The sequence below is a fragment of the Pseudopodoces humilis genome, chromosome 3 (genome assembly GCF_049639895.1).
Source record: "Pseudopodoces humilis isolate 2021_Gansu_Grassland_sample_001 chromosome 3, ASM4963989v1, whole genome shotgun sequence".
NCBI classification, from domain to species: domain Eukaryota; kingdom Metazoa; phylum Chordata; class Aves; order Passeriformes; family Paridae; genus Pseudopodoces; species Pseudopodoces humilis.
The window spans coordinates 1,870,639-1,942,727 of NC_142202.1; positions in this window are offsets into that span (position 1 = coordinate 1,870,639).

Consider the following 72,089-nt stretch of genomic DNA (forward strand, 5'->3'; position numbering starts at 1 on the left):
ATTACTGTTTTTAATAAGCTTTAGCTTATAATTCAGCAAAGGTTACACACACTGCTTTGAAAAGGTAAAAAGCACCATGAGAGAAGAGTCAGTTGCCTTTTCACAGCTTAGAAACAACACTGAAAAATCCAGTGATTTGGCCAAGTTTGTAGAGGAATTTGTAAGAGAGACTGAGACTGCAGCACCCAACTGATCTGCTGATATTTGAGCTGCAGGAGCAAAAGAAGTGACTTAGAAAACACAAACAGCAGAACTGCACTGGAACAAGTACACAGGGAACAGAAATGGCAAAATGGCTTTTAAAAGTATTTACAACTCACAGAGAAGAACAACACATTTCAGGTGTTGATGGGCATCAGATTTATAGAGAAGAATTTCTGAACAATCTGTACTGTGGAGTGCAGGTGGCAGAAATAGGAGGTCAGGCTGACCAGGGCTGGTGTGTAGGGATTCAGAGTACAAACAAAAGGGAAAATGCAGAACCTGAGCCAGAAGTACTTGAAAGATTTGTGTATAAAAGGTTTTCTGTGTTAGGACGGATGAATGTGGGGAAGTTAAATACTGGCTGCTCCTCCTCAGGCTTTAGCTACAGCAACTCACATAATTCACACCCCACACCAATCTAATGCTATACATTATATAGAATTTATGTGGCATGGAGAGACATGGACAAACGCTCTGACATCACACAGGAATTCAGAGACTGGGACCAACACTGGGAACCATGGAGACCATTCTGAGTTAGCAACAAAACCCACTACAAACTGGTGCCAAGGAGGTTTTAAAGAGTTGGTGTCATAATTTCTCTGAACTCTAGAATAGCATCTCCCTCTGAGGAAAATATATTTTGAATACTGGGAGGCAAAAATCCAAACCCAAGATAGGAAGGGAAAATCCAGTTATTTAATCTTCTCTGTGGGTATTACAAAATGTTTGTTGGCTAAACTGGGTTTATTTGTCTAAGAATTTGCTATTAGACATCACTAAAAAACTCAGCATTTACAGAACAGCTGCTGCAAAGAACAAGGCACTCCAGGTCCAGAAAAACATGAGTTTTCTGAAGTTCATCTTCAAGCAACACTACTGAAACACAAATTCAGGTCTTAACACCCCAACGCTGTTCTCCAAGTGCTGGTGCAGTATAAGAACAAAAGCCCTGAATTTTTAATTGACAAGTACTTTAGAGAAGAATTTGACTGCAAAAATGTGACAGAGATGCAGAGGGGAAAATGCCAGAAAACAAACTCCTTGACCTAATTCCATAACAGAAAACATAGATCCAGTACAGTATTTAGAAATCACAGAATATTCCAGCAAGGACTTACGCCTATCTGCAACTGTCCTCAATCCACTGAGCTGCTCTAAGGCCCCAGAAACCTCCCCTGATGAGGCTTTTAAAAGGACTTACAATGGTTCCTGTACTCTGAGTTAGACACATGGGGGAAATACTGACAAGATATCCTCAAGAGGTCAAAACAACACTAAAGACTTGCCTGGCAACTTGAGAAAATCAGAGAACTGTGGCAAAAGGTTGAGCGCAACATTCAATCAACATAGAACACTTCTGAAAGCATTAACTTAGCAAACTAAGCCCATTTTAAGTTACCCAAAAATTCCAAGAAGAGGGAATTAGGAGAGAAAGACAGAAGGGAGATAGGAAATCACACACACAGCTACCAAGCCCTGGGTTCCAGCAGTGTTCAGCTGACAGGAACTGCAGGAGGTGACAGGTACAACACCCTCATTGCCCCCTGGCCCTCGTGGGCTCTCCCCCCAGGTGGGACCCCGGGGCACGTGGCCCCTCAGGAGCTGGACTGGGGCTCCAGGGACAGGTGTGGACATTGCCTCAGCTGTGCCAGGGATTAGTGGACACTGCCAGGCTGGGATACAGCTCTGGGAATGGGGTGTGGAGCAGGATGAGGCCCAGCCTGTCCCTGCCCCCCACAATGTCTCGGGATATCCATCTTTCCAGTCCCTCCCAGCTGGGTGCCTCAATCCTGGCAGTGTTGGATTGTCCATTTCTCCAGGGCTCACATGAGGAATTCAGCACATTTTATTCAGCCAAAGCCACGCCACACACCTACAGGACTGCTGCAGGCTTGAGAACTGGCCCTGAAGTGAATAAATTCCACAGCCTGTGACATTCCTCGTGCAACTCCATGAACCCACCAACACTTTTAGCTAGCAGCACTAAGGACCAGAAGCAAATCTTTATCCTATGGATTTCCTCAGCCTTGCAGGTTGAAAGAGCACCTGGGAGCTCAAGTGACCTTTACAGAACAATCCCTACTGCCCCAGGATTTTATCACTTGGTTTGTCAGACACGGAATTCAGTCAGATTCAAGAGGCAAGGACCCACTGCATTGAGAGACAAATCAAACAGCAGATTCAGAGTTGGAACCATCAACTGACCTCACCAAAGTATTTACAGCCCAAATCTTTGCTTTCCCAAGGTTTTACAGTCTGGGGCTTAGACAATTCCTGGAAATGTTCTTTAAGAGACAGGAGGCTCAGTCCAGCAAGGCCCTCTGCCTTGCCCTGCCTGAAACTCCCTCACAATTCTTTCAGCCATCATTTCCCTTGCTCTTCCTGCCCTCTTCCACCCCTACTTCCCAGCACTTTTCTGTGCACACGAGTTCAAACCAAAGGGGCTAAAGAGGAAGACAAATCCTGCTGTCCTGTGGTCTGAGTGGTGGCTCCAACCACTGCTCACTGGACAAAGCTGGGCCTCCACCAACTTCCTCCCATCTAACGGTTAAAGAATTATCCCTGAAACAATCCTACAAGTGTTTAAAATGTGAGACAGAGTCCTGTGATCCTGAGGAAGCAGCAGAACCTGCAGACCCTGTGTGGAGGAGAGCTCAGATCATTCCTGGTTCAGCCTCCTCAGTTTTAACATTTATGGCTCCGGGCTCATCCCCTCGTGACCATCGCCCTGCAAACTTCCTGCTCAGCTCTGATTTATGGGCTGAGTAAATCCAAGCAAAACGCAGCAGTAAAATAAATTTGTGGGCTAATTTACTGCTTCTGTTTAGGTTCTGGTTTTTAACGGTTATTTGCCTTTATATTTTAGATAAAGATTTGTGAGGAACCAATTACCCAAGGCAGCACAAGTAGCTGTGACAGCTGAATTCAGCGCATGAGCTACCCCTAGAAAGCACTGCCTGATTTTCTGATAGAAAATACTACAGTTAAATAGAGAGGCCAGAGCCTGTAGCTTAAAATGGGGGAAAAATGATGAAGACAGTTCGCATGGAACGTGGCTTTGGAGGATAAAAGCTTCCCAACAGAAGAGAGGGAGATTGTTACCGTGTATTTATATAAAGCCAAGGCCAGTTTTTTGTGGGCTCCATTGAAGCTGTGCCAATTTACACCACCTCTAAAGAGTTCATTAAACCTCTGTCTCACCAGCACATTGCTCCAGGATTTGAAAATTTGTTCATCTGAAAGATTCATTATCCTCCTAATCCAGCTCAGTACTTTTTTTAAGACTGGGTGTGAAATGTTGGTGGTTCCTGCACTTTCTCCCTGCATTAAACACCCACTGCATTCCCTGCAGAGTCTGGGAAGTTACAAGTGTCTGTTTAGCTGGGGTGGGAAAGGACCTGAGACCCAGACTGGAGCTTTTTAAATCAGCTGTGCTTCGGATTCAGGGCTCTGCTGCCCCTCAGAGCAAAGGGCCTTTTATTGCTGCCACCTTGGGCTGTTTGTGCTAAAGTCAGTCAAGTCAGGTGAATAATTTGCACTGAGTTTTGATTGATTTTGTGTCTTTTTCAGTTTGCCAGGGAGCAAGGAACCAATTGCAATTCCTCATTAAAAATCACTTCTGCTTAATTCCTGCAACTCCAGTTGTGGCCACTGAATATCAACCCTAAGCCTTGGTAAGCATAACTCTGCGTTTTCCTTGTGCTGTTGCTTCAGTAGTTATGAACGTCTTCAGTAGGAAGAGACTGTCTAAATAATCTGTAACACTCAAACATCTGCTGCTTTCAGGCCACCAGTGAAAAAGGGTTTAACACTGCAATATAAGAACCTTCCCAGAGTAACTGGAAAAGGGACAAGAGCCCTAAAAAGAGAGATGATTTTTGTCATTTTTAGTCATCAACTTTCTCCAGCCCCTCACTGAGCAGTGCCCAGCATTCTCCTGGTGCTGCCACAGTGGATCCTGTCAGCCTGCAGGAAATCAAGGCTGTAAAATTGCTTCTGCTGAAAGCAACAGGCCCTTTCCATACTAGCATATGTTAGCATTCAGCATCCAGGATTTGTGGCTGTGGCACAGAAACTCCCAGAAGGGACACGGAAATCAGCCCCAATTATTTTGCACATTCTCGTGTAACAATAGCTGTGTGCTGAGCTGGCAGTCACAGATTCTTGGGAACAGTCTGGCACCTCCATCCACACCTCCCGCTCGGAGATCCGCAGCACAGGCGCTCCACTGGAGGAGTTTCAGTATCACAGTCAGAGAGCAGGCTGTTGTTACAGGTCCACACCCACAGTCTGGATTTTCATCCATACTCTAAAGGAATTTCACTACCTTTGGTTTTGCATAGGGGCCAAATCCAGAAATAACAGCATGCCAAAGTTTGGGAGATTTGGGACAGGGCAAGGCACTTAAAACATTAAGCCTACGTTTACAAAGCACAAGTAACAGAGAACTAACACAGTAATCCTCTCTAGGCTTAAACTCTGCCGTTCCTTCCAAGAGATTAAAAACATATGCCAGATCAGAGGAATCAGAGGGTGAGCATTCCCTGTCCTACTTTCCCCCGCACTTCCAGCAGAGGCCATCCCACCCCAGTCACAAGAGCCATTTCTCACTCTTGTCCCTCCCTGATCTCAGGGAGTGCTGCAGCAACCCCACACCTCTGCACATTTGGAAACAGGGACTTACATTTTGTGGCTTTGGGAGAAAACCACCTCCCACACACTTGGAATTCACTGGTCCAGATAAGGCATTTTTGTCGCTGTTAGTGAACAGTGGATCCCTTGCCAGGCACTTTCAAGGATTTGTAACAAATGATATCCAACGCTGCCCAGTCTCAAGAATTTGTGCTGCTGTAAAGTAAAAAGCTGTTGAATCCCACCTGGGTAAAGTTCTGCTGTGCTGAAGTAAAGAGAGGAAAAAGAAAAAGAAAATAAATCCTGTTTTTCAAACAACAAAGATTTTGATAAATATCCACCAGAAAGCTTTTACTCTTCCATATGTATTATGTCTATGATTTCTGCTTGGCTTTTCTCTCATTATGTCCAATGTATTTTCTAGGCAAAGGTTGTTCATTTTGAAAAGTGAAATGCAATACTGAATAGTTAAAAAATTCTCATGGTGCCATCCCCATTAGCTCAGGATTTGAGAAGGGAGCCATTTACCCTAAATAATGCACAACTTAATCCCTCTGCATTTTTTTAAGAAAACCCCAACATGCTACAAAGTAACAAGAAGGAAGAGAAACACATTTCCACAAATACATGCAACTCCTATAAGCTTCCTAATCAATAACTTTTGTGATACACTGAGCGGAACGAACGATGGTTAGTGAATAATTTAATGACTTTGGGCAGTTTCTATTCCAGAACAGTTTAGATTTTCTCCAGCACATTTTCTTCAACAAATTTTCTCCTAAATAATTTGTACGAGCAGTTACTGCTCTTCAGAGCATTTGTGAGCACTTCCCTGTGCCTGTGATTGAATTTGAGCTCTTTCAGACAATTTTAATTGGGTGCATCAATCAAATAGCATAATTTCCTTTTCTTGACATAACCCTATCAGCTGTGTCCCTTTTTCTCCATGTTGTAATCCATTGCCTAATCCAGAGTGAATGTCCCTAATATCTCCATGATTTGGGAGAGCATTTAGGGACGTGCCACTTTCTAAACTGGTCAATTGCTTTCCAGAATAGAGGCAGGGATGATATCAACTGTAATGAGTCTCTGAATTAGCATTTTTAGGTCATTAAGAAGTGTAAATTTAGAAAGTTGCTGTCCCCACCTGGCACTGGGAATGTCTGTACGTGGGGGTGACAGCCCTGGCTCTGCCATCCCTTGGAGCACCCACAGGAACCACCTTGCCAGGATCCCTCCAGTTCAGAATGTGACGCTTTGGGAGCCTGAAAGGTAACACACCCCCCAGCTTTTAGCAACACAAATAATTCAAGATGTGAAAATGGAAATTCAGTTGGGAAAGACAGTCAAGGAATACCCTTCAGAAAAAAAACCCAAATCTTACATCACATATAAAACCTGAAATTCTCTCAAGATCAATCTTCAAAAAATGTGGCATTGAACATCTGAAAGTAAGAATGGATTTGTAATAATGGCTTTTTAGAGGAGTATGAATATTTGATTATATTGCCGACATATATTTCTAAAAAATGTGCTGAGTGATGCATTTGAGCTGTGGTTATTTCAGTTTTTGTACAATCTCTGCTCTTCCTTCCTGCAGAGTTGCCACTAATTAATTACAACTATTTGGAGCGCACAGAACTATGGCGATAGCTGAAAAGGGGAAGGATACAAAGTTTTGGTTTGACTTTAGAAATGTTGTGCTCTTTAATTCAGTAACTTTGTAACTCAACATTAAACACATGAAATTGAGACCAGAGCTAAACATTAACAGGACACTGCGTTTCCTCCTTTTATGTAGGAATTCTGGTAAGGTCAGCTATGATGGAAAACTCTTCAAAGTGTTGCTTAAGTGTGGTGGGCAAAGAGAAATGAGGCCCTTCCTGCTCCCATTTCCATCCATCCAGCGGTTCTTACCTGCCATGTGCTCGTTACTGTTCCCAAAGCCACCTAAAATTGGAGACCAGCTGGAATTTGCTTCAGGAAACTTGTATTGGTGGAGGAGCAAATTATTGACAGTGTGATTTTGTAATTGTAACTCACTTTTCTTTCCTGCCATAGGGCTGTCAATTCAATTTTCCTTCAGGGTTACGTTATGTTTCTTCAGTAATTTGTTGACTCAAGTTGCCTTTGGACCCTGTTCACTATTTCTGGCTGAAACTTTCAGATTTAATGTTTTCAAACTTAATATTTTTCACTGAAAAATGCCCCTGTCTTTAAATATAAACTTTCCCCAGATTTATGCATTTTTTGGATGAACTCCTGCAGGAGTCAAACCTTACACTCAAGTGTTTTGTTTAGGAAAAAAAAGTCCTGTTTCTGTCCTAAGGAATGAAAACTGAATGGTCCAATTACTCATTTCAAAACAGCTCTTCCCACTAAAGCTCAGAAACTACATTTCAGTGGAGGAGAGGAAAAGAATGAGATATATTTATTGAACTAAGGCAACTGGAAGAAATTAGAATCACAGGGAGGGGTTTTGTTTGTTTGTTTTGTGCCCATTTCAGAGCAGACACTATTTTTCAACAAGCTTTGCTGTTCTCACACCAGATGGCTTTATTTTTCCAATACTTTATTTTCCTCACATACATTTTCACTGCAAGTATCTTGCACATGGAAAGAGGATGGGAAGGCTTTTTATTAATGTGCCAGATATTTAACTATCATCTAACTCATCCTGGCATCTGAGCCAAACTTGGGGCACCAGATGATTCAATGTGTATATTCCCAGTATACCATGGAATAGCAGGAAGGGCTGGATTATCCCTATTCAGTAATTATCAGAGCTACAAATAGAGTTATTTGCCAAAGAAATACTTTCAAGGGTTCAGTTAATAAATTAAAAATGAGTATCAGCATTTTGTTGGACTCCTGGAGCAGCTCCCCATTTAACAAGCAGTTGGTTTTCATCCTTGCAGGAATTTGGTGAGCTTGGGGGTTAGACAGAGCAGTGGGGCTGAATTCAGCACTGCAGAGAAACTGCTCAGCTTCTGCAAGGGAGACAGAAATGTGCAATTAAAAAACACAACATCCATCATCCATGCTTTTGTGGTGCTGTTTTCACCTTTGTTCCCAGCCTTGAAGTGGAAAAAGCATTTGGAAACAGCTGCAGCAAAGCACATGCTTGTAGGGCCTCGCAGATATTCTTAGTATTTGTAATAAATAAAGGTATGAGAAACCACCACATGTACACACAGCTCTCCATTTACAGTTTGTCTGAAATCTCTTAAATCCCAGTTTGGCTGAGAGAGGAATGCAGTGAAACTCATGGCACTCACCTAGGAAAAATATTCCAAAAGGTAGCCTGTCAGACTTAAAACCACTTTGCAGCCTTCATTTTGGTCATCTCAGTAAATGAAATGCCTGATTACCACTGGGACTACTTTTCTCTCTGGAGCCAGTGCTCATTAAAGTCTCCTGAATTCAGTAATCACTGAAGGCATTCTGAAACTGGGATGCCTCAGTACCCAATGCCCCAGCTCAGCTCTTCTCTTTTTTTAATACCCTGAAGGGGCTAAAATAGTTTGCCCAGAATCCAAAAGGGGCTTTTCTTCACCATCAGAGTCACAAGTTCATTTTGCAGTACAACCTGATTCTAAGGAGTTTCTCTCCCAGCTTTTTAGCAAGAGAAAGGTTCCCTTCTCTGTCTCCTCCTGTTCCTTCCCTGCTGCCCCTCTGAGCTGAGACCCCTGTGTGTGCACACTCCCCCTCAGGACACGGTATCTTTTCATTTCAATCACATTTCTAAAGGCTGTTATGTTCAAGGAAATCTATTCCTTGAACCGCTGGGGTGGGGAACCAAGGGAATATTTTTGCCTTTTTTCCAAGCTCTGTTTATTACATCTGGCCAACTGTTTTAAAGTCATTTAATATTAACCTCTCAAATCAAAATATTACCTACTCTCTACTTCAAACTCTTTTTCCATCCTCCTTCCAGGATACATTTCAGGATACATTGTTACAGGGAAAATAACCACTAGCACAGTATATTGGAGGACTCGATTATGTTCACAGCCACAGAAGTACTGTTCTTCTGAAGGTTTTCCACCAGTATGTTTGGAAGTTGCAGTTCTGTTAATTTCCCATTCTGATTTCCTCAAAATATTTCAGTCTAAGAAACAAAACCAAACAAACAACTAAACCCATTTTGGGTTCAGCAGAATCAGTTAATCTTAATTTTCCAGACCCCTTTAACACAGGTTTGGTGAGTCAAGGCTTTACAGCTTAGAGTGGATCTTACACTGGGAGATCGTTTTTGGCTTCTTATTTAAAAAAAAAATAATTCTTAGTTTTTTATAACATGCTTCCAATATTTTAATTTCTTTAGCATTTTAACCTTTCAAAAATAATCCTATTTAATGAAAAAAAAACCCAAAACCAAGTCTTGTGTAAATGAGATCAGTGAGAGCAACCTATTGATGAGTGATTTTCAAAAAAGCTTCAGAGCAGCACCACAATTCCAAGAAAAAACTCCCCAACTAGAGAAATCAAGACTGATTTTCCAGAAGCTCCACTAGTAGAGGCAACACTTGCTGCGCCTCAGCTTTCCTTGCCTGGAGGGAAAATCTTCAACCTCCCCAAGCGTTTTGAGGTGCAGGTTTCTCCGGACACAGGTCTTGGAGAGGTTCTTGGGGTGTCTGTGTAGGGCCAAGAGGTGCCCTCAGAGATCCTGCTGGGATCCTGTGACTCCCTGCGCAGCTGACTGCTCGCTCCCAGGCCAAACCAGCCTGACCTTGGACAGACCTTTGGGCACTATTTCAGCTCAAACTCAATCAAGACATTACTGGACATGGGCTTGGCTTTCTCAGCACTGCCACATCATTTCAGGTTGGATCTAGAGAACAGGGTGGCTTTGAAGGAGACTCAGATCCGCCTGCCTCAGCATTCCTAGCCCTATTTGCCATAAACAAGGAAGAAACTGACTTTAATGAGAACACTTAATGCCAACATTTTTGCAAGTGCTAATGTTTAACTATCTGATTACATTATTAAGAATTTATTCTATTTTGGAGCCACTGTTTGACGTTCTCAGAAGATACATCAACCTCATTAAGAGTCTGAGAAAGGCAGAAACCGAGCTTGCAAGTGAAATTTACTTTGTCACTGATATAGACACAAACACTTACACTGTTCCATCTGCCTGCTTGCTCCAGCATGCCAGGAGGATGCTCAGGAGCTGTGTTTTCCTTTAGCCTTGCCTTGGCCCATGGCACAGGACTCTGTTGCTGCAGTAGCCAATGGATATTGGCAGAAAACAGCATTTCTATAGAATGGTGAAAGGAAAGCTGGATTATAAAAAATGAAACACACAAAAGCAGCACTGACCTTGCAAGTAGCACTGCTGGTACATCAGCAGGGGAATTTGTGTTCTGAGCATTAAATGCACCAAATGAACAGAGTATGTCTCTTTCTCCCAAGGGGTAAAGAGGGGACCACATTTGCTCTCATTTTTAATGTCTCTGGTTTCTTGGTTCTTGCTTGAACAAATATCACATAAGGCAAAAATCTGCCTCAAATCTCATTTTAGTTTCGTGGTCACTCTTTCCCCCGGTTTCATCTGTTCCCCATCTGACAGAGCTCATTTCTCAGCCTGGTGCTGGCGATTGCCAGCCTGGAATAAGGCTCAGCCTTCAAAATGTCAAACACAGCGAAAGCAAAACAAGCCCTGCACCGAAAGTGGCCGTGGGGACCCGAGGGCTCCCGGCACAGTCCCAGCCAGGCCGAGCTCCGCAGCAGCAGGGAGGGCTCTGCCCCCAGCACCCCCGTGGGACAGCTTGGACACACGGGCAGGGATGTGTCCCCAGGTCACTGTCACAGCACCAGCAGCACCAGCTTGGCACACTTGGCACTGGGAAAAGGAAGAGCCCGGACTGTGCCAGTCCTGCTGCACAAGGAGTGTGTTCCTGGCTTGGGCAGTGCACACCAGCTCTGTAAACAAAGGGAAGAAAACTAGAGTTGGTGGAAATTCTGAACATTTTCTTTATTTCCCTTCCTCTCCCTTCCCCTCTCCACACGGAATCTCATCAAGAGAAACACCCCTGCTGCTTTCCTGTTTAGGATTCCCCTCCCAGTTCTGCCCAGAGCTGAGCTGGGGATGGGAAGCCAGGAGACACCAGGTGTTCCACGTACCCCTGCCCCAGCCTCTGGCTGCTCCCATGCCCTGGGATCCCTGATGGATGCTGCTGCTGTCCAGCTGCAACTCAGAGCCCAGTGGAGGAGCCCATCAGGATATTTAGGACAGAGAACTAATGGGTAATAATAATTTTAAAAAAATTAAAAAATAAAATGGTGAGAGACACAAAGAACTCGCCCATCACTGGTGGCCATACATTGGCTGACAACAGAACCTCCCATTTTCTCAGTTCTAGGGGACATGAACAAAACTGAGAATGGAAATTAAATGGCTCCTTAATGAACCTTTTTATTTTTGAAGCAGAATACTGAAGATTCCTCAGCAGCACCATCAGTGTTAAATCCCCCCAAACACCCTGTGACCTCCAGCACAGCAGGTCCTTGGCTGAGTGCTGTGGTATTTAGTACACAAGGATCTCTTTGCTAAGATGTGAGGAGAATAAAGCCCCTCTGGGAGAGTTGGCACGTGAGCGTGGAAGTGGCTCAGGAGGATGAGAACACAGTGAACACAACAAAACAGCCTGGTGGAAGAGAATCCCAGTAATTAATAGGATGTGATGTAAACTTGATTGATTTCAGGGCATATTTACTGCACTGTTCACAGTGATTTATCTTAATTTTATATTAATCATTAATATATTCAGCTTGACCAGAGAAGTATTATTTTCATTACTCACCACAAAGGAGAAATTTTTCCAAAGGAAAGCTAATTTTACATGTAATCCATCATTTGAAATTGGCCCAGCATTCCTGCCTTTTACAGACACAATTAGTGGTAAACTCCTGGGAAAGCCTGTTCTCTGCACCCTGTGCCATCAGCTACAAATATTCAGCCCACAGTGGAGGATGAAATTGGATTATTAGGGAAAATTTCTGCACTGGGATATCACTGATTATCCAACAGGCTGCCCTGGGCAGTGGGGGAGTCACCAGCCCTGGAAATATTTAAGATGGCAGTTCTGGGGGGATGGCTGGACTGGATCTTGGAGGGCTGTTCCAACCTAAACCATTGCATGATTCTGTGGAAAATTCCCTTAGAAGGCAGGACTTATTAGCAGTGTGTAAAATCCCCCTTTCCCCCGTGCTCAGTTCCTGATCTGGATCAATGGCTCAGAAGCAGCTGAGCTGTGCTAACATTTCCCTCCTTGTAATTAAAAGAAAAGGAAGTTGTGTGGCTGAGCAGGGCCAGCACAGCTGCTCTGGGGAGAGCAGGGATCCTCCTGATGGCCGATTGTGAACAGAGGGAGCAAGAGACAGATTCCTGCCTTCAGCAGGGCCAGGGGTTCAGAGGAATTTTCCCCTTACAGAATAAATATGCTCCAAGCTCCCTCACTGCCTGGGCACTCTGCTATTTCAAACATCACTTCTGGAGCCACTCACAGCTGAGGAAATTCAGAGGACAATAAAACCACACCTACTCTTGACAGCTGAAGGGCTCAGCCCAGAAACAGCACCAAGCCAGACTGCCGCCTGCAGTGACTTAGAGTCAGTGGATCGCGTAAAAAAATAAAGAATAAAGTGGTGATTTCCCCCCCCCCCCCAATAATTAAAATGATGGACAGGATATTTTTGCTTGCATTCCTGGAATAAGCAAATAGTGTTTGATCCTCCACTAAGGAGCAAAACAAGAGAGTAAAAAGCTTTTCACACTGCAGCACGAAGAGTTTCAAGCAGGTTTTTAATATTAAAAATGATTCAGTTTAATATGCAAGGTGTCCCCCCAGTAATTATGCCCAGAGAGACCAGCTTCTAACACATGTAAGTATTAGCAAGTGCACAAAACTGAATGATAGAAGGTGATTTTGGCCCTTTCTGAGGAACACTGGGGTTCATTAATAATGTCAAAAAAATGGACATGGCAATGTCACTCTGCTCACAGTCAAACATCTTGGCTTTATGGAGCTGGAAACCTTCCTTTAAAATAATATGCACCTGGAATATTGATCATGTTTTTCCTGTAACAAGGTAACAGTTGACACAATTTTCAGTTATCTTCACCACTGCCCTGCAGTGACTTTAGACATGAGCAAATCCAAGCCCTTCCTAAAGGAGGTGTTAATGGATTGAGTTCAGGATGGTTTCACCTGAATGCAGCTCAAAGGCTTCAATTTCATTTAGCAGAGGGTGTTAATAGATGGCAGTATTCAGAAGCAAACCATTTTTTACTTCTGGATGGAAAAAAAAATCTTGAAGAAAAAACATTAAGCAGGAAAATACTTTTCCTGATTCAAAATAGTTATTTCCAGATAGGACAAAGGCAAATAGATAATGTCTGTGTGCAAATTCTAAAAGGCTCTCAGGGAAGAACGATGCTCAGGTTAAAAACTGGTGAAAAGCTTGAAGACTTCTGTTTTCTGAAAGATATTTATTTTTTTAAAATCACGAATCACCAGACCATAGCCTATCAAACTAGCCTTCAATCATAAAGAAATCAGCTTTAATATTTATAAATTCCTGCTGTACCAGGAATCTCTCCTGATTCTCACTGGTTAAAGAATCCCACAACTCCTGCTGGTGAGCACTGTCATGCAATGGTAGGAATTACCATAGGTAACTTTTCATCTGGAGATACTAATGTTTTAACTTGAAAAATAATTTGTATATCCTAAGCATCACACAGGTCTGTACAACACAGCGGCAGGAAAAGGAATGGAAAAAAATGGAAGTGAAAAATGGCTGGAAAAGAGCTTTTATTTTATTTTTAAACCCTGAGCCAACCTAGCAGTAACTCATGCTCAATAAAAGTGCCTCAAAGGACTTCACTGCCCCTACACATGACAAAATACATGTTACCATACCTCAGGACCCAACCTAGTTTCTTTCTCATCACAATCACCATGAAGGAAACAGAAATGTGGAGTTATGTTATATGTGACACCCATACCAACACTGGCAATTCCACTGGCAACAGTGAAATTCCACCTGGGAGAGACTGCAGAATTCCTCTATCTGCATCAAATACAAATGGTTAAATGAAACATTCAGCTTCCTGAGAGTGCTCTCAACCAGGCACGGTGTTCCCATGGGAAAGCTGGGTCCTACAGCCTGCACAACAGGACCTGGGAATAGCTTTGGGAATTCAGCTTTCAGGCAGCCCTTGGGTTGTCAGACAGAGGAACATTCTAGTAGGAGTTACCCCAGCTCCAGAGAGAGCCTCCATAGGTGTCTCAAGCCAATCTTCGATAGCACACCCCAGCCTTGCTTAAACTGATTGTTAGAGATTTTCTACCTCAGCAAAGTCCTGATCACTGGGTTTTAGTTTGCAATTTTCTACCTATTTTTTTAATGAAAATTCCTTCCTTACCACTGCATTTATAGCAAATTGCTGCAGAGTTTGTTGGCATCACAAAATCAACAGCAACAAAAAGAATATCAAGTAAGATCTGTTCTGACTTGTGTTGTGAAAGCTCTCTGGAATAAAAGCACCAAACATTCCAGGCTCATCTGTAGCAGGTGGGAAGTGTCTCTCTGGCAATGGAACAGATGTTTGATTATGTGGAAAGGAGCATGAGAAATAGGGAAGATATTATTATCACTTTCGTGATTGCACAAATGCATTTAGTGTTACATTTTGAGAGATGCAAGGGGTTTCTGAATAAAATAAAATAAAGTTCCCTTTTTTTGTCCTCTGAAATGCATCTTGGTTACTGCTCACTCAAAGAGAGCGGTCTCCCCAAGGAAGTTTATTCCATATTCAATTCTAATGTTTGTCCTACGCACTGCACACAAACAGCCACTACAAGGATTGTTTGATGGAAGGTTCTTGGAAGAGAATTAATAAATCTGTGAGTGACACTAAACTGGGAGCTGGGCGGGTCCCTTTCTGTGGTTTCAGGATCAACCAAGACCACATAAACAAAGCACAGTGGGTGTGTCACACACCTCGGGCAGAGCAGAGGGTTGGAGCACTGGGATGTCACAGCAGGTGACATTCCATGGAACCTTCACTGAAGATGCAATTCTGCCTTAAGTTTTGGAAACCTGAGGCAATGAAGAGTGGAAGAACTACACTTGGAAAAGCTCAGTGAAGAACAAACCTCTCTCCAAACTCAGCTCTGTGTGTAAACATCCGTAGTTTAGGTTAAACATTTCAAAACCCGATTTCATCTACTTTTCAAGTTCCTTTCCTCTCTGGGTTTGATTAAATCCTAAATGCCCTGCAAAAGCTGTGCATGGCACCTTTTGGGTATTTGTGTGACCTTGACCAGGAGCAGCATTACCCAGGAATAGCTGACTGCAGCCAGTCAAACACTGAGCACAAAGTAGGTTGACCAGAAAAGCTGGTCAGCATTTCTTAATGACAAATTCTATTCTGCTATGGTCTCTTTTTTTATTATTTTATTTTTTGAACAGCAGCAGCATTTCTGGCAGCAGCACAGGTATTTTGAGAATTTTCAGTGCACAGAACTTCTGTAAATTGTCCAGCATAACACAGTGTTCAGCTCTGGTGTTCCAGCATTTGCGGGAAGAGAGGAGGGTTTAGCCTCTTTAAGACTGAGGGAGGGAAGAATTATTCAGACAGGAAAAGGAAGAAGCTGCTCAGAAAATCTTAACTTCATATCTGTCCTTCTTTCTCTCTACTGTACCTGCATTTGGAGTAATAAGAGTTATAAATTTCCTGACCTGCTCAGAAAAGTTGATAAAGAAGAAACACTCTCCTAGAGAGTGGGAGTGTGAGCTTAACAAAACAGAAGAAATGCTTTGGGGGATTGAACTCCTGGAGCAAAGCCTGTAAAATATTAATTAATCTCTGCTGTCAATATAAAACCCAAACATAATTCAAGACACCATGGAAGGAAAAACTTCTTGTACCCAGCAACTGTAATATTCAAAATGTTCCTCACTTCCCAGGTGGGGAGCAAGCTCTGCCTGGGAAAGTGCCTGTCACAGGGAGTTGCTCTTAACAGCACAAAATTCCTGTCTTCTCCATACATTTTTTCCATTCCAGCCTCAGTCAGGAATGCCTGGGTGATTTGGAGAGGCGATTAGGTTGCATTCCTGTTATTACAAGTAAGGGAATCAATACTAATTCACTTAGCTTTATTTTATAAGTGGCTAAAGAGATGTAACATCAGCCTCCAATGAGGGAGAACGCTTCCTCCTGCATGAGTTGGAATACTAATAAGAATTGGCTCAAGGTAACCACCCAGCAAGAGCTGTTTGCTAAAGCCAATTAGTTATTAATCAGGAGCTTGCTCATTTTTAAATGTCTGACAGTTTTAAAATAAAGGAAAAATACAGCCTGGAGAGCCATAGCAAACCCAGACACTGCCGAAGTCAGGTGAAAAAATAAAAGTATGTAGCATAGATTTTGTGATCTGAAACAGTGAAGAGAATTTCATTAAAAACAGAATCTTTCAAAACTGAAAAAGTTTAAATCCACCTCTGCAAATGACTCTTCTCTATTCAACACTTGAACTTGAACAGAGGGCTTGGATATGCTGCTATAGAATTGGCATGTTACAGGTCGCACATTTCAGATCAAAGGGCCAGGGCTGGATGGAAAAACACTCTGCAAAAATATGCTCTTCACTTCCTTGGCTTCTTCCCTGGAGGTCTCCAAGGGCTGAACACTTAATGCTGAATAACTTTACCTGGAAACTCTTTGTAGTGGATATAAGCCACAACATGAACCACAGGAGAAATGAATGTCCCTCAGCCCCAGCCTCTGAGTTAGGAACAACCTTATTTCTAAATCCATCCCTAATCCACCCCAGTTTAACTGCAGAGCAAAGTCCTTTACTGTGAGTATTCTCTACCAGCCACTGAGCCCTGCACTGGTCCCAGACCATCACCAGCCCAAGGCAATCCAGGATTTTCAGGCTATTTTTCCTGGCATTCACACCCTGGTTGCAGTAATGGCCATTCCCCTCTCCAGCTGCTCTACCATATTCTCCCTTCAAACCCATCACTTCCAGTTTTGTTAAGGACCTACAGAGGTTTCAGTTGGCTTAAACAATCAAGTTTCCCAGGATAAGAAATCAATAGCCATTTAATATTTAAGCAGCTTACAAGCCACAGCTGAACTCTGCATGTGGCAGCAACTCCAGGGAATTTCTGCAAACCCCGATGCCCAGAGCAGTGAGGTATTTCCGTGGCTCCTGCTTATCTCTGCTTGAGAGCCCAGCACCTCACCTAGAGAACAAACACTGCCCCTGATGCTGCCAGGGCTGCCCCTTTCTCCCACTCAGTGCCTCCCACTCCAGTCTGGGGGCAGCACTGACCACGAGGCCTTCATGGAGAGACAGCTGCGAGTCAGGCAAAGCCCCAGCAGGAAGGGCTTCGGTTCCCTGTGCCCAGCAAGCAGGGACTGGGATCAATTATGCCCCAGCAGGTGATCCGTGGCTGCTCTGCTCTCCCAGGATATGTTCTGCTGTGGATCAGCTCCTGAGAATATCTTCCATGACTCTGCAGAAACAAAGCACTTAAAAGAGAATTTCTGTGCCAAGTGGATAAATGCAGCCAGATGTTACGGACTGGTTGGGAGTTCAGCACTAGGAAACAACAAAACAATACAGAGACTGCACACAATGAACCTTCACTCAGGTATTTCCTTTGGATTCAGAGGTATCACTGCCAGGAAAGTGCTCAAAGGGCAGGTGAGGCAGGAAAAAGAGCTCAAGGGAACAGCTCCACTGATCCCAATTTAAGAGCCTTCCCCTACATCTACATATCTGCACTGACCCAAAGAGATAGGAACTGGAAAGTTTCCAAATATGTTTTCATCTCCAGTAAGTAGGTGAGAAGGAACTGCTCAAATAAGTATAAATATATATAATATTTGTCTACAATTTTATAATTTGATCTCCTTTCACATTGAAGGAAGACTTAAAAGCAAAATAATCCCTTCTCTGTTCTAAGCTGTGTGAATACTTTAACAGCGAACACATTAAGTTCTGAAGGAAATCAATGTTATTTTTTCCAAGCCTTTAAGAAGAGGTAAGAAACCTGAAACAAGGATTTTCTGCAGATAAAGACTGTTGGGTCCTTGTAATCCTCAGTTTGCTTTTTTATCCTGAGAAAATGTACTCCTTTGTTGCAGATAGTTGGCTTCTCCTGAACATCCCTAATCCGTGAGGGGCTGATCTGCAATGGCTGAGTTTGCAAGCAATGAGAGCCCTTGTTAGGAATGGTTTTTGTCATCTCCCAGCACAATGAAGAGATTGCTGCCACACAATGCACTCATCAATCGGTATTGTCCTTTCCCAGGTGATAATTCTGTTTATTATCCTATATCTCCTCATGGCAGGAAATAATTGAATTGAGAAGAGAGAAAACAGAGAGCTAGGATTCCCTATGGATTTCTGTGTGTCTTCCCGGTCTTTTTTTCCTCACTCCTGAGTTACTTGGGGGTGAGCTATGCAGGGCATGTTCTCTGTGCTGCACTCTGCCTATGAAAAACCCCTTAATTTTTACAAACTCTTGGTTTTTCAACTTACTCGATGACTTTCAGCTTCGAGGAGCTCCAGAACCATCTGTGAGCTGCAGGGGATTAGGCATTCCCTACTAACTGTGCCACAGGCTGTTAAAAGCCACCCCAGTGACTCCTGTGGGGCTCTGAGGACACGCTGTGGTTTCCCAAGGCAGGGGAAATGGCAGCTTTAGTTAGCATCTACAGAGGGCAGCTACCAGCAGTTGTTTACAGGAGCAAATATCCAGTGACAAACAGCTCCTGGAAGTATCCAGCCTCCCACACACGTTTTTCAGGGAATCCAAGCCTGACAGGTTATCTTTAACCTATCTATCAATCGATAGAACAGCAGCAGCTAATCACACCCATCACTGCAGAACACTGGGGAACAGCATTTGGAGAGGCACCTGGAGCCAGGACCTGGGAACTGGCAGAACTCTGCTCACAGACACTGTGAATCCAACACCACCCCCAGGACGGGAATAACAAACCAGCGGCAGTGTCCCAGAAGGAAAGCTTGGAGTAACACACTCCACATTCCACCTATCCCACAGGTAGAAAACAGAGATCCAGACCTATTTTATGTTTCTGGCAGCACAGCCTGAGTCACAGTAGAACATATGAGCTGAGAAGTAGCAATGAAACCTCCTTACCTTGCTGGTGTTGCCTGTTCTCGCTGAGGATTTGAGGGGTGCTGCTGCAGGGAGCGATCAGTAACAGGGACCTGCAGCTTCCAATTACTCATGGGTGCATTATGCTAAGGACAGCTGAGTCCCTGGGATGGCACACTGGAGACACCTGGCACGGGAATTTAGGTCAGAGCTCTTAACCACAGGGACTTGCTAGAAGAGTTTTACAGGAGAAAATATGTTACTACCACGTTTACTTGTCAATTACTGTTAATAGAAACAAATAACTTGCTTACTTAAAGTAATTACAAACCTCGTGCTAAGAAACAAAAATTAAGTTAAGTGAGCACAACTCATTTCTTCACCATTTCCCCACTGGCAAAATAATTAAATTACATTTTGCAATTTTTAGGAATGCTTAGTATAAATCATTGATCTTATTCTAATAACATAACTGAATAGTCTACAGTTTTGTCAGGAGTTGCAAACGCTTTCACAACTCCAGATTGTTGTGAAACAACCACATTAAAAAAAAGCAAATGGACATATTGAAATGGTTTTACTTGAAACTTCCTTTGTATCCCCACTAGCTATGGGAGCATGGTGCAGATGTTTCCTCTTACACAGGTATTTGCCAGGAACCAAATGACAGAGAGGAATGCACACCTGCCTCATCAGCATGGTGGACAATTTTCTTGTCCTCTGACCATGACAGCCTTACCAGTGGAACATAAACCTGAAGATTTTTAACAGAGGGCTTCTTTTTTTGCAAGTTACTATTTTCTTATTCCCATTAAAGGAACCTGATGACCAGACCTGTGCCTTCTGAAATTCTATCCTTGTATCCTTTCATTTGATTTCTTTCAGATTTCTTCCTAAACTTTTCTCTTTGATGCCCACCTGGAACTTAAAATGCTTTTTTATGCTGTAATGATCCTCTTCAGAAGTTCTTGGCTCCTTAGGGAAGCACAAAGCTGTGCACACACAGGTTACAGAGACTGCCCTCACCTCAGCTGCCTGTTCTCTAACAGGATTGAGCTGATTCAGTGCTCAAAGAATGATAGAGCTGCATACATTTCACATCTTCATCTTCTTCCTCCTCCTCCAATAATTTAACTCCTGGGGCATTTAATGACCAACTCCAGCTATGTTCTTAAACTTTAAATCAGCCTGTGACCACTTGCACTTGGGCTGGATTTACTGCTGTTAGGATCTGCATTGTTGTGTTTAGCTTCTCCGCGTTAACTGTGTTGCTTTATGCTCTTGACATAACACAGACACTGAGATGTCTTTTTTCATCATCTCACAAGTATCTCAGCTAATCAGCGTTTCTGTTTCATGGTTACAGTTTCCTGGCAACAAAACTTTATCTCAAACTGCCCCTTATTGTTTTGGAGACCCTGTGCCCGAAGCATGGTACATCTTTTCTTTTTCCAAACACACTTAGTGTTTTTCCTTGTTCTCCTTGTGATTACCCATTGCTGGCCTGAAATAAGGCACCAGGAATATGCTCACATTTACACACAGAGCACTCCTGTTTCTGGTTGTTCCCTTACACGCGATCCACAGTTCTGTCACTGAGCAAACCCTTCCTTTACAGAAGAAAAAAAGAAAAAGAAAACCCCCAAACCACCAAAAAAGGCTTTGGAGGCTCAACTGTACTTTTCCAAGAGAGCATCCACACATCCTAGCTGTTCCAGCCTTACAGGCCTGTGGAAGAGGCTTACAGACTTCAAGAAAGAGATGGGGAGGCTCTTTATGATATCTATACATTCAAACTTTCTAACGCTGACAGCTTCAGAGAGGACACCTGCACCTCCCAGTAAGTCAGAACAGCCTGTTTCCCCATGTCATTTGGAGCCCTGATTGCCAGCACTCCAACTTTGTCAGTTCAGAAAAAAGCAGACTCACCTTGCACCTGGCTCTCTCCCTGGCCAAGGCACTTAACACAATTTAACACAGCCCTTTGTGATTTGACTGGGGGGATGAGCCTCAGCTTCACCTGCATGTCACGCCCCACACACATATTGATGCTTACACATGTTTCTTGAGCCCTGTTTCTTCAGACTCTCATGCAAAAATAAATGTGGGGTTTTTTTTGTATAAAAGCTAGACAGATAAAGTGAAAGACTTGTATGGCACCAGCAAAGTGGCTTAGGTAGTCATGACAACCACATCAGTGCTTATAAAACTTCCCTTCTTCTTAATCTTTTTTGCAGTTTAGATAGCACACATGTGAGCTGTAAAAACTGGTATCTGATCTGCAGCACTAAAATGAAAAGTAAAATGTTCACAGCAGCCACCACAGCGAGGCTGACACACCGACAGTTGTTGGGTGTCATTCACAGCAGTTCTGTCCAGTTCCCAGAGGGACTCCAGGCCTAAGAGAGACAAAGAGCCTTATCCCAGATTTTGGGGGTGAGCAGGGAAGGACAGGAGGGAGAGGGTTAACACTGCTTTTAAGGGCAGAAGATCAGACACTAAACACACACAAAGCACATTATAAATGTATTCAAATCCCCACATACTTACAATTTCCTTCATCATCTGCTGCCAGGAGGGCTCTGCTGCTCAGCCCCAACTCAAGGGACTGTGGCTTCCCACAAACCATTCTTCCTTGAGCAAGAATCAACATCCATCCTTTGCTTTCATTCTTCTCTGCTCATTAATTTCTCGCCTGATTTTCAATGTGGAAGTTTAAAAATCCCTCCCAGCCTTATCATTCACGGTGGGAACCGAAGCACACCAGAAATAAACAGCCCTCTTCATCCCAGACAGAAGTAAATGGATTTGCTTCCAGCAAAAAGGGAGCAACTGTGGTCAGTAAGACAAATCACCCCCTCTCTAATCAAGTGATAAAATCAAGAAAATTGCAATGCTTTATATACCTAAATCTGCCAAGAATCATGTGTAGTTTCAAAGGGAAAAAAAGGTTGGCATCTGGACTCTAACAACTGAACTCACTTTCATGTACTATTATTGTTAAGAAGTATAATTTACTGAGGTAAAAAAAATTACTTTTATAATAAAATAACTATGGTCAGCATGCTCATTTCTTTCTTCTGTCTCTCAGCTGTGAGGAATAATTCTCTAGCATCTGCAAGAATTCCCCAAGTTCATGTGATACTGAACTTACAAGGTCTCCATCAGCAGTCTCAGGGAAATAGCTCCATCTTCTGGGAGGCAGCCCTTCAGTGGCCACGGAGGGAGCGGTTCCAGCGGCTCATCCCGTCCCTTCCCGGGGTTTATCAGTGCCATTAGCAGTGCAGGATCGTTCGGCTCTCTGGGCTGCTTTGCAGTGGCAGAACTGTTAAAGTTAAGCAGAGGGGCTGAGTAAATAGCGACTAAGCAGCCAATCCATGGCAATAAAAGCATCCCACAAAACCAGCGGGCACAGCAAAGGCACTCCCGAGTATCCCAAATCCACGATGACACGGATGTAACACACAAACATCCTTACAATAATCCCTGGCACCGACAAGTTTCATAGTTCCCCACACAGAAACTAATGATTATCACATACAAAACATGTGCTGAGATAGCACAGCAAAAGCCTGACAGGAATCTTCTCCAGCAGGTAAAGACTGGATGTTAGCTACCTGTTCTACAAAATGGGAAAAACTGCTCTCAGGATTTGGGATACTGCATTGAGCAGTGCACAAATGGCAGTTTGGGATGGAAGCTTTGCATTTCTTCCCAACTCAAAAGCCTCACGTGGTGAATTCTCTCGTCCCATTAATCACAAGTACTGTGTTCCACAAAGGCTGGCAATGAGTTCCCCAGTGAAGCTCCTTAGGCAGGAATCAGTGACTTAAAATTGTGCTGTTTCATCAGCTGGGATTCTGCTTTAAGCATATAAAGACTGACTGAAGCAAAATAACCAAATACCTGCATCGCCTTCCTAGGAATATTAATACCAATTGTTGAGAACTTTCTGTTAATTATACACAAAATCATTATTTGAGTCTTAGACTTCCAGTCACTTTTATGCAGCTTTTGACAGCACTGGCATAGCCACCTTCACCTTTAGGTTCCTGTCTACTTTGCTCATTAACTGCAGAGAGAAGGACTTAAATTACCTCCAAGGGTAACTGATCTTATTACGTGTCTCCAACTTTTCTCCCCCCTGGAAAATAATGAGCCAGAAACTAATCCAATCAAAGTTCCCTGGCTGATCCCAGGGAGCTGTGCATGGTGTTCCTGGACTGACCTGGAGGGAACGGGCTCTTACCAAGCAATGAATCAGGACAAACAATCATTCTTAGATGTTCACGATAAAAACCTGTCTGCACCATCACCTTGTAACATTTAGAGGTGAGAGTTCTCCAAGGACACCAATAAAAGTGCATTTACCATTCCTTCTGGGGTGTTTCTTTTTCGTTAGTTGATTATTTTTGATTTTTTTTTTTTTTGTTTGTGTGGAGTATTCTTGGTGGGGAGATATGTTTTGGTGTTTTTTGGTGTTGATTTTTTTCATAATACTGACTTAAACTTTGGTATGTAGTTTCAGTTTAAATACATTGAAAATACATTGACTGGTGAAAAATAAATCACCCCACATTTCTTATACAGCAAAGAACCCATCTGAAGATGCTCTCTTGTTTTTCTGATCGTGGAATGTCTGAGACCAGAACAGAATGGTACCAGATTGGTTTGATCACAGGTAAGGTCTCATGATTTTTGTTTCTCTAGGTGAACTGAACTAATTGTGTTGATATTCTAAATCACACAGAACATTTTCTCTCAGTTGGGCCCAGAAGACCAGTATCGAGTCCCTTCTCAAAGCAAGGGGACAAGAGAGCAGCCTTCACTCCACAAAGGATTCCCAGTTTCTGTAAAATGCTTTTACCCCTTTTTTTTGTTCCTCTCCTTGTCTGTCCCTCCAGCACATAGATTCAGAGATTTATTTTAGATGCTTTCTCTCCTGTAACTCCTTGAAACTTCACTTTCAACTTTTACTGAATTTAGTACAATGCATCTAAAACTTTTGTGGCAGCTCTTACACCTGCAGATTTCAGAAGGATTCTGCCTTTCTCCAAGAGCTCTGCAACTCTTTTACCACAGCAAGGCCCCTGTCCAGGAAGTCTAACAGAGCCTCATTCATTGAATCACAAGGTTTTTGCCCAAGGAGTTCCCTGCAGCCCTGCCTGAGCCCCTGCCTCCCTCAGAGGGGTGCTAGGAGTCCATTCCTGCAGGAAACACCGAGCCACATCTGTCTGGGCTCCACAAGGAGCTGCCTGGTGCTTGCCACAGCTGTGCTTCACCCAGTGTCCTGCCTGGCCACCACCCTCCTCTGGCATTGGGTACCAGCCCAAGTACTGGGGAACACAGAAGCCCTGAGTGTCTCCAAACTCTCTCCGCAAAGTCAGGGAGAGGCCGGAACTGCCATCCAAAAATAACTTTGTGCTGAGCTTTAATCAATGAACTTCACAAGATTTGCTGATCCAGACTGTAAAACACAATTTTAGCTCCTTGTCCGTGGTGCAGCTTCCTGTGACACGGATCAACAGGGAAACCCCCACTGCAGCTTCAACATAAGGTCCATAAATAGCCAAGCCCACTAACAAGTATTTTATTAGTGCTCCATAGTAACACAGAGGTGGTTTTGCTGCTCCTACAAGTCACAGTGCTGCATGAAGAAGCAACAGTTTGCTTTCTCTGTCTGTCATCCATGAGGGCAAAGAAGACAAGGGAACCAAAAGAAGAGAATCCCCATCACTACTGGAGCAGCTGCTTTCCTGCCCTGAGGCTCCACTGCAGCGTTTCTGGTACCTTTTTACCACACAGCCTCTTGGACAAAGCACTCCAGGATGCTGCAGTCATTTTAACAGCCTGTGCAATGCTTGGGAAGGTGTGGATAAACAGTAACCAGAGACAGGCTTTAAAATGACAAATCTCCCTACTCCTAGGGAAGGAAGGCACAACTCTCTCTTTCTCCAAGGCAAAGACTTCAGTCAGCTTTTTGTCCCTCCTGGTTCATGGGATCCATCCTCGGTCAGGGACAGCATCACCTCCAGCCATCATTCATCAGCCTGTGCCAGGCCTGACTGCAAGTTTTCCCTTTTCCAGGGATGTCCCAAGGGAAATTCCTACCTGCCCTGTGCCTGCTGGACAGAGAATTGCTCAGGAGTCTCTCAGCAAGCTTTGCTCCCTGTTTTCTAGGCAGTGTAAATGACTTGGAGCACACCATAGCCCTCAGCAGCCAGGGCACTGATGCCAGCAGGGAGGAAATGCCCACACGTTCAGCACCAACACTTCAGGAGGAAATAGTTGAGGAGAGCTGAGCCAACACCCTGCTGAAGAGCTCCACACCCCTCAGCTCCTGCATCTCCTGTACTCAGCAGATGTTAAGGTCAGGTGATCAATTATGAAAAATAAAAATTCAAATATTTACATTACAATTCTAAGTGCTGTGAGGGCCTCAGCACCTAACTGTAAAATAAAAATGAATCCTAAACCAAGAAAGGCAGCCCAGTGCTGTTCCTGCCATGTCAGACCCACCAAGTGCCAGGGCTTTGCCATGGGAAGCATGTCCTGGAATACCTCAGCAGAAATATCCCATTGACACAAACAAAGGCAGCACCCCACTGGCTCCAAGGCAGAGCTGACATATGGTAGATTTTGCCTCATCTGTGACTCATTTTACTGCCTGTTTGTGCCTAGATGTTCTTTTTTTATTTTTTTTAATTTTTTTTTTCAGCAGGACTTCAGAAGAGCGATAATTAATTTTAAAATAACCACGGATCTTTCTCAAGTTTTCCAGACTAAAAATGAAGTTTGCTGGAGTCAACTGTAATTAGGCAAATCTTACCACCTTGTTTTACCAACCTCTAAAAAGGGTTTTCCTCAGAGGATGAAAAATTTAATCAACTGAAAGGTCCCATGTAGGTTTTAATTCCTTTTATTCTCCTCTCAGGAAGATCTGCCTTACCAAAACCTGAAGTGCACAAAATGCAAGGATTTGAAATAGAAGCCTGAAAGCTGCAGCAGCAAATCCCAGTATATTCACAGCTGTACATGTTCCAAACCATGACTATTTTATTGACACCTTTACATAAGCAGCCAGGGCAGAGTGGGGACCAACAGTAATGTCCTTTTCCCTTTTTTCTCTACCCCATCTCCCCATCAAAAGGCAGATGAGTACAAAATGAAGGCTTTAAACTTCAAAACACAGGATCTTTATCCTCGGACACAGAACAACCACTCAAAAATGAGAAGCTATCACTTCAAGTTATCACAAGGCTATTTATAATCACTTGAGGTTATTAGCAGGTTGGCATGACTGACTCCTGCACGCAGCCTCCTTCCACACTCATTTAAATGATCTCATTTTGACAGAATTTCAACCAACTCTGCCCCAAACAGAGCTTTTCCACAGGAATTTTTAAATTCTGAAACGCCTGGACATAACTAGAGAAACTTCTAGCTGTCTGTCAGGAGAGCTCTTCTAGAGATGGAACAGCAGAGTCTTCCTTGCTATGTCTCTGAGATAAACCACTGAGTAAGGATTCCAACAAGATACAAAGTGCAGGGCATTAGAAAGATGCAGAGCAAAGGGTTCACAGCAAGTGACAGCTTTGGGGTTACTGAAGTTATTAAGGTTAAATACCCACTGATTTTTGCAGCTAAGAAAGTAGCTATTGTGTTTCTGGGCAAAATGCTCTCAGTGGCTCTAAGTGATGCACTGGAAGCAAAAATTAATCATGCACAGTTGAATAATTTCTTTAAAGGAGAGGGATGGCCACGGTCTGACCCTCACATAGCCCAGCTTCTTTGTGCTCCTCTAAGGGAACGAGGAGCAGAAATGCTGGTGGCTCCTGAGGGCAGTGGGGAGATAAAATCATTCCCAGTCTGAAAGCAGCTCCCAGGATAACCTACCTGGCACAGATCCCCTTGTTATCTTTAGCATTTTCTGTCCTGCCTTTCCATTTTGGAACCTACAAAATGTTTAAGTAAAGCCTGGGGCAGTTTGCTGCCAAGCTCCAGGTGTTTATCTGCAAATATATTTCAGGCACTTCCCATTAAGTGTTGCTGGAGACTGACCAATAATAGATACAAAACCCTTCCTAAAAGCAGGTGGCCAAAGGACCTGGGACCACTGGCCCCACAATAATGATGGGAAAAGGGAAGAACACTGCAGTATGGTCACGTTCCCTTGCTTAATATTCCTACCCTGGTCTGGTTTACAATAAGGGACTTGCAAATATGGGTTGTTCCACTGCCACTTTGATTATGTGGGAAGTAAATAGCCTGTAAAAGGTATTTTCTCCACCCCCATTCTGGCTGGATGCACACAAACCACAGACACGTTCTGAGCCTTCTGGAAGGGACATTGTTGCCATCCTATTTAACATTATAGAGGAGAACAGACTTTTTAAAGATAACACAATTTGAGGGTCATTCACCTCCCTCTGTAACCTTTATCTGTACATACATTTCTCCATGGAAATACAAATAAAAATCTCTGTGTCAAACTGCTCAGTGTCAAAAGACCAATGAGTCATGTACCATCAGCTATAGAGACTCCCAGGAGCTTTGTGCAACAGGAGCAGCAGCATGCAAACAACAAAGCAGAAAAAATACCCAGAATTGTGCTTTTCCGCATCAACCAGTTGATTTTTATTATTAAATGGCCACAGTGCAGCTCTCACCTCCGTTTTGTGCTCCTTCCTTGTGAGTGTCCTGACACTTGAGTCAGGCTGCCAGGCCTCGTGTTTTGAGACTCCTTGATTACCAGAAGTTTTGACAGATATAAGAACCACAGCAAACAGAGAAATAAATGAATGTGGATCACAATGGAAACAGGCAGTTAAGATTTATTTCTACTTTTCAAAAGCAATTTCATTTTTTCTTTAAAAAAACAACAAAAAAGGGCAGAAAGTGTGCTGGATTTCCACATGCCCCAGTTTGTCATGTACCAAAGTGCCAGGGGCAGTTCCTTGTGTCACAAACACAAAGAACTTGGGAAACTTGGAGACTTTTGTTTATTGACAAAAATGATTGTATTATGTGATCAATAATACAGATCCTGTGGGCACAAACCCAGAAACTCAGCAACAACTGACTGGCTGGATTTGAAGGAAAAAGGAACCTGTCATGTGTACTTTTAATAAATAACAAAACCAGATTCACATGAAGTTGCTTAGTGCCATGATTTAGGTTAAATCTTACGAAATAGGAAGATAAAAGTTCTCCAGTGTGCTCACATTGTTGACCTAAAAACCACAAAGTGCCAAGCATGAGCTCCACGACAACAACACACCAGGAATGCAGGTGACTTATCCAAAATTCAAAGTCAAATGCTAATTTGTCTCTAAGTAAATCATGATTACATATTATTAAGCTAATTTGCAAACGAAGTTTAAAGGTGCATAATTAACAGGATGTTTGTTTTACATTGGTGGGGAAGAAGGTATTTTTAGCTCTCCTGTGTATCCCCTACACCACATCAGAGGTGCACTCCTAACCATCGCCTCTGCAGTTATCCTGCACCTTCCTGAACTGGGAATCTGGTGTCCATCCTGTCCCAGTGGTACTAAACACACACAACTCCTCTGTGCTAACCACAGACCTCGTATCTGTATTTAGAGGCCCACACCTAGCACCCTTTTAGCTTTCCCTTTTTAGGAAAAGCTGCTTTGGGTGTCCCTCTGATGTTGCCCTGATGGAAAGGCCATTCACTCATGAAGAAACAGCAGCAGTCACCTAGTCCTACACCCTCCTCTCAAAAAATACTCCCAACCCCTTTATAAGCAGGGCCTGTGTTTGAAAAAGAGATGACCCTTAAAAATGGGATGTAGCAGTTCTTGCTCTGCAAACTCTCGGGGTAAATCCAGATTAATTTAATTGACTTCAGTGAAATCCTTGCAAAACATTACAGACACAAGTGAAAAGCCTGAGGATGGATGGGACAGGAATACACTGCAATGCTGGATGGAAAAAGTAATCCAGCAATATGAGTGGTTTTGTGGGTTTTTTTAAAACCCTGATATGGAAAAGTACTTCAGAGAATGAACTCTCTAAAAGCTTCAAGTATGTGATTATGCCTCATGAAAACCAGTGCAACTAAGGCTATACCTTATGATAGCTGTGCTTTAAAGCACAAGAGTAAAGTTTTCCCCCTAGATCTGGCTTTAATCCTTCTTACTTTTTTTCCCTATTACAATTTCCCAGCTGTTGTTATTTATCCCCTCCCTTCCAGGGCTTGCCTTGCACATTCTCAGGAGCACTTCTTTATAACAGAACACAGGACATTTATTTTTCCAGAAATTCTTATGTCTAAAAGTTTTTTACTGTGAGGAAAGCCAGAAATACCCTGAAAGCTCCTATATATGCTCCAGAGGTGACTTTTTAATCTCCTTCTTCCACACCAATGCCTACCAAATACACGCGTGGGCTGCAAGTGCTCAGCCAGCCTCACCAGGAGTATGAGAAGAGCTGAAGTTGATGAAGAAAGCTTTGTGTGACTGCAAAGACCACAGGACTACACTTGCCAAGGCCATGCTGAATTTGCCACGGATAAACTCGTGCTCTGAAAAGGCTTCTGAAAACAGGAATGATTTGTTATTTACACAAGTCCATTGATACAACACTCAGTTATAGATGTATCCTCTGCATTTTTTACTGGGAATTACAATTCCCCACAGACACACAGGTTTGATTTCAACAACAGATTTTTGTCATCTCAGCTCAGTTACGCAACCTTCTCTCTGTGCAAGCACAGTCCCATGTGTGAGTTTCCTCCAATTCTGTACAGCCTTAAAAGCAAACTTTGTGACTAATAATTAAAAGCACGGTTCCCAAGGCTAATGTCTGCCCTCCTCACAAACTGAACACTACAGCCCCTCTCCTTTTTCATTCTTGTGAGGTCAATTAACAAGTTTCCCTATGTTCCATTCTCTTTGGGATAAACAAGAGGTGAAAACACAGGGAAACCACATTCACCAAATATATATATATAGATATATTAAAAAAATATAAATATATAGAAATATATAGATATATACACACACACTTTCCAAGAAGTTTTCACTACTACTGCTGTTTTAAGTCCAAAATATAGAATACCACCAAGAATCAAAATCATGAATTCTTCCCATTTAAATCCAGTAAACTGTCATAGATCAAAGGAGCCAAATCAAAACAGACCAGCTGAGCTATTGAACAAGACACCAAGCCACTGAGCCACGTGAAACTGAAGAAAACAAGGAGCATGTTCTCCTGCTATCCAAAAACCCTGTGCTCCCACCCAGACCTCCTGGAAAGAGCAGCTCTGCCCTGGAGAAGGATGCTGCAGACCTGGTGGGATGATCACAACCGCGCAGTTCTAACTTGCTGGCCGGTCAAAAAAGTGACAGCCAGTGTGACTTTGCACCTTCCAGACCATTTTCCCGTCTCCCAAAAGGAATATACCAGGAGTATCACCTGAACAAGTCCAGATTATTTCTTGTAGCTGTCCTTCTGGAGCTGCTGAGGCTCTGCTGGCTCCCGTGGCCACAGGCTGGCACAGAGCAGAGCCACCCTGGCATCTGGGAAAGTGTCACGACTGTTATTATTCCAGAGATTGGACTGTGGTTGATGCTACACGAGTCCCACGCTTCACCTGCTGGTAACTTGCTCCCCTGACACACCCACATGGTTTTCACCTTCTTCAGTTTATTCCTTACCATCTGCTAGTCAGATGCTCCAACTAAATCAAATTTTACTGCTCCAATTCTCTTTGAAGTTCGCTCCTTTGCCCTTCTGTAGCTCCTCCGATCAGTTTTAGAGCATTTACTTTGCATGCAAACACCCAGCCTGTAACTCTGAGCTTTTGCTTTGATTTAAGCAAACACCACAGCCAAGGCAGAGCCTCTCTGAGGAGCAGGGGATGCCCAGGCAGTGCTCACACAGGCCACTGATCAAGTGTCACTCACAGACTTCCAAACTGCTGATAAACAACTGGCATCTCCCCTCACTTGGTACTGAGCAAAGAAACACTCCTGTGCACCGTCCTTTCTCCTTCAGACTGACTTCAGCAGCACCAGGATAACCAAGTTTCCCTTTGGGAGAGACCTCTCAACTGCTGCAGGCTCTGGACACGCGCTCAGCCGTGTCAGACACGTCCCTTGCTGGTGGGTGTGACCCTGGTTCCTTTAGTTTGATGGTTTTTTTCCCTGGTAAATCTCACTTTTGCCACAAGTACATCCCAAAGAGCAGAACTGGCTCTTGCCTATAAGGACAACGTCTGAAGTACTTTGTGGTTCACTTTCCAGATGCAAAGCACCAGGTTTTGGGGCTGACTGCAAATAAGCAACATGACATTGTTTTCTCAAAACAGGGTCCAAAACCTGCTTTCACATAGCCTGCTGCCACCTTTGTGCCACAAGGAGGTTCCTGAATCAGACCACCGCACATAAAGGTCAGATTTAATAGAGCAGCCCTTGAAAACCATCCACTGAGGATCTTAACATTCAACATTTTTGCACTTCAGATGCAGCATGAACTGAAACATCAGCAACTGTCACAACTCCTCTGCCAAATCTGTAGGTTCCTCATGCAATTCATTCTCATGTACTCATTCCCAAGCCATCAGCAAAGTGAACCTCCAGCCCCTCCAGGAATATTTACGTTTTGCATCTTTGCTTGTTACATTCTCTTCAGGTGATTCAAAACAGCACTTTGCAAAGTGCCAGTTCCTGCTATCACCCAAAGCCATTCTGCAAACCAATGAGGGCCACCAAGTGCCCAACAAGGCTTTGCCTGAATGACACCAGCTCTCAGTGCTCCCCTCTCAAACTCACTCGTGAGCTGCTGGCTCGGCACAGGCAGGACAGCCCAGCCCCAGCTGCAGCCTTGGAGAGCTTTGGGAATAAACCAGGAAACCAAACTGAACCAAGGCTGTCAGCCCCACTGGAAACAGGCCCACAGACGTTTCTGAAGCAAGAACATCTTGCTGTTTCCTGAAGAGCCCTTGATGTATTTTCCCCAAAAGTCTCTTTTATCACCAGTTGCTGCTTCATTTCCTGCTTGCTGTCCTGAACAGCCTTTTATTACTGTAATTCAATAGTAAGAGCCTAAAACCAAGCAGGTAAATCAAAGGCTTATGACATTCATTATAGTGATCTTTCCCTCATACCCTCACGTATAATAAAAACCTCTGCAAAGTTTGAAAAAAAAAAAAATCCACTCTGCAGTTGTTTAATTTCCTTTTCTTTAATACTTGTGATATGTCTCAGAAAAAAGCCACTTTTAAATACCAAAGTATCCTCAGGGTTTCAAGCAAATGGCTGGCTTATGGGGAACTTGGATTTTGGGCTTCAGATCAGCGTGCTGGATGCAGGCAGGAACGGCAGAATGGTGCCAGAGACAGAGCAGGATGCCAGACTTGGCTGAACTGGATACAGCAACTCAGAGATGCAGCCCGTACAATTTTCAGCTGCTTCTTTGATCAAAGAGTTCTTGCAGCACAGCTTTTAAACCAATCAAATCTACATAAAGGTGAGAGTCGGTACCTCGGAAAGCAGCTTGTTACATGCTGGCACCCAGCCTGGCCTTTGGTATTTTTGAGAGACTGGAGACTGTATATTAAAAAGGTTCAAATTTTAGTAAAACTGATTGAAAGGAACACTGCTCACCAATATTTTTCAGGCTCTGAAAGCCTGGTATCAGGCTGGTGTAGCACAGACTTATTCCTATACTGAGTGACCTTTGCCAGGGCTGTAAATCTGCTGTTTTTACAGAAATTAAGCAGTTTCTAGTGCACGTGGCAAAAGCAGACAGGTCTTCAATGCCAAACTAATTACAACCAACCTCCTTTATGACATCCAGTTATCGTGACATCTCCATATAATGCCAATTGGGTTAAACCCATTCACCTGAAATTTCCCAAGCGTGCCTCTATTTTGACTGAAAATAGTTAAATCAGATTTGATATTTGGCAAATTAATTGTTTAACAGCACTTGGAAACATGTTGAGTTTTCAATTTTAGTGCTATTATAAAAGCTCATTGCACCACCTTATATGAGCCTCTCTAAGAGCACTTCATGTGGTAGAGATGAATTTATGTAATTAAGATTAAGCACCTTTGGACAGTTGGATTTGTTGCCATGAAAACCTGAATTTGACTCAACCAGTGCTTATTAACTAATGTTAATAATACTAACAACATTAACTAATGTTCCTAATGTAAGGGCTGCAATGAGGGTGGCAACATCCACCCTTCTTGTAACTCCACAAATGCAAAGTCAATGTCCATGGAAATAATTGTGTGAATATAGAGAAAAAGAGGGGATGCTTCTGGAATGGAAATGTGGCTGAACCACAGGAATTAGAGGAAATAATTCAATATTTCAATAATTCAATATTCAATAGCGTTCCCAGATCTCTCTCCTGCAGTTGTCCAGTCTGGAACCTGGTCCTTCTGCAAGGGTATAATTAACTATTCTTCCCTCCTTTGTGTTAATCTGACCAGCCGGTTATGGATTTCCTGAGCCATGGAGCTGATTCCCTGTGGATGGGGATTGTGAAAGGCTTTGGGAATGCACAACCAAACTGCTTTTACTTTTATTCTCTATTCAGATTATTATTACTATATTAAGAGGCATTCACCTTCTCATTTACAAACTGCTGACCTATGAGCAGAAATTTACAGCACCACTCATTGGTTTGCATGAGCCAAGGTGGATCTCGAGAGGAAATGGCCATGAGAAATTCTGAGGGACATCTGGAAAAGCGAGGATGCCTCATGGAATTTTGGTCTGTCAGCAAGGCAGCTCTGGGTGACAGGTACCAGCAGCTCTGCTGAAACATTTAATTAGTGGCTGCAATGCAGCCAATTACTCACTATTAATTTAAAGGCTGTTTGACTCTGGTATTAACTTGATGGCCTTGACTGATTTCCAGGAGTGTTTGCTGGATACGTGTGCAACGTGAAAATGATCCAAGCAAACCCAACCTCCTGAATCCAGAGAGGCCCAGGGGTTTCTCTGAGCATCCCTCCAGGTTTGTATCCAATTCCAGGGGTAAAACAGATTCTATAGGAATTTCAGGCTGTGCTGACTTGAGTGGTTCTCTGTTTGGATGGAAAGGAGGGAAAATGCTCTGAAGGTTTAACAAGAATTTCAGGTGAAGTTCAGTCAATTTATTTAATCTTAAATTACTCAAACTCAAAGATCCATAAAATTCACTCCTAAAACTTAATCTAATATTTGCACTGCTGTATAGGGAGTAATTACCAGAACACATTCATTTGAAGTTAATTGATCATCTAGACCATATCCTACTGCATGTTAATTACCCTGCCTATCTTGAATATGGTAAAAAAAAAGAAAAAATTAGAAAGGATTTGTTTCTTCATGTTAATGCCACACATCCTGCTCTGCCAGGGAATGGGCACTCATTGCAGAATATTGAGGGTGCCATATATCTGCTTGAGCATGATGCAGGTGGGATGCACAACAAATTTGCTGCATTAATGAAGCTTTAGGTCTTAATGTTGGCACAACGACATTAAATTGTCATTATGGCAAAATGTTTTACACAGACCCCTTGAAAACAGACTTGTCACGTGTCAGGAAGCATCTCTGCCCATAAAAAGACTGAACAAAAAAAGTCTGATTTTCAAAAATAACTGCTTTCCAAGGTCAGTTGAGGATCTGACTCCTATTTTTGGTATTTGCTGTTTAAGACTTCATAAATACTCAAGGATAAAAGGGAACTTTCCCATCCTGGGAAAGACAACTTCTCACCCACAAAGTCCCCTTGCATTTAGCACACTCAGTGTTCATAGAAAACCTGCTCTAAAATCCTCCAAAATTAATAACCACTTATGATAATGGCAGATCTGAAATTAGACTGGGCTCTGTGATCCAAACATGTTATTTGTAACCAGCTCAGGAATAACTCTGCAGTGCCAGCATCCACAAGGACTTTTCTTGAAGGGAATTTTTAAATGCTTCTGTTTTTCAACAAGTTTGGTTTTTTTTCCATAAAAAATGAAGTTAATGGCCTTTAATATGAACAGACGAAGTTTCGGAAGAGAAAGCCTTTGCCATTTTGTTGTTGTTTTTTTCTCCCCCTACCCTGCACAATGGAAACATTTTCCCCCTGCCTTTTTTTTGTCTCCTTTCCCTTTAAATAGAGCCACCCTTCCTATTTAAAAAACCTACATTTTCTGTGGCAGAAAACTTCACAAAAACCCTGTACTGGAGACAGTCTCAGCAACTCAGAACAGCCTCCACAAGCCAAAAGTTATGTCTATCTATACCAATGCAGAACCGAGGAGGAAATTTTATTTTCTCCTCTGTTATTAAATCAGATAATCCAAAAGGACTTTGCTCAAGACTTTTGCACTCCATTGGCTGCATGGGACATCTGGAAATTAAACTGGAAGTTATCTCCCACAACATCTGAACTGTGCAGAAGACAGAAGGATAAGGGTTTGCTGTTATTTTACCTAAAGCTGATTCACAGATAAATCAGAACCTCAGCTGTGGGTTAACGTGCCAAATGCAAATTTCAGATCCTCCTATGAAATTCACCCGCTTTGCTTTGCTGCAATCTTTCTTCCAATGTTAATTTTATTTGGCCAATGTGCAGGAAGAATCAAAGTCTCAGAAAACATATCATAATCTATATATTGTTTAAGTAGCAGCAAATACCAGAAGTTTCTTCTGCGCATAACTTTCCTCACTCCTAAATCTTTCTGACAAGAAATTAAATTTGGAAATTATTTGCAGAAAAAAACCCACAGAAGTAAAAGTGGGCTTTGTTAAACATGACAACTTACAGTTTTCCCGATAGATTCAGCAGTAAAAGTGTCTGATGTCTTCTCAACAGCACTTGAGTTTGGGGGATTTGACTCTGGGGATCTTGTCTGAGCTGCAATAGGACCCATGGAATTTTGGATTTCAACCTGCAAGCTCTTTTAGTGGGATGAATTCTGCCTCAGATGGGATTCCATGAGGAGCTCAGGTAAAGCTGGAAGATAAGGAGCAAAGACAAAGCCGAAACATGAAATGCCTCCAAGCCTGTGAGACTAAATCTCAAAGTATTACTGGATTAAATGCAGTCACAAAACTCAGGGTTATGACAAAGGTTTTAAAATAATGTTATCATTCCTCAATCAATTTTGAATGGTGGCTTTTCATAGACGATTAATATAGTTCAGGAACTTGGGGTTTTTGCCCCTGTTCTGCTGCTCTCTTCCACTTCAGAGTAGAAAATAAGAAATAAAAAGTAGAAAACATTCATAGAATGCGGTTTTCAAAATAAAACATTAACACCTACTCTCAGATTTATCTGCTTCATCTATTTTTGTGGCCCTGAGTTAATGTAAGTGTTCTTTTCTGGGCAGTTCTCGACATGCTTTCATTACCAATTCCTGTCAGCTCCTGATTTTCCTCATGCAAACCCAAGTTTATGAATGATGAGGGAAAGCAGAATGGGGTAAAACTCAGCCGCACGAGGTACAAAAATCAGGTTCAGGAAGTAGCAGTTTTCTGATCTAAATGTGTGGAATAGAAAACTCACTGAACAACCACCAAGGATATCAGAGACTGACTTAAAGCTGCCTTGCAGCAACAAAACGGAAGAACTGAATCTCTGAGAATTACGATTTTATTATTATTTATTATTATTATTATTCTGAGCTTTCAAGCTGCTGGAGAAAGGTTTAATGACCTCATTTGAAATGCTGAGCAAAAGCTACCAGAGCTGTAAAAAAGTCAGCAAGTAAAACAGGTCTGAAAATAACTACTAGGGAAATTGTGAACTGAGACACCTTGGCTTGATTAGCTGAAGCAAAAATGAATGGAATTGCCGTTCCTAGAGTGACTGAGGGAAGGTCCAAGGAGGAAAACCAGCTCCATAAGCTGAAGTTTGAGAGCTGCAGAACCTCCTGAGAGTGAATGCTCCTGGAACAGTCTCCTGAAGGGGCTGGAAAGGCAGGAACAAGGGAAAATAAAGGTAAAAATGAGGGAAAAAACCAACCCACCAAACAGTCTCCTCCCATGAACTGCTTCTAAAGCTGGGATGCTGATGGCAGCAACTGGAAATGGAATGTGCTCATCCAAGTCCCTCCAGCTCACATCAGCAAGTGGAGATTGCCAACGGCTCCCAGGAAGCACAACTGAAACCAAGCTCAGGGCAGAGCATCACTCAGCATCCACTCGCCTCCACACTGTCACAATGCCTTCAATGTCATTAATCAGGGGCTGGCACTTCTCATTTTTCCCCATGACTGGGCCTATATTTGCAGAGCATTTAAATCTCCCCGGTTTCAATATTTCAGGATGACAGAGGCTGAGCTTGCAGTAGGAAACTACTGCATGGTTGATTAGTGCTCTGAGAAATGATTCCCAAGTCAGCATCCTCCTACCTGCCACACACAACAGCCCTCCCAAAAAGCTATCCTGCACGTGGGCCAGCACAGATTCACTGAGAACAGGCTCACTCTTGGCAGGGTGAACAGAAAAGAGGTTGAGAGCAATGAATGAATTTATGGGGTTTGAACTGTCAGAGGGAGTAGATGTGCTTTTGAAACTGTGGCTAATTTGGGAAGATATGTCCAGCTTAGTGGTTACTACCTTCAACATCCCCTTGTTGGCCTTTTTAAGGGTTTTGAGTGTTATTTCCCATAAAATACCATTCCCAGGTCACTTCAGGCACTGCCCTGCCAGGTCCAAGTGACTGATACCTGATTTGGCTGTCCTTTGCTTGGGCCTCAGGTGGAGCTCAGGGAATTAACATGCATCTTTGGGCTTGCTTTCCAAGGGAGCAGAGTGGATTTTCCCCATGAACAATGCTCTTTAATCATAATTTTCCCGTTATGGACAAGCTTGCAGGCACAGGATGATGCCCTGTTAGAGCAGCACACGTAGCTTTCGGGCGCGAGGCTTTCCTCTGGCTGATAATGCAGCAGCAAACTTTGAGCAAAAGGCAGGTCAGACACAGCTACATCAGCTAATGATGTCAACAGATTATACAAATGATCCTGGAAAAATAAGAGAGCAGCCACAAACCCAGATACAAATTTCTGCTCTAGGGCTGGCTATGAGCACAGGAAACCAAAGAATACTTTTTCTTCCTTCTTTTCTGCTGAAAAATCCTCATCTCATGCCAGCTGATTGAAAGGATGGGGCCCACTGGTCCTATAATTGCCACTATTAATTACCATAATAATTACTAATAATTATCCTGACCCTAGTGACCACATTTCTCAGTCCTTTATAAAATAAATGTCTTACAATCCCACCAGATTATGGGAAAACCAGCAACTCTAGCACTACTGTGAATTATCCAGGAACAATTTCTGTAGCTGCCTACACCGGTCCTTGAGGGAGGCATCTAATTATTCATGACATTTATCAGGCCTTTGTAATGCCCTGCCATCACTGCCCCCTCCCTGCTGTACTGTGTTCTGCCAATGCAAGCCCGTTCCATGCTCCAAGGTAAATCCATGGATCACACTCACTCACCCCACTGGCTCAGATCCAGAGGGAATCCCACTCCTTTGCACTGCAAAGTGCTTAGGGAGGTGCAGGAATCCCTGCTTGCTCACAGTTGACATGGTTTTAATCTCTTTCTGTAATAGGACACCATGATTTACTCAGCAAACAATAAATGAAGCTTCACTTTTTTGCAGTTATTTCAGAGCACAAAATCCAAGTGCCACAGATTAAGATAGAACAGAGGACACCTCTCTGAAGAATTTATTTCCCCCATGATCAAGTCAGTAAGTTAAACAGAAAGAACATAGTTAAAAGGCTTTTTCTGACCTGTTGTCCGACAAATCCCATTTATTTTCACTGTCCCATTTACAGAAGAACTGCAGCTGGCAAGAGCCTCTTGTCATATTTTGGAAGAGCAAATTATGGCTGGAAAGAGTCTGAGATGGCTCCTGGGATTCAGCCCTCACAGCACTGAGGAGGTGCCAAAGCAGCCACAGGGACTCCCCCCGGGGAACCCTTTGCTCAGCTTGTACCAAGTCCTGTATAACAAATGCACAAAACTGAACTACAGAGAGAAGCAAACACGATGGGAATTGGGAAAACCCCCCATGAGTCATCTCAGAAGCCTTTGGGATATTCGAGGTCATTATCAAAAAAGTTACTGTAGCTTTAAGATTCATTATTTGCACTGAGACTTCTTAATGTAGAAGCTATTATTTTCTGCTGCTGCATCTATAATTACATGTTGCCTAGTTAATGTTTATTAAACCAACGATTTACTTCACCAATAGTCAGCTATTTCAGCTACAAAAACAGAGGAATGAACCAGAGAACGGGATGAAGAGAGGGACAGCAGGTCAGCAATTCTGCTGTCAGCTCCCATCTCTCTTTGCCAACTTTTATCCACGTGAAAAGCCTTTACCTGAGCTCAAGGTTAGATTTATTTTGAAGAAATAAAAAAATGTAAAAAGGGGGAAAAAAACCCCCATCATCATCTTTTAGAGACCTCTTTTAGGAACTAAGGGAGAATTACTTGAGGGCTGGTTTATGAGATGTGTGCTGAGCTGCTTCCTTCTCATGATTTTGTCCACCTAATCCCAGCTATGACATTCCTAACTGGAACTTGGTTGACCCAGGAAAGCCGAGTGTGGCTGCAGGCCTTGCTTGGATTAGCTCAGACTCAAGAAAGGTGGAAATGATGAAGGTTAAGGAAGGATTTAATACAGCTGCTTTAAAAAAAAGAGCAAAATGGAGGGAATAGCTAATGATGCCACATGAGACAGTAAAGCCTTCAGGAAAGGTAACTCTTTTCCCTACAAAGACAATAGCAGGGGCTGGATCCAGGATTTCATCCTTAGAGAACTGGAGCTGTGCAGGGAAGCTGCCAGAGGTTTGCTGAGAGCTGACATTCCAAGGGCTCAGGCTGTGCTGTTCAGGGGAGAATTCTCACCAATGGCACAGCCCACCTCTGGCTGGGAGGGCTGAAGGACATCTGCACATCTGCAGAGAAGTTTGTTTCCATGGATACTTCTGCCTCCAACACCTCCGAACCCGTGTTCCAGTTAAGGTCCCTCTCATGTTTGGCACAGGCTGAACATTTTCATGAAAATAAATCACTAGCAGGAGGTATTTGTAGAACTGTTTGCAATGCTCAGGCCTGAGAAATGAAAGTTCAAAGCAACTATGGCAACAACCCAAACTGCTTTATTTTGCAAAAAACACAAATGAGGAAAAAATTGCTTGATGGAGCAAAGAGGAAAGATGGGGAAGGAGAAAGATGCTTTTAATTTGACTAAAATTTACCACCTGGTTATAACCATGGAATTTTAAAGTAAGGAATCTGGCAAGGCAATACCTGAACAATGTGCTAACATGCAGAAAAACACTGAAAAATTTTATTTAAAAAGGAAACCAAGGATACAGACTCCAAGTGGAAGGGATAGATACAGCAATATTTGCTGTCACATTGACCGATACAATTTTATATCTTTAATAATGAACTGGAGAAAAAAAAACCAATCAGATATTGATGAAACAGAGATGATCCCAAATTCTAAAGCATGGGAAAAATATTATCAGAAAGTAGATTATTTTCCTCAGACAAAGATATGCATTAACTAGAGCTGAGACGGAATTTAAGAGAAAAAAGTTGCTTGGCAGACCTTGTACTAAAATACTGACCCAAAACAGAGGTAAATTGAGGCAGGTTACATTTATACCTCACACAGATGCTGGAAAAGTGAGGGGGAAGAAGCAGACACCTCCATCCCACGTGTTACCTTCTCTGAGCACTGCACTTTTGCTCACCTCTATGCATGTTGGAGATTCCCAAGTGATTTCAATAATTAGATGTGAACTTTAGGCAGTATTGATTATGAAGATCAAGGAGTACAGGAAGCAAAGAATACAAAGACTGCTTACAACAGAGGCAAATGAAATGAAGGAAAGAAGGTTTTCTGGGGTCAAGAGGGGGCACGGAACTTTCAGAAATGGCTGCTAGACAAAAGAAATAACTTTTACTGGCAGTAATTGGATAATAAAATAGCTGCATGGAAAGAAGGCAGAAAAGCCAACCCTCAAGATTCCTCCATGAAGGAGGGGACTGTTCCTAGTCTTCGATTCAAGGGACATTTCAAGCCTCATATCAACCGTTTAGAATTTTAATTTTACCGTCTGTCTAGTTCAAAGATGCTATTTAAGTTCTTTTCTTTTTATTCTCATGCAATTGACCTTTTGAACATCAAACCTGCCAGAATCAGCTACAAGAGAAATAAGCTCTTCAGCCACTGCAAAGAAAAGCATGAACTATCTACAAGTAATTTCAGCTTGCCACTGAAGCTATTCAAAAGGCATCCCAGCTCATTTGGTTTTAAAAAAGAGAAACAATCACCTTTCTTTGTTCAGAAACATGGGGTTGTCTATAAAAACATGGAATATGCAAGACTGATTGATTCTTCCTAGATGGTAAAACAGGAAATGTTAACTGCACACCAAGACGTTCAAACCCGCATCCTACTGGCAGGGTCCTCACTAACATGAGGCTAAAACACATGAAAATGCACACAGGACGTGGCTCTGGGTCAGATCTGAGGTTCAGATTTAAATGGTTCCTCTCTCTAAAACCCAAAAAGAGGAAATTTGCAATTTTACCTTAACTGTAATACAAAGGACAGTTTTTATGATGGCCATGACTCAAAAGAAGCTAGGCCTTTTTCTTTTTTAAAATAATGCATAAAAGCGAGTAACAAACCCCAGGAAATCTGCTTTGGGCATAGATCAAATCCAGACCATCTCTGCTGACAGAGAAAGTTTGGAGTGTTTGAAAACAGGAAAGTTTAATAGAAACCGTTTTGTGACTTTAACTATTGCTACAAGGCACTCATTAAAATGCTAACAGTACATTAGCCTTAAGTTATTGCTGCATTAAAATATCCCTAAGGTGTAAAAATACAATAATCAAAACATTTCAAAATCACTGCCTGCTGCTTTACCTGGTCACTGCCAGCCACACAGGTTGGGTTCATGTCTATGTCATTTTAACCTGATACATTTTAAGGGGTTTTTTCCATCTTAATAGCCTGAAATTTATTTATTTAGCTGTATTATGTTGTGTTTCTCATTGCCATTTCTGAGAGAAGAAAACATACAATTTCTGTGCTTTTCCAGGGAATTTAGTCAGAGGAAACACATCAGCTGGGAGCACAGTGAACAAAATTGCCCATGAGATGATGGATATCCACTGACAAAGCTGAAAAGCAGATGGCTTTTGTTTCTGTTTCAACCCAACAGCAGAGAAAACTCCAATTCCAATATTCTAAACTGCTAAGGTTATTGTCAATAAATGTGATTTCCATTTGTATGATTAGCCTGAAAAAAAAATAAATCAGGCTCTTAAGACTGGGTTCATCTACTAATCAGACAACCCAACAAGATGTCAGCAATCTGAAATGTAGCTAGTAAAAATAAAAGGACACTCAGACTCCACCAGCCCTGGGCTGTGCTGACACTTTGCTGCAGTTTGATGGTCACAACACCCGTATGAACAACATACAAAAAAGTTTCTCCAATATTCCTCATATCATAAAGCTCATCATGCTAATTTGAAAATAAAAATACTGTAGCATTTTAATTGCAAAGAATCAAAAATATTTGCTAGCCATTTTCCACTTATTTTTTTTCAACAGCAATCTATCAAGGAATCCTTAACTAAAGAATGAACTCTTACATCCCATCTCTAACTAGGAAGACTATGGGCTCAAACCCTTTCTTAACAATTTCTTTGAAAAAGGATCTAAAGTTTTCAAATACAAAGTTTAAAGGCCTTTGAACAACAAATGACCACATGCCATGAAAAATAGAGGGGAAAATTACCAAAGGGCCTGCTTTGTATATAAAGGTCAGTGCTTCTGATATTTTTAGACCAAAAGACACTGTTTTACCTAAACAAATCCAGAAATTAATGGGGATTTCAAGGGAAAGGAATGTATCTGCTCTGTGCAGTTAGCAGGGATCTTTACTACTCACTTTACTTATTCCATCTTTCTTTCAGCAACTACTGAATTAGTGCATATCAGTCCACCAAGAGCTCTGCAAGATGTACATGCCTCAGATATGGAAGGAATGTGGTGGTGTCAACCACAAAGCCACAGCACCCAGCTGCAGAGCAATCTCAGACCAATATTGCTTTTTTTATGTCCTCAATGACAAATTTAACAAGAGACCAAAAATGGGCAAGAGCTCATTCCTAACACCCTACAAAGTTCCCTCTCTCACAACACACAGCTCCTGGATGTCACAATTTGGATACTAGTTTGGGACACCCCCACATTTCGGTGTTTCCCTTTCTGCGTCTGTTTCCATCCCAGCATCTGTGCTATGGGAGCTCTGTGCCATTCAAACAGAAGCAAAAAATGGGGAAGAAAAATTAGTCTGGCAAGTTTTCAGCTGCTTTATGATTCAAACTCCTTTTTGTCTCCTGCAGCACAATGTTATCGACCCAATCTCTGCCCGTGGAGCAGAGAGCATTTGGATCACATTGCTCATGTCTGCTTGCTGATCATCCTGTGCTCTAATTTCCCTGATTATTTAGAGCCCTCATACTCTAAATTCAACACATTCAAACTCAATTTGGCATAAATGGATTACTTCTGTATCACTCCCAGGACAACTGCTGGCACCCAGGCAAATATCCCTTGTTTATAAAATGCCTCCAAAAGCTTGAAGAGAAAGTGGCTGCAGGTGCTTCTACATGGCCATAGACAATAAGGGATATTTCCCTATGTGGTTACAAGCAGCAGAAGCTGGAATTAACGTGTGCATAGTTGGACCCCTGCCCCAAGCTTCACAACTCTTTGTTGTGAACAAGACACAAACACAACACAATGTGTCTTTGTTCACACACAACCTAACTCTGCAAACTTTCAGGGTGAGACTTCCAATCCTAATCCATCTGGAGTCAAGTTTATCCTCCTGGGATAAATGTGGCCGTACCTCTCTCTTCCAGCAGCAGAGATTCCCCACAGCAATGGGACCAGGCAATCTCCCAGTGCTTCTTGCCATCCTGTGCAGAGAAAGACTCTAACTCCCTCTCTAGCTCAGCACCAAAGCAGGACAGGATACTTTTCCTTTACACTTGCAGAAAATTTGTTTGCAAGCTGCAGAAGTTAAACTTCTATGGCATTTTGAACCTCTCTATCATTACTTAATACCTCCCATAAAAGTTACAGGTAGCAGTTTTGTCTTGATGCCTGCAAATACAACATTCTTGAAGAAACCCGTGACCCTGTTGGCTTTTGTGTTTTGTTTTTCCCTCTGGAAGATGATCACACTTGTCCCAGGATGAAAACAACTGCCAAGCAATTACATTTACAATGTAGACATTCTTTGGTAGATCCTTTAAAAAGAGGAAGCTGGTATTTTTACTCCTGAAGTCACACATAACCATTTAATCAGAAGCACCAAATCACTTCAAATGAGTAAACATCACTGAGCTCGTTCTGCAGAGGTTCTGTGTTTGAACAGGTGAGCTCCCAGAGCAGCTGAGCACCGACAGTGCTGCAAACTCTGGGCTCTGCCACAGGATGAGTAATGGAACTGGGAAGCTCCTGTGAGTGATCCACCTCTTAGTGCCACTTGATAGATGAAGTACTTTTCATATTAGAAATCCCTGCATTTTAACTACATTGCAATTACACTGCACACCATAACAAGCATCAGCTCGACTCCAGCTACACAGTGAGCAGTTATCACACCTTCCTCACACTTAAATAAGAGGTAATTGCAGTTACATCACCCTCATCACAAAAAGTCCTTTTTGAGTAATTAATGACTTTGATTAAAGCACGGCCATGCTGCCTAAGTGCATTTTGGTGACAGATGAAGACTAATGAATGTGTCACAAACCTGTGCCATGGCAGCCAGGCACATACGAACCACAGGGCACTACAGAAGTGCTTACTAAGCACCACAGAGCACTCAACACTTTGATATCAATGAGGCTGATGAAAAGCACACCAGACTTTCTAATAATTCCAGATACAACATAAAATTTCGATAATTTCTCAATTAATCACCATTTCCCATCCTTTACAACATGGTTCTGTGGATTTTGTTCATTAAGGAAGTTCCATGCAAATGAGACAAGTAATTTTTTGCATACTTTTCCCCCCACTAGTTTCAATAAATTAAATTCTTTAGTTTAATTTTGTTAATAAATGAAATTAAACTGTTTATGAACAGTGAATGTCAATCAAAGTCATTTGGGCTTAGCAGTCTCAGTCCTAACATCTCCCTAGGTCCTTGGCATATGAGCCCACACAAACTCACAGTTCCACTGATTCATTACTTGGGCAGAGCTGCATTTATTCTGTACATAAATGCATCTCCATTTGATTGAACGGCTCTTTTATCAGTATCTGGCTAATTTTAATCCCCCTCAGAAGACTAATAAAGAAAAGAACAAGCCCAATCAAGGATAGCAACAATTGAGATATCCATAGGTAAATAATGGAAGATTTTAGCAGTGCAACAGCCTGCCTGGCTGACCAGGGGGGTTTCAGGATACAAGGGGAGAAGTTGGCTTTTTTTGATAGTAACTGCTACACAGTACTAGGGTATAAATAAAACAAGGAACAAATTCACTGATCCCAGCTCAGAGAATTCAGCTGCCCTCACACAGAAAACTTCCTTTCCCCATCAGGGCACAGACACTTCATGTGACACATCAGAGTGAACAGCAGGATGAGGATCAGTCTGGTGGCACCACTCAGAGGACAGTGATGGGAACATGACATCCCTGGGAATTAAGGCAAATTGGCCCCCAGGAAGAGGCACTCAGTCAAGCATCAGGCATTTCCCTTCTCCTCCAGACCCCTGGTGCCTTATGCAACCTCCCCCAGCCCTGAGGCATGTCCTAACTACAAAGGGATTGTAGGATTACAGGTCATAATTTACGAGCAGTGTTCCTCTCGGACATGTTGAGATAAATTCCACCTTGTAGTTCTGATCACACTGTATTTCCAGACAGGAGACAGAACACAAATACCCTTTGAAGCCGTAAAATTCCTGCTCCTGGAGTTTTACTGTTCATTTTGTTGAGATTGTGGAATCTCTATAGCTACCATGACTACATCTCTCTGATTTTCAAAAACGTTTCAGCCCTTGGTAAAACGTCACCCTTAATTTAACTGCGGTGTCAGAACTGGCTCCTCTTTGGAAAAATGCAGCAGGCGCACACACAGTTATCATCTTCCTTGAATTACCTTCAGAGGAAGTAGAATACAACCCTTTGAGAGAAGCCCTGTGATTGCAACACCTAGATAATGTTACCTCTCTTCTTCATAAGTGCTGAAAAATCGATGAGCTTGACTAAATTAATTTACTTCAACCTCAGCTCCTGTCAATAGCAAACAAATTATTTGAGCTGGGGCTCTGTTCAGTGAGCTATAGATACAGTCAATAACTCATCAGTAAATGCTGGCTCCAAAGTGAAGCTTCTTAGGTGTCTAAATCACTGTCTCAAACTATGCATATTTTGTATGTAACGCAACATTTGGGTTGGTTTTCCAGATAGAACATCAACACACCTCCGCTCCTGTCACTGTAGCTTTAACACAGGCTTCTCCCTAAACACATCCAGATCTTTACTGTCCAAATCCAGCCAAATCTGCCTCCCCTCTTCTGGCAAGCACCTTGTCACTGGAATATGAAGTTAAAGTCCTGTATTCTTAGCCCAGCTCTCTCACTTGTCCTCTTTACAATGTGGTGGTAAGAGGTGATTGATTTATGGTGCCTCTAAACCAGGATTCTGGAGATGCAAAAAAAGAGAGAAAGCTTCTCGAGTCTCCCACTTCCTCAGTGTGTCTTTCAGGTCACTACATCAAAGCAGGCAATGCTGTTCCCCGATTTAAGGGAATGCAATCCAATTGCCCATAGCCAGGAAGATAAATGAGGCGTTAAGAAGCAATAGCTCTGGGCCCTAACTCTTTTAACTCTCCAACAGTGCTGAGCCAAGCTGGAGGTAGGTTCTTCTACCTGGGACAGAAGTAAGGCTTCATTCATCCACCCATCCTCTTTCTGATTTTCTTTCAGCTAACAAAAGAATGCTGGTATTTCCATGCTTCAGACACATCCCATGCCTCTGGATTTAAAACATTTTTATGAGCCTCCTACCAAAACCCAGCTGTGGCAAGCAGGTAAACTTTGGTGCCAGCTTGCTGTTGTGACTGAGACACCCCTTGGCTGATACAGGAGAAGTGGAGCCCAGATCCTCCAGGACCCTGCCTGGCTCCTGGGCACAGCAACTCAGCTCTGGGCTGGGGACTCTGCTGTCAGCAGCTCATGGGACAGAAACAGCCTCAGATTGCTCTGAGCAGCTTTTGGGAACAACAGCAAAGCAGCACGGCAAAATTCAGAAGTTTATCTTGTCCTTCAGTGAACTGGCACAGAGCCATGGAAATCAATGAAACAAAGCTCATTTACACCCCCACAGGCTCAGACCTTCTGTTTGCTGAGTAATATTTGCAAGCTTGTAAGATACCACAAACTACAAGAATGCTTCTCCCTCCCAACAGCTGAGAGAGAAATCTCTCCATGCACACATCAATTTACAACACAAATAACACCTTCCAACAGGGTACATTTATGCTGCTGCTTGGCAAGGAACAGCAATGCATGCAATGGATGATCCAGTGTCTGCACTGGAGGAACCAGAGTTCAATGATACTGACTTCTGGGCAGCAATGATTTTGTCCAAGGTGTTTAAGGTTAGTCACGTGTGCAAGTGCCTTGCTGAACCCAGGCATCCATCATTTGAGGGTCTCAGGCTCTCAGATCGTCCGGTCTTTCCCTGCAAGCAAACCAACCCCTGCACAAACCACCTTGTGCTACTTCCTTCTTATTAAGGTGGTAGAAAAAGAAATGGGTTGGTTTGTTTGTTGCCATTTAATTATTAATATGAAGGAACACTTTCCCCTCAGTTCTCCACTTCTAAAATTTAAAGTTTAGGATTTTAGCAATGAAGAACTGCTTTAAAATACTGTGATGTAAAATGCAAGCCTAGTAACCCCACCAAGACAAGGCATTAAGTTATCGGGTTTGGCAAATTACACAGCTTTTTTTTCAACTCCTGTTCTAGCTGACAAGAGAGCACAATGGAGGGCAGAGGGAAGAGGAGAAACTGTATCCTTGTGTTTTCATCATTAGAAGAGAATGAAAGGACAGCAGTGGCACAGCCAGACAAGGCAGGCTGAGTTCTGCCCATCTCTCCCTGCAGTTGTGGGATGCGGGAGTTGCTACCAAAGCACTGAACACTTCTGTTTTCACCCTTAACACCACAACAGAAATTACAGCTTCGACATTAGCCAGATTCAAATGACATTAAATGTCACTGTCAGATGTTATTTTTCCCTTGCCAGAAATATGTCCAATTAACATAAAAATCAGACATTTAACATGCAGATGAATTAAATTATTAGCTAGTTAATGCAAATATCATCTTGACACTATTAACCCTGCAGCAACTAGATCCTGGTTTGTACCACAAACCTCTGACCCACACTCTTCCCCTTCAGTCTGGAACTTTCTGACAATTTATGTGTCGAGGTATTTATCACAAATATCTGGCCTGTTTTCCAAATACAAACTATGCCATAATTTGTCTGAAAACCACCTCATTTTCCTGGGGTTTGTAATCACCACAGAAGCCATGACTGAGCATCTCCTGCAGCTCTACAGCCACAAAAATCACACCTGCAAATTAGTGACCCCATTGGAATCAGAGAACTGGTAAAGAAGAAACCAAGAAGTTCAGCTAGAGGTGAAGAAGGCAAGGGAGGTACCAAGAATAAACTCCTCTTGCACTTGAGAAATGGAAATTAGACCTTATTCCAAGAGTAGCTTTCTTTATCCTGCCAAGAGAAGCAGCTTCGTTGCCAAGGCAGGAGGGGTCCCATCCCATTAAAAGCTGCCCTGGACACATCTGTAATTGGGAGTGTTCAGGCTTTGTTTGCTGTGAAGAAACCCCAGTAGATACTGGCCCAGAAATTGCTGCCATTCATTTGATAGGTTTGTGCTTGGGCTCTTGCTGCTGGCAGTCTCTCTCCTAAATAATTAAAGATGAAGGATGGTTTCTCTGTTGGCAATTCCTCTAAAAAATGGGATATTTGGAATAGTCCTTGAAAGCATGCTGGCCTTATTACTGGAGAAAAGATGACATTGGGCAGCATCTGAAGCACTGTAAAATGCTCATCCTTGCTTCTAATTTCCTTAAAAAGATGTCACGCCAATTTTAAAAGTTATTTGGGAGCTGCAAGATTATTAAAACGGAACTTTTGTTTAGGGAAACACAAATGTGGCCACAAAAATTAATTCAGGCTGGGGAATAAGTATTTAAAAATTGAACAGATATCTCTTAGGGGTTGGTTTTGTTTGGTTTTATCCTGAAGTGGAAAACCTGAATACTGCACTAAAGAGCATCCACATTTTGGTAGAATCCTGTCTGGATACCTGTGCCAGTAATTATCACTGTCAGGCAGGATAAAGTACTTCACTGAATTTGTCTGCATTTGCTGTTTTCTTCTTTGAGGCCATTTTGGCTGTAAATTCTCACATGGAGTTCCTGCCATAAGCCCAATTAGTTGGAAATACTTAGGCAAGAGGGAAGCAGCTGCTGCCTAAGGGAAAGCTGAGTATAAGATGCTTCCAAACCTTGCCCCAACTTCCCTCCAAAAAACTTGACTTTTCCCCCTCATTTCTCTTGCACAAAATCTCGGGGAACAGGGCAGGCAGCGAAAATGGGGGAAAACCCAGACTGGATCTTGCTTGGACACCGGCATGGGGGAAAACCCGGACTGGATCACTTCCACAAGTTTTGCACGGATCACCAATACCTTCATCCAAATTTTGGCTTTGATTTTTATTTCATTTTGAAAACAGAAGGGATTTTTTTTAACTTTTGTGAGCCTGATCTTACTTTCACTAATGCCAATGGAAAGACATTAATTCCCACAGGAGCAGCCTCTCAATTTTCATTGCCAATATCGCACATCTAGAAGTCTTTCATTTGCTGCAAGAGCAGAGCCACAGGTATTTCTTACCGAAGCCAACAGGAAACCTTCTCCCCTTTGTTTCAATGGATTAACCAAGCCCTGACTGCCCCATTAGTTTTGCAAGGTAAGAGGATCAGGAGTTTTAAGAAAGCCTCAAGATCAATGATGTGTTTAACATAAGCCAATCCACCCACCCTTTATGTTGCTGTCTCCCTTGTCTTCAAAGGGCCTTGATTCCAAGTCTACACATTCCTAAAAATCCCACAAGAAGACACTGCCATTACTCTCTCATCTGCTGCATTTCCCATTTTTTAAAGCCACAGGATTGTTATGGAGATCCACACTTAGACTTTCAGCAGCTCCAGATGTGAAGGAGTGGTTTATGACTTCTGGGAGTTGGAGTGTAAAATCCCAATGTGCTGATGACCATTTTTAACATCCAACTCTCCCCTCAAGGTTTAGGATTCACCCACGATGTCCTTCCAGGAGCAGTGATGGAAAAATCAGCTCTTTGCTGTCTCAGAGACACACAAGGCCAAGTTCTCCTGCTAAAAAAGCATCTCCATGGAAACAAGTAGCTGCTCTACCCCTCTGGCCTAAGGCGAGCAGGACTAGGGAAAATGACAGTAGCTCTAGGAATAAAACCAGCCATGGCTTCACAATACTATTACTCCATGCACTGTTCTTGTGCCACAGACAGAAATTTCAACTCTGCTTTTGAGGAAGAGGCTGTGGAGATGGCCATGCTCTCACAGCCTCCCTCCCCCACAGATTTTGGTATTTTGGTGGGGTTTTTTTCCTAATGGTTGCCAGGATGAGCTCAGCTGCTCCAGCCAGACTTCATGTTTGTTCCTGATGGCTCTGGCAGCTCAATGGCAGGCAAGGTCGAATATTAAACACAATTAGCTTCTCCACACAGAAATTAATCCCAGCTATCTTCCATTTAGTGGAAGCCCCTTGCAATTAAAAAGCACTTCTGAATGAAGTGACTTGCAGCCAGGAATAAAAATTTCCCTGATTGTTATCGAGGGACATATACTCATTCCAGTCCAGAGCTGTGTGGACAGAATGTGAACAGAAGGAATGCAAAAACAAGTCAGAAAGCAGAGCAAAGGAATTTTTACCACCACCACAAAAAAACCCCAACAACTCTAAACAAACAAAAGACCCAAACCCAACCAACACCAACCCAAACCTGCCATTTCATTTTAGAGCAAATGTTTGGAAAACAAAAACAAAAGTCAAATGCCATTTGGTTAGGGGCAAGCAGGTCACTGCTAAGTAAGCACTGTCTCCTTCACTCCATGGAAAATAGCATTCAACTTTTCTGCCATTTAAGAAATGTTTCAAGATATTTCTAACAAGAGAAAACCAACCAGCCCTAAAAGGTTTCAGGTTTCCATCTCAACAGATCCTGGTACTGTATTGACAAGGTTTCTCCAGAAGAGCTGAAGGTTTGAGGGGTTTTCTTTTTTGGATCCTCCCTGCAACCCACCTCAAACCCATAATTTTGGCTGTAAACCACACTCCACTCAAGCACAGATTTACCTCTAAGCAGCACCTGGTAAGATTTGGGGGCTAAATTATGGCTTGACTTTGTTCAGGCATCAGAGATGAAGTTGTGGTGAGCTCTTGGCATGATGTGTTTACGTATCATTTCCTACACGGGGCTGATTGATCCCCTCATGCTCACATTCATTAACTTCAGCTGAATGATTTTTATGAAGAATACTTGTATGTTGCTCAATCTGCTTCCTGTTTAGAGGAAAATAGCCACTCTTAAAACATTTCTAATCAATTCATTTTTTCAGAGGCATTGTGATAGCTGCTGTTAAGAAATAAAATAAAGCTCCTGCACTCTGTGGAAAGGCAGAGGGGAGAGAGATCATTTATAATGAGATTTTGTAAGGAAAAAAGGCAATTAAAACTGGAAATAGAAGATTAAAAAAGAGATACCTCAGCAGCATATTTGATCAGAAGACATTTTGTTGTTTGTTTAACATCTAAGGCCAGGTACTGGTTTGCAGACATCTGTAGAGTCCTGGTGAAATAAATGCAGCTGAATCAAAGATACCAGCTGATGATAAAATCCATCACGTCTGGTGCACGCTGAGGGAATATTAAAGTGGATAATGAGCAATATAGATCACTGTGATGGTGCTGCTGTAATCCAACAGCAGAGATCTTGTCCCTTCACATCCCTGAGAGCTGCCTGTGCTGGTGCTAAGCCGAGCTGTCACATCTCCCTGCCTGAGGTTTGTTAGCGTAGGGGGAAAAAGGAAATAAAAAACCAACCAACCCCAAACACCAAACCCATTCTGATTTAAGGTTTAAACGTGCCAGCCTATCAGACAGGCTTGACAAGTGATTAAATGTCTTGCTGTTCTGAGTGAAGGCACAGGGGGAATGCTTTTCTTTCAGGACCAGGGTGTATATGTTGTGGTGTGCAGCCCTGAGGGAAACAGCTGAGAGAGAAAGGCATTACTCAGAAGGGAACGGCTTATTTGGTTATGGATGTGCCATAGGAGAGTAAAAGCTGAAAGCAGTACAGGTTCAGGAGAAAATATGGCATAGTACAGATTATAATGAGTGATATATAAGTATAATTCATAATAATTGAAATAAATGCAGGATAAAATACTTTAAGCACTTGAAAAACTCTGTTCTGAGTAACTTTAGAAGGCAAGTGTGTGCATTTTGCTCCCAAAGTGGCTTTCTTCCCACTGCACACCCACGAGTTGCACGTACAGGATAGCACAGGCCCTTCCAGCAAAGCTCTAATTGCAGCTGCTGCCGGTGTGAGGGGTCTCCTTCCACAGGAGAAAGGCAAATCCTTTGGCCCCAAGCTTGGAGGGGATTCATTACCATGCAAAATGGCTGAGGAAGCAAGTCTGCAAAATGGCTTTCACTCCCAACAGCACCTCATTAGCAGCACAAACTGTCATGATAAAGAATTCAAATGCATTCAAGCCAACCAGTCCTCTTTAATGTACCAGGCATAGTTTCTTATGTTAAATAATATATTTTCTCCCACACAGCAGCAGAACATCTCACCTACTTTCAAGCTTTTACAAAAATCACAGTATTTGACTAATTCCCATCATATCAAAGAACATTTTTAATATCAGCTGGAGGAAAGGGGTCACTCTCATTGCTGGCAGTTACCATCAAAGTGGGTATAATTTGATTCTACGTAAACCATGCAGTGTATCTCTTCTGAGAATATAGATCTCCAAACACGACACAAACCACTCAGCAGAATCCACAATAACGCTCGAGCACCATTTTGAAGTGAATTACTTGAAGCCATGTACCAACTTTCTCTATGCCATGTTAGCTTTCTCTAAACCCACTAGTTTACACACACTTGTACTTTGAACACAATCCTCAGATCAATATTACTCACCCAAATAATTGTTTTTAAGCTCTTAAATGAGAAATACCCTCTACTGCGATGTGTGCTCCCAGCTAAAGATGGCAGAAAGGTTGTTTCAAGGTTGTAGCTGCTCTTACTTGATGGGAAATGGGACAAAAGTAAACACCAGAGGGAAACAGCCCAACATGAAACACACTGAAATTCAAGAATATTATTTACACCACAGAAAGCCATTCTTAGCCCTCTTTCTGAAGTATTTTAACTCCTCTGCTTTGGCGATTTCAGGGATCTGACAGCTTTTTTTTAATACAGTACTTGGAAGTCTGTGTTTGTGCCACATGTAATTGGAAAATGTTGGCAGGGTGCACTCTTGATACCTGTTGGCTGCAGCCTCAGAGCCCAGGGATGGAAAACAATCCGTATGAAGGACTGGCAGTATCAGGTTTGCTCTGCAGGGTTACAGGAAGGTCTTTAGAGAGCCCAAGACTGTTCTTAATAACAATGGCACAGTTCTGTGCAAGGCCCAAGACATCTGCTGTGTTTTGGGACATCTATTAAATCCCAAGGATAGCTCAACTTGGCAGGACTCTCTCATTTATAAAGGTACTCACTCTGCATGCACAATTCCTGCTCCTGGGGTAAGAGATGCTGCAACTCCTGTCAGCAGCACACGGCAGTCTGGGAGCTGGGGATCCTTCAGGATCCTAAAATGGATTGTCACACATGGAAAAGGCTACATCAATCCCCTGGAAAAGGGTAATGCCTCCTAGAAACTAAACCAGTCAAACAGCTGAAAATCAGAGCTAATGAACCTGTACTTGTCTTTCCCAACTGCTGCTGCATTTGTCTCAAGCAGCTTTTGCAGCCAGGCTACAGAAGCAGATATTGCCTGAAACTCCCATAACAGCTGGCTTCAGCAGCTTTGATGCAAGAATTTCTCTTGTGATTCATTCCTTGCATCTGATAATAATTTCTGAGGGGAAGCAGAACTATTGGCCTTCCATCAGAGAAAGCCACCATGGCAGCAACAGCTTCAGAAAGAAAGATGATGCAGATCACTCCTGTGCGAGTCCATGTCACTAATCACCGGTGTGATTGATGCTGAAGGGCCTGGCCTCCTGCATCTCAGCATTTACCATGGGAACAGCAATTCCAGGGAGCAGAAAGGCAAATTCCAGGGATGCTGCCTTTTAATCACTGACTTGTTTTGGGCTGCAAGTAAAGGGCTTCAGTAGAACCCTCCCACTGGCTGGGCACAAAGGAGCTGCTCACAATTAACACTGTAACATCAGGCTGGTTAAGATTTTTCTAACCTGGGAAAGAATGTTAGCCAAGGTTTAGATTAGTTTGAATTTTAAATGAAAAAGAAAGGGAAAAGTACCGAAGAGGATAATAGCCAAGAATTAATTTGTGAGGAAGAGCCTGGAGATGGCCAAACTTCAGCTACCTGATATAGCTAAATCAGAGCACCATCAACAGCAGCTAAAAGCAGCAATTTCATCCTCCCTTCACCCAGGCATATTCCCAGGTCAAGTGCCAGAGACTCTGCAATTGCTGAGGTGGGTGCTCAAACCCAAGCTCTGCAGAGTAGCATTTTACACTGGGTGAAGCAATTTAAGCCCTCCAGCCTGGGGTGGGGGATAGCTGTGGAAATCAGGGTGAGCTGATTCCAGTTTCCTTTTGGGAAAAGTTGGGCTTCACTGCCAGCAAAGTCAGGGGTACGGAAGCAAAGCTTCTTGAACATTTTAAATCTCTTGTGTAAGAAATGGGCAGCACCAGAGCAGATTCTGACCCAACACAAATTCAAGGACTTCATTAACTCAGTCCCAGAAAGACACTCCTTGTAACTGCAAAAAAAGTTTTTAGGGAAAAAAAAAAGTCTATATTAGCATCTCCAAAGTCACAAATAATGTCTCATATTTCTAAGTATATAACCGATGCCTGGGATTTATTGTAAAAAGTAAAGGCCACTATTATAATGACTTCACTAAAAGTCATGAAATATTGTGGAAATGAAAAACTGCAGAGTTCTCTGGCACATTTGACTTGGGAATGGGCAATATATTTGCAAGTAAAATCAGTTTAAAGTATTATATAATTGGATGAATAATCAAAAAATGCTCATTAAAGCATCAAAGGATGCTGATTTAGCAAAGCGCTCTCCTCTGACCTTCAGCGCTTTATGTTGTCCATTTTGACTGTTTCTTGCCGCCTGCCAAACAGAATAAATCCTGACTTTGGAACTACTCTTCAGCAACTCCCACTTTCAGCCATTTCCACCAGATAAAAATTTCCTTTTATCCCTCTAAGAGGTGCCTATGCAGTGGTGGGTCCCTGTGAGCACACCCTGGTTCACTGCTGTATGAAGCCAGTAAGAAAAAATGAAACCATTTCCTCAACCTACTACTGATCAACAGTTCGATACAGGGGCAATTAATCTTAAAAGTAATGTCGTTCCCAGTATTTTTTTTTTCCCCAGAATATCATGAGACTACCATAGAAAGCTGATCTCCAAGGACCTGATTCCCTGTGGTCAGACTTAAATGTATCTTTTAGACATGATTCTGTGAGACAACAACCTAAGCAAGCACATGTAACAGCTATTATTCTGTTAGTCATAATTTCAATCAGCAGGCATCAAACATCATTAGCTGTGATAGCTTTGGGATTTTGAGATTTTTTTTAATGAAATACAGTCTTAATGGAATACAGTGAGGTGTATTTGTAATTATGTATCAGCTTGGCATTTGGCTTTTCCTCCAGGGAATACAAAAAGACAATAGATGTGAAGAAAAATGACAAAAAGGAAGCTCTACCATAACTCTCAACAGAAAGGAAAGGACAGCAAAAAGCCAGAACCACAGATCTCAAGCAACCAAAATATACTAGGAGTAGATTTTAACACCTCTGACTTTTGGGGATTTTTTTTGTAGTTTATTTTTTAAAATGGCAGTAGCTCAGTCCTGTAGCACAGAGGGAGGTTCAAGTCTTAATGATGAACAATACTGTGATAAGAGATTGTTTTTTAATAAAGAAATCTGAATTCATTTTTAGAATAAAAACACATTTGATAGGTTTAAAAACTCATATGATACCTAGCCAAGCACCTACCAATTTCCTTCCATAGCACATTATTTTTGGTAGGTGTCCCAAAATGGGCTTTTAATACAAAACCATGTTAGCACGGGTTCTATACCAAATCTTTAGCTGCTCCAACTTAGATCCCCACAAACCATTAAACACATGTTCTGTTCACTTAAACAACTTCACAAAAGCTATTACTAATTTTCCGACTAGCAAAATGATTTCCATATTAAAAATGAATGCAAACAGAAGCCAGTAATGGTCCATTTTATAAGCAAGACATATAGAAGAAGAAAACATTAACAAGCTCTTGCATATTTTTCCTTGCTATTTACATTTAAACTTGATAAATGTTTCAGGAATATTTGATGCACATGGCAAAAATGCCATTAACACAATTCAAACCCTTCCTCCAAGGGCCCCATCCCCACCATCATTCCCAGCTGAGCTCTTTAACTGCAGCTGCCACCACCAAGTACTTTCGCAGAGAAGATACAAGCCATAGGTGGATGCAAATGGTTCATTTTTAATTTTTATAGCAAGAGAAGCCACTGAAAACTGTGTTTATGGTTACCATGCAGGAAAAACCCCTTCACGAGACCCAAGAACAGTAAGAACAGCTTTATTTTGAGCCACAGTGTTTCCACCCTCACTCATTCAGGTAAGTGAGACATTTTCTTCCCTCATACAGCAAACACATCTCTTCCCCTCACTCCTCCCTTACCAACATCTGGGGGAAAAAAAACAAACCCACAGTTTCCCCTTCTTTAAGGCCCTTCTTTTTCAAGGGTATGGCACAAGAAAGCAAGTTTTTCATACACGTTGTTCCTCATTTAAATATTTTAACAAATCTAACCAAAATAGCAAAACCAAAAAACCCTCAAGCCCAAAACCCCCACCAAACCCCAGAATATGAAATTAAACGTCACGAACCTCACAAACCACGAACGTATTCAGCTCTTAAATTCACAAACCCCACAAATCTCTTCAGTCCAAATAACAGCGCCCTTTTCCCGCCCAAACCAGGTCCCCACACGGAGCCGCCTCAGCCCTCAGGCGCGCACCCGGCTCCGGCCCTCACAGAGAGGCGCCTGCCGCCCTCAGGCACGAGGGATCCGGGCACGGGAACAGCCTCTTTCCCTCAGTCCTCCATTACCAACGTTTGGGGAAAAAACCCCAAAACCCCACAAACAGTCCCCTCCCTTACGTAAGGCCCTTCTTTTTCAGGGCTATTGCACAAGAAAGCAAGTTTTTCATACACATTATTCCTCATTTAAATATTTTAACAGCTCAATCCTGATAGCAAAAACAAGCAAACAAACACATCTCAAACACAAAACCCCCACCAAGCCCCAGCACTTTCAAATACCCAGAATATTAAATTATACTTCATAAACCTCACAAAGCATGAACATACACAGTCCTCAAGTACAGAAAAAACACAAATCTCTTGTCCAAATAACAGCTCCCTTTTCCCGCTCAAACCAGGTCCCCACACGGAGCTGCCTCAGCCCTCAGGCGCTTACCTGGCTCCTGCAGTCCCCGAGAAGCGCCTGCCGCCTTCAGCCACGAGGGAGCCGGGCACGGGAACGTCCCACAGCCACGGGGGATCCGGGCCCGGGAATGTCCCACAGCCACGGGGGATCCTGGCACAGGAACACCCAACAAAGGCAGCAGGAGAACCGCCCTGCATGGCTGCTGGACTGGGAACGCCGCCTGGCCGGGAGCGGAACCAGCCGCAGCTGGTGTCCCCTCGGCGCTCTGGGGCTCCACCGCAGCTGAGGGCAGTTCCTTGATTGCGTGTGCTGCAATAACTCCTAGATTTTGTTCACCTGTTCTTACCCGGCAGTTTTGTCAAGTCTTTGCACCACCTCCACAAATTGTGTTTAATCCAGAGTATGTAATTTGTTTCCTTTGACAATGAGGGAGATAATATACTGTTTTCAATACTATGACCAAAGTACTAAATGTCAGAAGAGTTGCCTGCTTTACTTCCAGTTTCCACTTTGACTAAAATTAGCTCTAAAAACCTAGCCAGTGCTGCATCCCTTTGAGACAACAGAGGCTTTTCAGGGGTAACTTGTCTTTCACATCAGTCCAAAAAGATTTACTGAGTTCAGCAAATGCAGGACAAGCCCCCTTGTCTGTAGCTGAACCACAGCTGATGGAGAGACCTGTGAAATGAGTGAGTCCTGAAAGAGGAGATGCCCCAAAGGCCCCTCTGTCCTCTTGGCCATACACTCAGGGCTGATCAGCCATTTAAATACTCCTGCAATGGATAAAAGGCAGCAACTGCCATGTCTGAGAACTCTCATCGTGTAAGCTGACAGAAATGATTCAGCACAAATGGGGAAAAGACCAAGGAAGTGTTGTGAGGGCTTTTTTTTGCCTTCGTACATATATCCCAGATGGACTGTGGCCACATGAGACAACTAAGTATAGGTTTATTAAATTCACATGTAGCCAATGCCACATGTGCCATGAGTTAGCCAGGTGTATGTATGCGTGAGGGCTGGGTTCACTGCATTTTATGTTACTTCTAGTAGAAAGCCACACAAAATAAAATCTGCAGGCTTTGGTGGTTTGTCTTGTTGCAAACCCATTGTCTGCACGGTTGTTTCCCTTTTATCCTTCAATACAGCAGGCCTTTTCAAGGTATACATAATATTTCCCATCCTTACTTTGAAAATGCTCCACTGACCATCCTTAGACCTTGATTTGCTCTCCTTAAGTCACTGAGAGTATTTTCAGTCCTTTAGTAGGGCTCAGAAAAATGAAGCTTCACTTTAAAGTCCTCACTGAGCCCTACCTTGGGATGGTTTCCTCTGCCCTCACTCATGTGGAGTCTTGTGGTTGCCGTATTTGCAGTGATTTAGGGGAAAACCCACATGAAAAAAAATTGCTTAGTGAAAGCAAAAATGGTAAGGGTTCTGGAAATGTGATACCAAGTGTCATTACTGAAGGCTGTACAGTAGCATTTATAATTCTGTCTTGGGGAAAAGTCTGCTCGGTGACTTACCCATAAAGGGGGATGGTACAGGGAACATGAGAAGCTTCTGTACAAAGGTCTGGAAATATGTATTTGCACAGAACAAAAGGAAAATGGAAAATAGGCCTTAAAACACAAATGAGTTAAAAAAAAATCATTTTCCTGGCCCAGAATTATATATGAATAGATCTTTTCAGACCTAAGCAGTGCTAAGAAATTAAATGCTTCTCTGAAGTCAGGTTTCAGCTGAAAAAAGGTGTTCCTTTATTTCTCCATCTCTCACAAGCTCCAACTCCTTTCTCTTGGTTCTGCCCCTTTCTTCCGACACTAAGTAAAAAATTTTAAAAAAGGAGTGGAGCTGGACAAGTTTGATAGTTGGGCTCAATTCTTACATTTGTAAAGAGGGTTTTTTATCAGAATAGCATGCACAAATTGAGAAAACAAACTAGAAATCTATCAATAACAACAACAACCACCTTTGTGGTTTTATGTGACAGATTGAAAGAGGCATGAAAATAGCCTGTCTCTCTAATATCCCTTTCCTATGTCAACTCACTTGGAAAACAAAAAATCCTTGCACTAAATAAAGCTCATGGAATGTATTCTGAAGTCATCTCCCTATATTTAAAACAGATTCCCTTCTCATGCTGAAGTGATGTCAAACATGATTTTGACTTGAACCAGATTAGAGAGCTGGCAGCTGTTTCAGTGCTTGCTCTGCCAAACCGGATTTACCTGGAATCAGAAAGTCTTGATGGTACAATCTGAAAAAAATCACTTCTGTAGCCCTGATGGTTATGGGCTATAAAATATACTCAACAGATAATAATAATAATAATAATAATAGTAGTAATAATAATAACAGAAACAGCAACTACAGATTGAAAATGTATTACTCCTTACCTAAAAGCCTAGGATCACTTTCTGCCAGGTAATCAAGGCTGAGCTGCAGAATTCTGCTCCAATTTCCATCATTATTGACTGTGTGTGATGTGTCACTTCTCCAAACATGTCAGCACACTTTATATAACTTTTGTAACCTATCAATCACTGTGTTGTTCCTTGTTAACAGAGACCAATTTTTTGTCAATATGATGCTAATCAATGTGTTACAGGAGTTGACTGCAGCTGCAACAATCCCAAACATTTATTAATTCCATCAGAAGAAAGGCTGAGTATAAAAGCTGTAAATTCACCCAAAATACCCACAGGCTTCTAGATTTCATCCAGTTTAATTTTGCATGCACAGGCTTTACCACAGAACTAAGGATTTACACACTGGCTACTTGCTTTGAATGAATTACCAGCAAAAGTCCAATTCTGCTTAGAAAGTTAATGAAATTCACAGCCACAAAACCAATGCCGTGTTTTTAAACACTCCAAGTATTGCATTTGTTTATCAGGCTTTATTGACAGGAATTCTGCACTCAAGCCCAGGGCTGAGATAACTGAAAAGGGTCTATGACAGGATGTTAATTCACTTCTGCAGAGGAGAGGCAGCTGGGAGGGTTCCTCGTTTTACAAATACAACTACAAGGTACATGTCAGCAGAATTCCTAAGGGCCACAGCTCTGGAGTGCCACAGGGCTGGATGCACTCTCCATGCTGCTGCTTCTCAGATCTTTTTGATATTCTCTAGAGAGCTGCTGAAAGAAAAGAGCATTTCAAACATTTTATTGGACACCCCCAGAAATCTCAGACAGATATCTGTGAGCATGTCTGAGTGAAAGCCCACCTGCAGAGTTGTAAAGCACTAGCTTTTAAAATTAAGGTGATTTTTCTCCATTCTTGGGGCTGCTTAACATAGACACTGCTTCTAAAGACAGAGAATTCTGTCCCTGAAGAGCTGCTTCTTCCAGCTACAAGCTGGAAATCCAGCCCTGGAGCAAAACATGGAATCTTAAGTGCAAAGATGCCTGAGTGCCTCCTGTCTTTCAGGGGATTCTCCCAGGCAGTATGTTCATGTGGGATTTAGAGGCTTTAGTGCACAGCTCCTTGAACTTACAAGTACAGCCACAAAAATCACCCAAGACACTGCTTGTTGTGTCATCAGAGTGCTACTGTTCCCTACACCAAATCATGGCAATGCTTTTGGCCTCATAAAAACAGTGCATGGACACCACTCATTTCATGGCTTCATTTAGCATAACTTAGGTTGTGAAAGATCTTTAGGATCATCAAATCCAACCAGTGCTTCCATCTCATGCTGGGATTTCTTTATGTTAGCTGCCAATATTTCAGAACTAGTGGTTCATTCTAATGCCAGGCATTCACTGACAGAATGAAAATTACCTGGGCTAGGATATGGGATTCATTCAGAATGCTTTGCTGACCTGCCTGATCAACAGCCTTTTACACTGTTAACATGATGAAATATTAGATGGAAAGCAGTGAGCTGTAGTTAGCTGCTTACCGTGATTCTGGTTGAGAAACACAAGGTGATGTCACAATTTAAAACCTGATAAAATGATGAAATTTTGAATTCCCAAGTGTTACATAGATTCCCTTCAATGCTTGCTCTGTCACCTTCGTCTTGCTCAGTGAGAGGCATGGACTGTGATCAGATTGTCTTTCCCTGGGAATGGAGAGAGCATCTGATACATTCTGGCTCTGAGCCCTGCTGGATTTCCCTGAAATACCATTCAGTAGAGACAATTTCCTGGATATCTCTTTTTCATTACAGTGTTTTCAACTGTACCTCCTTATACTTGCATGACTTTGTTTTTTCACACAGGAATCTTTGCCAGGCTGTTGTGTTCCCAGCAAGGAAAGGTAACAAACCCCACCAAGCCTCTGCAGAAAGGGTCAGGGTCCCTGTGACTCAGAGATCTTGTTGGGAGAAATGGTTTAAAACAGAGTTAAGGTAATTGGGCTGAGCAAAGGGAAGGGGTGAAAGGGCTCCTCACATATAAGGCCCAACTCTGATTTTAATGCAAACCACCAGAACTGTACCACCACTTAAAAAAGGTAACCTGTGTTTGGAATGATAAAAAGCCATTTAAAAGAGGCTGGGTAGACTGAACAGGAAGAAATAGATTAACAGATCTCCATGTGAGCATAATTGATTTTGGGCATGTACTCCACAAACCCTTCACCAATGATTTATCTTCATTTGGGGGGTATAACACTGAGTTCAATCAGGTCCTCAGAGAGACATCCATTAAATGCATCATCAGCAAAAAGAAGTACTGCCTTCTCTTTCTATTTTATCTTTCCTTTTGCTTTCATATGACTGAAACAAAACAGGAGATAATTTTTCTTCTTTAAAAAAAAATAAATCACTGCTAGTTATTGAAGTAATTCTGGGACAAGTAACCCACCAGTATATATAACAATTGAATTTCCCCTTTCTCTGAGTGGCAACACAGCAGCCAAGAAAGTTTGGAAAGACATGAGGCAAAGGCTGCAGTAAGGTGTTTCAACAGGCTTAGGAAAAGGTGGGGATAGAAAAGAACTAGAGGGGAATTATCAGGAAGCTGCAGCCAGAATTAAAATTATTTTAAACATTCATATATGACAAAAGAGGATGGAATAAAAACATAATGGTCAGGCATGAAATATAAAAAGTAAATGTCATGCTATGTCCCAATCACTGCCTTTTTGATTTATCTACTTTTCCTGCATTTACTTAATTGTCAATTCTGAGGAAGAGCAATACAATTCTTTGAAATCACATTTAAGAAATGCATAGACAGCATCTGTTTCTGGGTGTGTAAGCTCATTGAAATAGGCACCTCATTTATCATATTCCACCCATTATTCTTTTGTGACATTAAAATAACACTGAACTCCATCAGGGCAGAAAGCAAATGACAATTTTAGGAACATTTCCTCCACTGCTTGCCTTGCTTTTCATAATTTTTGGCTAATCAGGTGGGTGCAGAGGATACCTGTGATAAATACAGAGTTCAGAGACTTGCAGTTCTGTACCTTCTTCCTGATGGCAATTCAGACACATGGAAGAATGGGGGTAGGAAGGCATCTTTGGTGATCCTGCAGTCCAAGCACCTCTCAAAGCACAGTCAGAACAGGTTACTTAGGACTGTGTCCAGTAACAAAAAAAAAACCCCAAAAAGGCCCAACAACCAAAAAAAAAAAAAACCCTATCAACCAACAACTGGAATTCCCTGAAAATCAACTTATATCCATTGCCTCTTACCCTGACAAGATTTTGCATTCAAAGCAACGCAGGGCAGCAAATAAAAAAAAATAATTTCACTTTTTCTCTCAAGTTCAGAAACCCAGAGCTGCAGGTAGAACTGTCAGTAAGCTCTGAAGTCACACTGCCAGTTCCTATGCTTAATCTACAAAAAAAATGGAATGTGATTAGTTACAATGAAATACAATCCCCAAGTAATTGAGACAGATTCAGATTTAATTCATCTTTGCAAAGGAGTTGGAAAACTTGATGGTGAAAAAGGTAATTTTTCTTTCATAAAACAGCTCCCAGCATGAGAAAGCCTTTTTTTTTTCTGTATAAAAATGACCTAACCTGATAAGAAATATCCCTCAACAATGGGAAACCTGATCCTGCATGAAAATGTAGCAGTATAGGAATTAAATCAGTAAAACATCTTCAGCTTCTGGAAGACTGAAAATTGGGAATAATTCTCTGGTATTCTCCTGGAAAGCTTAGCAGCACTAGTGAAAGGCAAGGTTTTCCTGAAGTTCTCTTAAAGCATCGTAGGCAAAGTAAGACGGTTTAGGCAACTATTCCTGTGTTAGCTCCGAGAGGGTGAAGTGCTTATTGCTTCTGCCTCAAATGTGTGTGGAGTAACACAACAATGTGTGTGTGGGAAACAGCTGGGGATGGGAATTCCTCCTCCAGCCCTTCTCCGCTGGTTCTGGGGCAGATCTCTGCTATCAATGCTCCACTTCCCTGGATGTTACATACATGGGTTTTAGTGCCACAGGGGCACTGCTCCCCTATGTGTTTGGGGGACCTAAAAGCAAAGGTCTGTTTAATCAGTAGAATGAATTATTTTGCAGGAATGCAGGAATCAATCTGATTTTTAAACCAGAAATACTCCCATTTGGGATCATCCAAGGAGTTGGTGGCAGAAGCCACGTTCCTTGGCATTGATGGCCAAATGTTTTGCTCTGAGATTATCCATGGAGAATAATTGCATTCAACCTTTAGTGTGTGATTTTTTACAGACCAAGACATTTCAACTGACAATTTCAAAACGCCACCCACTGTCAAAACCTACAATAATTAAACTTAAAAACAATACAGATCAACTATTTCTCCAAGGCAGTTGCCATGAACTGGTCACTGAACTGTTTTCTGTGTATGCAGGGACCTCAGCTAGACAATGCCCTGTTAGTACTCTAGAAAGAAGTAGGAAAATGTAGTTTTATTCACTATACAAAATCTTCTATTAAAATGTATGGTCCTTGCCTTCTATTTTATGAATATTTAAAATCTGTAAGTCCATTACTTATGTTCTCCATCACCGAATACCACAATTCCCTTTGTGTTCAATGTGCTGATTTATTCCCACTGACACCAATAATAGGTAATAGAAAAGACACCACAGCATAATTAATTACCGTGGGTGTTAATTAGATGTTACACGTGGGAACAAGACAGATGGCAAGACAAACAGGAGTCAGACAGACAGGTATGGCTGAGTACCTCACACTGTCCTGGAAAGATGGATGAGGCCTCTCTAGGTGTGTGAGCTGATGGGGAATGACCTTCGCTGATGGAGAAGACACACTGCGGTAAGAAATACTAATGATGAGACAAGTACCAGAAACTTCAGGTACAGGAGAGATGTAAAACCAAAGGAACAAGAAAATATTTCCCCAGCTCCAGTAATTGAAATAAATGGAACATCCCAGCAGAGGAAGGGGCTGGCATCTGCAGTGAGTGACAATGATCCCATGCTGAAGGATGGCTGGTGGCTCCCCACAGCTGCTGCTCGCTTTGCTTAATCGTCTCCTGACAGGAAGAGTGATAACATGCCAAAGGCTTCTCATCCTTCTTTTTATTTCGCTCTAATTGCTATTTTACTTTTCAAATAATTGACAGAGCTTAGTTATGCATTTTGTATTAGCCCAGTAGAGCTGTAGGAATGGGGAACACAACCCAAGTAGGATCAAAAGATGGACCCTGTGCTCCTCCCTCCTGGCCATCCCACCACCACGACCCCAGTCCCTGGCAGTGAAAAGAGAGAGACAAAAAAGAGCAAAGGAAATATTTCCTTTGAACTCCTTGCAGGAAAATACATCTCCTCAACCCAAAGATTTTAAATGTCTTATTCACACAATCTGGTAGATGAAATTCAGTGAAGGGGTTGCCCCTTTCTAGCAGGAAGGGATGTGTAGTAATGGTATCCAGGTGCTGCCCAAGACATCAGGACAAACTGATCCCCAGTTTGATTCCATGGGTGCCCTGTCCCCTGTCCTTGTTCTTTCCCACCCCAAATAAGCAGCATCAAGCCCACTGGGTTGGGTAATGGTGTTTCAAGGGAGTCCTGGGCTTTCTGAGCCTCCCTTCATCTACTGCCTGAACTGCCACGTGCAATCCTGCATTAAAATGAATACAACAAACAGGTTGTGTCAGGCAGCAGAGAGCTGTGCCAGCTGCAAGAGCCTGTGATTTATTGGTTTTGTCCAGTGATCCACTGGGTGGGGAAAGCCCAGGGATAGCCCAGGAATACTGGGCCCCAGCCTCAGCTCCCACTGCAGCTCTGCACCCACCAAGGGGCTGGGATAGGCTTTGGTGTGACAGCAGTTTTAGGGTTCCTGTCCTAGGACAAAACAATCTTGTTGTGGTGGACTCTGTTACCTCCCAGCTGAGGCTGATGAGAGCCTATCTCTGTCTGTCTGTCCCTCTGTGCTATGTGACAGTTGATGGAAGTCAGAATGAATGCCCAATTCCTGCCCAGCTGGAGATGACAGCTGATCCTTGCCCCAGGGGGCTCTTTTATCCTTCTTTAGCGTTTGCAGACAGACAAAAGTGATCACAGCTTTTCCTTCACCCCAGGGGTATTTCACCAAGCACATCTTTATGCCAAGCCTGGCAGGTTGTTTCCATGTAGTTTGGATGAGGCAGTGCTGTCACGATTCGCTAACACAAGCGGGAGTCGTGAGAGGTTTGTTTGATCTCAGAGTGCAAAAAGGACACCAAGGGATTTCAGTTTAAATCACAACAGCAATAAGGCACCTTTATTTTAGTGCCACCAACAAGGGTTATGCAATAGATGAGAGGGAGAGAAAGGGAGAGAGGGATAAAAAGGTAAAGAGAAAAAAAAAGGGGGGGGTTATAGCTACCAACAGATGAGATGGGGTCGCTGGAGTCTTCTTCCATGGGGAGATCTCTCAGAAAGTAACTTAGAAAGTCACTTTCATAGTCTGTTTCAGAGCGAGGGGCAGCTGGCGGAGAGGTGGGGAGATTCACAGGCTGTTGTGGTGAGACCCATAGCTCTGGGAAGCAGGTGTGAGGTACAGAACAGGCCGCTCCTCACCAGTCCCTGCTCAGCAGCAGGAACGAGGGCAGGGCACTGTGACAGCACAGCAAACACCTGCAAACAATCACCTGGGCAGCATCCACCTCAGCCAGGCCAGAACCCCTGCACAAAGTGCCCTGGGTCTGCAGGGTCTCGGTCTCTGCTCTTGTGATGGTTGTGAGGCAGATGAGGGAAACTTCAGACCCTCTCTTACAAGTGTGTGTTTGATAGAAACCCCAAGCAGAGCCAGGCTCCCACTCAGAGCACGGCTCACCCACATCCTTATCCTCACAAACACCGAGGCTTACCACAGCCAACACATAATTAAACAGCCAACCTTGGCAGCTAGCAGTAAATAAATGCTATTGTTCACCAGAAACTTTCTCCATCTCCTAAAAAAGATTAAGTTTTCCAGGTTACATCCAACGATTTCTCTCAAGGCTTTCTGTGCAACTGATTTCCACTGAACCAGAAAGCAGCTAATCAGCTGAAGGCTCTGTGGTGGGCAACTTGACAGACAGTTAATAGATTTAAAAATATTTTTTCTGTGACCTGCCAAAGTTATTTAGTTTCCCTTCAAGGTTTGTAATACAGCTCTATTCGCCGATTTATTTAAATTATTTTCCAGTTTACCTTGAAAATCACAGAAAATAGAAATAAATGGATAAAGCATGGAGTGCAAGGATGCATTGCTCTGGACTGTCTCCTTGGCTTCATCTTCACATAAGCACAGAAACAATGAGTCAAATGTAAGGAAATTGGAAAAACATCAGTTTAAGCATAATCAATTACTTACGTGTTACTGAATAACAAGAACAAACAATACATGTGCACTTCAGAGAGAAATCTGGATTTTTCGTGCATCTTATAGCAAGATGTGACCATTATCAACTCCACAATGTTTTAAGATGACTGTTAACATGTAAGGTCTTACAAAAATCCCACATTCATCTCTCTGGTTTCATTCTCTGAGTTTTGAGGGAAACCCCGCCTCCCACCCAGCAAGGAAAGCTGAGGAAACTTCAGCTGATATATTACAGCTATAAAACTCAGCACATAAACTGTTGCATGGACTCTTATACATTTAGTGTAGCAATCCTGAGATCTCTATGACAACAATCCCAACAGATGCTCTCTGAATCCTGCTGCTGCACAAGGCACTTACTGTGCTTCTAATGGGAAAACCATTATGCTGATTCCCACAGATTATTTTTGGAGTGAGAAATTACTTGTTACGATATTTTACTAAGAATATGGAGAGGGGGTTGCACTGAAACACGTAAAATGAACTAAAATTCGAGACATCTGAGTACAGAAACAAATGTAGGAGTTCATGGTGATGTCAGTGCTCTCCTGCCCCTTCCTTCCTTCTCTCCTATGGAAGGTCATTAGGAATTGACTGGTTTGTGCCCAGCTTAGCTCCAGGAAGCCCAACCTGGAGTTCAAGCTGCATCACGGTCCAAATTAGAATTAGAGAAGAAATCCCCTCCTCTTCCACTCTGGCTGGGCTGCTCCACCATCCATATCCCCATTTGCCCGTTTATTTATGATGAGAGATCAGTGGAGAGCTGCTCCAGTTTTCTTCCATGAGACTGGAAGCAGTCAGAGGTGTCTGTCAGTCCCTTGCTCCCTCTGCCAGGGCAGTGGCCATGTGCACCACTAAAGACATGGGCAGAGTCCTTTAAACTGCTCAGCCCACAAAACCCCATTTTCTTCTTTTTATTTTTCTGAAATAGGAATGGATTGAAAGCAGGCTCCCCTGTTTGCAGCAATGCCTGTTTCCATGGCACCCAGAGCAGCAGCTGATGGCCCTGTTATAACAAAAACTCTAATAAATTTCAACAGATTGCTGGGAATTGCTTTTTTTTTCGCCTAAACCAAGACAATCCTCCATTCCTGGAACCACCTCCTATATTGTCCAAAACTCTATGGTGAAGTCAAACTCTTCATAGTGATGATAGTTTTTAAACAAGAAATAAAATAGAACATGCATCCCTCAGAGAGAAAGAGAAGGAAAAAACCCAAACCTTATCAATTTTTCTTAGTTATCATGGACTTGACAGAGCTCTAAATGTGTTTTGTCTGATGAGTCCTCCCAGTGCGGCATCTGTTCACAGCCACTGAAAAGCAACCATGGACAGGCTCAGACAGAACATCTCCCTTGAACTGTGCTCCTGAAAAGCCGATAAGCTGCTGTTCTGCCCTGTGAATTTTTGAAAAGACATTAATGAACATGGGTATTTTACACTCAAATACACTTTTCATCACTCTGATACCCATTTCTAAAACCTTATGAATATGTAGTATTGTCTCTTACTTCTTTTTATGGTCTTCCATCCCAGGTTGAGTGATTTTTAGATTTCTTTGGTTTCTAAGGTGCTGTACCTGAGGATCCTTTGATTTTATGGACAATTATAACTGATTGAACATTGAGGAGCATTTATGATACTGGGAAAAGTAGTGGAAGAGAATTGGCTTTTCACAGTTGCAAAGGTAGCTTAAAAAAAATCTGCACATTTTCCCTCATGCTTTGTTAATTATCCTGGTGACAGAAACCCTGTATTACACTGGCCTGGAAAGAGAATCAGATTTCAAAACTGAGGAGAAAACCAAAATCAGTGCTCAAATGACTATAAGGAGAGAAAAGTAGAGGAAGCAGTACCAACACTGCATTTAAGAATTCAGTATTATGGAAGATTCTGTGCTAAATTCAGAGTAGCTGTTTGCCAGAGATGTCCTCAGTGTTGAGCATTACCAAGTTCTTATGTTAAAGGGCATCAATAAATGTTTGATCTGAGCATTTCTCCATGTCCTGGTCTCAGTTCAGTGCTCGACTCTTTGTACCCCAGCACCTCACAGATGGTGACCCAAGACTCAAAATATGTCTTTCCCCAAAGAACCTGCAATTCAGTTAATTAATTATACAAATAATAGATCCTGCAGAACCAAAGAACTGCATATTTCTGAATGTGTGTCTTCTTGGCACACTGTAAAAAATACAACTGAAAAGCCTTAACTGAATTTCAAAAAGAAACTACATTTAGATTTTAACATTTCTTTATGTACAAATCTTGTCAAAGGTAACTGTCCTACAGGTAATTACAGAGAAAAACATCCAGAAATAAAATCACATGAGCTTAACCAAACATCACCTTAAAGGAAATGATCTTTGGGAGCCACAGGAAGGAAAATATGGATAGGGAATAAAGTGAGACTGCCATTCTTTAGGAACAGTAACTTTATCACTACAGCAAATGACAGATCATTTCACTATGAGAAATAACATACATTAAAAACCATAGAGGAGTTTCTCAGTGTTTAGGGAGACACTGCTGTAACACATCTAAATTATCACTAAGAGGTTAGAAGTGCACTTTGGCACCCCAGGCTCTAGCATATGGTGTGCATCCTCACTTCTTGAGGCGCTGCACAGGCACAGGGAGTGTGTTCAAAGAAAACACAGCCCCAGCAAGTCTCCATTTCGTCCACAAAGAGCTTAATAAAATGACTGAAATTACTCCAGTTTAGCACATCATTATAAATCATTTTGCAGCCCTAATAGTCTCAGGTTCAGACATTAAAAGGACAATAAAACCACTTAGAGAATGTGTTCTCTCCAGTTAAGAAGCATGATGGAATTCACCAAACTTACTTCAGCTTCTGCGGAATCGCCAGGAACATTAATAAACTCAAGTGGTTGAGCAGTCTATTAATTTTGGACAGTGTGATTTATATTCTGATGCTCTTTAGAAAGCTGCACAGACAAAACTCCTCACTGACTGATTTTGTGCACTGTTCCCTGCACTCCAGTAGTTTTCCTTCCACTCCCTGCCCTGGATGGACTTTTCCCCTGGAGATGAGAAGTCCTCTGCATGTCCTTACTCAGCTGTGTCCTGCCTGCTGGAGGGGTCCAAGCAAATATGCCAGTGATGGAGCATTTTCCTCTAAATGTATGGAAAACGTGACCAAGCAGCTTCCTCTTTTTGCTTGGATAATCCTAGACAGACTGCTCCCAGGTGTGGGCATCCACATCCTGCCCTCAAGCCATGGAAAAACCGCCACCCTGCTGACTGAACTCCACCTTGTAGATCTCTATTTTTCATCTTTCCTGTTTGTTTGACAGACTGAAGGATTGAAACAAGCAAGGGATTAGCGTTTGGTTTCTTTTAAAATGCTGCAAAAACTAATTTTGCTGGCATGGCACATGACCCATCCTCCAGGGAGGGACACTGTGCTGCTGTCACCATTTTTGCCATGACGTCTTTACCACTGGCTGAGCAGGACAATATTCAATATCCAATATTCCTCTCAGCACAGCCCTTCCTCACCTCACTGAAAGTATCCCAGCCATCCTGTTGATCTATGTTGGCTAAATGGCAAAAAGCTGCATTGTCTGTCCCCTCCATCAGGCTCCTCTGGTGCCATGGGAGCTTTAGATCAAACCAAAGCCATATAGTTTGTCCTGAAATTATATACATTAAATTTTCAAAATGCATCCCTGCAGCAAGTTGTATTAAATACCACTGAGGGAATATTAAACAACTCCAGAAAGAATTGGTATTCTACCTAATTTGTGTCTCAGGCAGGTAAATTATTAGGAATTTGCTATCAGAGAGTAAAACATTTCAATCTTCCACAAGATAACAGTAATAAGACATGACGACAACTGTAATTTGTGCATTAGGATAGATCAAAAGAGCTGCTTAAGGGTGTGACAGTGGCTCATTTGCCATGGCAGAGTGTGACATTTTGTAAACCTGTGACATGGCTCAAGCTGTGCTGTGCTGCAATTGCTACACGTGCTCCTTTCCTCCTCTTCCCCACCTTGCTGGGGAAAACAATTCCTACACCTTCAACTACAAAGCAAAGTAAATGAGAGGGAGAGATTATTTGTGCTTGATGTGTTCTGCTTCTCACCCCCTATAATTTAATCCAATGGTGCTGCTCCACACAACTGATGTGATTTACTGGACTCTCTAGCAGCTAATGTTTTTATTTTGAAATTGTTATTTTATTGATTAGATTTTTCATATACTTCACATTTACTTGCTTCTATCTCCTCCAAAACACTTTCCACACTTCATTTTGTCCACAGTGCTGTTCTACCTACTTAAATATTGTAACACGTAATTTTATACAACATAGAATGAATGCAGGGTTCATGGTCAATTTGAAAGATTAAAAGTAAGGTTTAA